We start from the raw sequence: 60,453 nt of genomic DNA on the forward strand, positions 1-60,453 counted from the left end.
TGCCCTCACCCCCTCCCATGAGCCCTCCCTACACCTGCTCTGAAAACTTCAGCCACATCCATTTCCCTTTTCCATCTGTCCGTACAGAAGAAGTCTGTCTTTCGCCATATTCTGTATGTGCCCAGCCCTAGGGGGACTGAAGTTTGGTGCTTGGAGTCCATCCCTAACTTTCTGATCAACCCCTGCCTTGGAAAGCTCTGTGTGAATACAAACCCTGTTTAGGCTGAGCTGTGGACCAAATGGGCACCAGCATGATATTTTTAAAAAGAACATACCCCCTTGCCCCCACCTCTGGAAAAAGGCTGCAATCCCCTGACCTGCTCAGTGTGTCCCCTCCTCTTGAAAAGCAGAAGGCCAGCTTTGGCAGAGCCGACCTTATTTTGAATCTGAGACCAGCCATCAGCATCCCTGCCCCAGAACTTGCTATGGCTCCCTGTTGCCTGTTACTCCGATGACCCTCTTTCTCAGACTGGCCTTAAGAGAACTGGCTTCTGAATCTCAGTATAAGACTCGTCTACCTATATGCTAGGTCCTCTGCAAAGGCCACTTAATTTATTCCTTCAGTACCTACTACAGGCCAGTCACTATCTCAGGCACTAGGGTTTTAACAGTGAATAAAATAGACAAGGTCCCTTTCCACTTGAGCCTGCATGGTAATGGGGGTGACAGATAATAAACAAATAAATGTGCAGTATAATGTCAGGTGGTGAAATGTGCTGTGAAGAGAAGTAAGACAGGATAAGGGCATAGAGAAAATGAGGGTGCTATTTTAGATAGAGTGGTCACAGACAGCCTCTATAAAGTGGGAACTTTTAAGTGGAAATCTGAATTAAGCAAGAGAGCAAGCCAAGAGGCTACCTGGGGGAAGAGCAGTGTAGACAGAGAGAAAAGCAAATTTGAAACCCCCAGCAGGGAGTGGGCTTGCATATCCAAGGAAGGCAGAAAAACTGGGGCACAAAGGAGTCACCGACCAGTAGCAATTCAGATATTTATCCAGGAGCTTCAACTGTTAATTAAAGCCTAGTGGCCTTGAAGGATGCCAGGGGTGAGGATTGAAAGGAAACGTAGGGAAATGGGATTGGAAACTGGAAGAAAGAAGAGTCTTGTTATGTAGTGTAAGAAAGCTTAGCAGCACTGTCACCTGTGGTAATGTGAAAAGTAGAAAATGTACTTAATGAGATAGGTGATCTAGCTAAAAAGATTCCCAAGCAGAGTATTGTGGATTCTACCTCATTTTTTCTTGCCTGTTTTAGAAAAAGGAGATAGGAGGGTAAGAAGTTAAATGAAGTACTGTCACACAAGGACTTCCTGGCTTTGAAAATCCCTAGCTTCTCTAGCTGGCAAGTGACACTAAAATTAAGAAGTAGTTTCTGAGGGGGAAAAAAATCAAATCAAATCCCTGGGGAAAGATCAGGAAGATATGATCCAAAGACGAAGCTGAGAATGTGACTATAAAATCTGCTATTAAGTTCTCAGAGAATGTAAGCAGGTGCTTCAGAGAACCATTCACTTAATAAAGCTTCTTAAAAAACTTAAAGTTGTTATCCCTCAGCAGTCTTAGCATAATCCCAAAGTAGAGAGGGATTTATCTCAAAGAGATTTATCTAGTGGAGCAAACCCCAGTAAGATTTATAGGAGATCCAAAAAGGTTTTAGGAGAATTGTATTGAAAGAAACACTGCCACCTTGAACTGATAGAGACAGACACATTACAACATGAAAAGAAGTCTTTGGACTCACAAATTTCTACAAGCAGAAAGAAGGCTGAGAAAATCAATCAACCCAGAGCCATGGGGAATTATTTCCAGCCCTTAAGTCCTAACGAAGGAACTCCCAACATTGGAGGCTCTGGTATACTTCAGAATTGCTTTGATCAGTGACCCCTGTATGCCCCCATTTTTTAATTAAGAGTGTCTATAGTAATTACCTTATGCTTCTCACAGCAATGTATGTTTCATGGGTGGGAGGGTAGGGGTCAGTTCTGTCCCTTTAGTTCACACATCTTAGATCAAGAAGAACTGTTCTCAAAAAGCAATACTTGAGGAACCTTACCTAAGAAGCTTCATCTGTACTTCATTTAGATGATGCGATTCTGGACTTTTAGCTACATATAATATGAGACTTTCGGAACCTTGAGGGGAAGTAAGAGAATTCACATGAAGAAGGCATATGACTTATTGGGGATCAGAAGGCAGATTATGGGAGATGGTCTCATATGATGTCCCCTCTTGGTGTTCACATGGTGACTTTCTCCCAGATTGGTCCCCTGTGTAACCAATGAGGTATTGTAGAAATGACAGTGTGTGAATTCTGAGTCTACATCATAGAAGTCATCGTGGCTTCTTCTTGCTCTTTCCTGGATCACTCCTCCCACGCTGCAGGAATCCACCCACCATGTTGTAAGGACACTCAAGTGGCCCTGGGAATAAATCCACATGACAAGGAAATGAGGCCTCCAACCAACAGCCAGCTCCAATTCATTGTCTATGTTACTGACCCATCTTAGAAGCAGAGCCTCCAACTCGGTCCGGCCAACAGTTGGCGGCAGCCTTCACCAACATCTTGGCTACATTTTAATGAGAAACTCCCATCTAAACCATCCAGCTAAGCCCCTCCCCAAATCCTGACCCACAGAAATTCCCTGAAATAATAAATATTTATTGTGTTAAGCCGGCAAGTTTGTACTTTGTTAGGCTATAACAGGTAACTACAAATGAGCATTCATCCTTTGCTTAAGCCCTTCCAGGATCAGAGAATTCATTTATTCATTCAACAAACAATTATTGAGAATCTACTGGGTGCCAAACAGTCAACATCCCTCCACATGGGAGCTTGTATCTCTCCACTGCTACCGGTGACAGCCTTGGTCATATGACTTGCTTGGACCAGGAAAGTGTGAACTGAATTGATAATACGCTGCTCTGAGCAGAGGCTTTCGAACCATTTCATGGTTCTACCATCGCTCTTTTCCCTCTGTCTCAAAAACAGCACTTTCCTCTCTGATCCTTCGGCCTGGATCCTGGAATGAAGAGGACATGGAGCAAGTCTGCAGTCCCCACAGGCAAAACTGTTAACAAAAACAAACCTTTGTTATCACAACCACGAAGTTTTGGTGGTGGTTTATCACTCAGCGTCACCCAGTAGAAGCTGATAATACAGTCACACTGCACCCGCCTTCTGGGAGCTGTTTGCTGAGCCCCCTCTCCTGGCTTTCCTCCTCAGGCTGCTCTCTGGTTCATCACTCTTCCTCGGAATGTGGCTCCCAAGGCTCCACACGATGGAGTCTGAGCAGTGGCCTCGCCCCTCCCAGATCCGGGTGTCACACAGTCCCACCACAGCTTCCTGAAACTTGGGAGACACTGCTCGCTGGCAACCTCACAATCTGGAACACAGAAACCTCCCACATAGATGGAAAAGAATGTCTCTGGGGACCGAAAAGATGTCATGAGTCCACACTCTGAGGCTTGGGAACTTGACCCTTAGGACAGCCTTCTAACCTCCTCAGAGCCTAATTCAACATCTTAACCTGCAACCTAACGAGCTTGGTGATGTGGTTGCCAAGTCCACAGCAGATTCAAAGGTGCACAGTGGAGCTAACTGGACATGCTAGACACTGAGGCAGAAACAAGGAAGGAAACGACAGGTGGCTGAATGCCAAACGGTGCTGGGCCCGACCCAACTCACCACTGCTCTGCAGGAGCAGCACTGATGTGCCTATTTTACAGGAAAGGGAACTGAGGCTCAGGTTAGTAATTTGCTAAAGTCACAAGCCTGTCAGTAAGGATGCAAACCAGCATGTAGTAGGTATTCTATGAACGGCAGCTCCTAGTGCTGATTTGACCTTGGGGTTGTTTATGAGTAAAGCAGGAAGAACCACTGGGAAGGGAACCCAGGAAAATCATCCCCATCTCATCCAGTTTCTTCCTTGAACAGGCTGCCCCCTGGCTGTTCTCCCCCCGAGACCCCAGCACTGCCTCACCTGGGCTCAGGCAGCCTGGGGCTCTCTCAGGACTGCCCACTGAGATCCAGGGGCCTGAACCAACCTGGACGTATATTCAGAACCAGGTCCAATGTCAATGCTGGGTTTGATGCTGGGAAAGCCAAACTGGAGAATGCTCATACCCCTGAACTGAGCTTGCCAGTCAAGGCCCAGGCAGAAGAGCTAGCCAAAAGCAGGACCCTGACAAGGGTCCCCCTGGGGGAGAGGAGACAGGTGCTGCCTGCTCACCGAGGCCCAAGAGACACAGAGATTAGAGGCTGGTGACCCCCTGCTCCTGACTCTTCTGCCGATCTCAGCGATCCTCTGAGTCCTGTCTCCTCCTAACCTGAGGAGGGGCAGATGTGCCCTGGTGTCCTTTCACCCCCTTCCCTCCAGGGATGGACAGGGGATTCACGTTCCTCTAGGAGAGGTGAGGCACAGGGCAGCGCTGTGCTTGCGCACAGACAGAGCTGGGAGGGGCGGCTGGGGTCCAGCCATGTGCTCAGTCTGGTGACCATAGCCAGACCAGAGCCACCCCGGGATTTTGGAAGCCTTGTTGAACTCCCTCACAAGGTTGATTTAATTTTTTTAAGTTTTTTATTATGATAAAATATAGATAACATTAAATTTACCATTTTAACTATTTTTGAAGTGTATTGTTCAGTGTCGTTAAGTACATTCACATTGTTGTGTAACCATCACCACCATCCACCTCCAGAGTTTTTCCATTTTCCCAAATTGAAACTCTGTACTCATTAAACACTGGCTCCCCATTTACCCCTCCACCCCATCGCCTGGCAGCCAGTCCTCCCCTCTCTGTCTCTATGAATCTGACTATTCTAAGTGCCTCCTAGAAACGGAGTCATACATTATTTGTCTTTTTGTGTGACTGGCTTATTACACTTAGTATTATTATTGCTATAATTTCACTTAGTCTTCCGGGTTCATGCACATTGTAGTGTGTTTCAGAATGTCCTTCCTTTTTAATGCTGAATAATATTCCATTGCATGCATAGACCACACTTTGTGTATCCATTCATCTGTTGATGGAGCCTACGTTGCTTTCACATTTTGGCTATTGTGAGTAGCCAGACTTGGTGCACAAATATCTCTTCAGGGCCCTGCTTTCAGCTCTTTTGGGTATATACCCAGAAGTGGAATTTCTGGATCATATGGTAATTCTATGTTTAATTTTTTGAAGAACCACCAAACCGTTTTCCACAGTGACTGCATCGTTTTATGTTCGCATCAGCAGTGCACAAGAGTTCCAATTTCTCCACTTCCTCCTTATTTTCTTTCTTTTTAATAATAGGCATCTTAGTGGGTGTGAAATGGTATCTCATTGTGTTTTCTATTCACATTTTCCTAATGATTAGTGATATTGAATATCTTTCCACATGCTTATCAGCCTTTTACATATTGTCCTTGGAGAAATGTCTAAGTTCTTTGCCCATTTTTTAATTTGTTTGCTTGTTTCTTTGTTTTTCAGTTGTAGGGGTTCTTTATATACTCTGGATACTAACCTCTTTTCAGATGCATGGTTTGCAAATATTTCTCCCGTCCGATGAGTTGCCTTTTCATTCTGTTGATAATGTATTTTGATGCAGAAAAGTTTTTAACTTTGATGCCGCCCAACTTATCTAGTTTTTCTTTTGTTTCCTGTGATTTTGGTGTCACTTCCATTAGTTATCGCCAAATCCAGTGTCCTGAAGCTTTTCCCCTATGCTTCCTTTTAAGAGTTCTATAGTTTCAACTCTTAAGTTTACATCTTTGATCCACTGTGAGTTAATTTTTGTATATGGTATAAGGTAAGGGTCCAACTTCATTCTTTTGCATGTGGCTATCCAGTTTTCCCAGCACCATTTGTTGAATAAATTATGTTTATACAAACCCAAAAGCTATGTTTATAGTTCTTACAGAACTATAAGCCAAAATGAACATACAAATTAAACACAAACAAAACAAATGACCACTAAAATTCAAACAGCATGAAATTAACTTAAAGGATGATGTTATTTTGCTGAAACGAAATCCCCGTTACTCAGCAGTAGCACAGCAGTTTCCATCAATCGAACCACCATGGTTCTCCATCGGAGCTGTACAAATACATCTGTCCCACATTAGTCTGCCTCTTTTCTGTTCCCATTAGCTGAGACATTTAATACTCCAGCATGTCACAAGCACACACAGTAAGCATGAAACCACGTGGCAATGTGCATTCACATGTGATCGTGCAGGTGGGACAAAATCAAGTGTTCCTATTATTGGGAACTATTTTCAATATCTTGTAATAACCTTTAATGAAAAAGAATATGAAAATGAATATATGAATGTATACGCATGACTGGGACATTGTGCTATATACCAGAAATTGACACATTGTAACTGATGGTACTTCAATAAAATAAAATAGTAGAACTGACATACTTTTTTAAAAAGTCTTTTTATTATTGACATGAAACCCTAAATTAAGAATTCTTGTAAAGAACTCATGAATCTTGAAAATATGTCCAGGACCCCAGGTTAGAAACCATGAATTAGCTGGATGTAGTCCAAGAGCCCTCTGGAATGGAAAGGTTTACAGCGGCTTTTCTAAGGAGTTAAAGGGTTCTGTTTACAAATGTAAACAATTTATAGTGGGCAGAGCTGTGTCTCTGAAGATTATGCTTGCCTAAGACAACTATGTCTTTTTAAACTCTGAATTCCTGGGCTAACCTCAAGGGGGCCGTTGATGCTGCCTGGTCATCAGCCCTCACCCCCTTGCCGGGGGTATCCCCCACTCTCTCCAGTGTCTACTTCATCCTTCTCTGCCTCCGTCTCAGCCTGTGTCCTGGCTTCCTTTTTCACTGAGAATTTCCTGAGCCCCCACCGGCACATCTGCCCTCAGCCTTCTCTCCTGACCCTTGGAGGATCTGTGCTGGCTGTTACCTCCAGTGAGCACCAGACCCCATCCCCTCTCTCAGGCTCAAGGACATCCTTCAGGTAAGCCTCCCCACTCCTCATGCATCATAATGTTTTTCTTCTCTGTTCAAGCATGCCCATCAGCAACTCCTTCTCCAGCCTTAAATTTTAAAAACCCCTCTTGATCTCACTCCCTCTTCAAATGCCAACTTATTTTCTCCTTCCTTCCCCTCAAAGCTCTTCTTAAGAATGGTCTCTGTCCTCTTGGCTCCCACCCTCTTGTGAACCCACTCCAGGGAGGCTTACAAGCAAAGCCACTCTTGTCAAGGTCCCACAATCCCACATTAACTAGTCGATGGTCAGCCCTGTCATCCTTCACCTGCAGCAGTATTGGACCAGGTGCTCATTCTCCGTCCCAGGGGCCTCCTTCCATGGGGCCTCCAGGTCTCTGCTCACCTGGTTTTCCTCCTTCCTCAATGCCTGCCTCTGCCGTAAATGTGTCCAGTACACCTTGTGGGCTTAAATGCCACTATGTGCTGATCAAATCCAAGTTTACACCTCAGACTGTTACCAAACTGGTCAGGTCCTAGCCAGGGCCAAGACCCCCTGTCATGGCTGGGGAGGTTCTTTTTTCCAATTGGATTCATGCAGCCAATGATGAAACCTGAGCTAAGACTGGAACAGCACAGGCTTTCTTCAATGGCCAATGAATGGAGCAGCAGGAACCTAGTTTGCAAATCTACTTCTGAACCCAATTCAGGTGGAGACACTGAGTATATAGGAGGGTTGAGGTAAAAGGGAGGGAATTGGAAAGAGTGGGAGGAATATTCATGAGTTATCCAAGAACAGGTGTATGATTTGGACCCAGAACCAACGTAACTCTTCTTGGATGGGCTTTTCCAGTTGTTGTCATGGCAGTCGTCAACTGTCGTGGTGCTGGTGGGTGTGTCATTTAGCATGCTAGTGCATGACAATGAGCATATGAGGCTCAAGGTCCACTGGAAGTCAGATCCTCTGCCATCTTGGATCTAGTTGGTTCTAACCAGTTCTTATTTTTCCCCTTTGCAACTTCCTCCTGAGACTTAGATACGAGTAATTGGTTTCCATTTGAGGGAGGGGCAGGGGAATGATTATGGGGCAACATCCCTGGTAACAAGACCAGGCATTCTCCTGCACCCCTGACTTACAGCCAACTGCCAGTTTCATGTCTCCATTGGGGGTCAAACAGGTACAAAAAACTTAACAGGTCAAACTGAGCTCCCCTCCCACCACCTTCCCCATCTCATTTATTGACCACTTCATCCTCTGGTTGCTCAGGCCATCACCTCGGCTCCACAAATGTCCAAGAAGCACAAGGAAAGATGCTCAAATATCACTAGTCATCAGGGAAATGCAAATCAAGATCACAATGAGATGCTCTTTCATACCCACCAGAGTGGCTGTAATTTAAACAAAAAACAGACAATAACAAGTGTTGGCAAGGATAAGGAAAAAGTGAAACCCTCATCCATTGCTGGTGGGAATGTAAAATGATGCAGCCACCATGGAAAAGTTTGACAGTTCCTCAAAAAATTGAACATAGAATTACCATGTTACCTAGCAATCCCATTCCTTGGCAGACACCCGCCAAAATTTGTACCTAAATGTCCATAGCAGCATTATTCACAGTACCCAAAAGATGGAAGAAACTCTAATGTCTATCAGCAGATGAATGGATAAACAAAAGATGGTATAACTACAATGGCGTGTTCTTCAGCCTTAAGAAGAAAGGACATTGCGACACATGCTACAACATGGATGAACCTTGAAGACATTGCACTAAGCGAAATAAGCCACATGCAAAGGCCAGCATACTCATTCCGTTTACGTGAAACACCCAGAATAGGTCAATCCATAGAGACAGACAGTAGGTTAGTGGTTGTCAGGGGCTGAGGGAAGGGAGAATGGAGAGTAGTTGCTTAATGCCTACAGGGTTTTCCTTTTGGGGTGATGGAAGTGACTTGGAACCAGATAGATCTAGGTGCTGATGGCACAGCATTGTGAATGCTCCAAAGGCCACTGAATTGTACACCAGCTATAAAATGATACATTTTATAGTGTCTGAATTTTGCCTCAATAAACAAATAAAGCTCCACTCTTTTCCTCCTCCTGTACTCCACATCCAACTGCCATCAAAATCTATCACCTCCCACCCCTTGCTGCCACCACCCCCTGTCCTAGCCACTGTCACCTCTCATCTGCCAGGACCCTCCTAACAGGTCTCTGGGCTTCCTTCCTTGCCCAGCTTTGGCCTGTACTCCTCACAGCAGCAGGGGATCCTGTTAAAACCCAAGTCCATTCATGTCCTTCCTCTGCTGTAAACCCTCCGGAGGCCAGCCTCACACTCCCTGCCAGGACCCGAGGCAGACATAGCTTCCCATCCCCATCCCCCCTCATCTCCACTATCCCAGCCACGCCAGCCTCCTGCTGCCCCTGCCACGTGCCGGCCACCTCCCTCCCCAGCTCTCTGCAGCCACGCTGGCCTCTCCACAGAACGCTCCTCCCCGCTGTCTGCACGGCTCACCCCTCACTTCCTTCCTCAGCAGTCCCTTCCTAACGCACCAGTGCCGCCCAGCACCCCACCGCCTTCCCTGACAGTTTTATCTCCACCCGTTACTATTGTCTCACCTACTATAGCATTTACCTCTTAACTTCATCTGCAGTCTATCTCCTCCACTAAAACATAAGCTCCATGAGACAGAATTTTTCCCTTTTTCATTCCCTAGTACATGCTCAGCATGTAGGACTGTGCCCCACATATCTGATAGATATCTGTCAAATGAATGAAGAGCGGGGGAGGGTATAGTTCAAGTGGCAGAGAGCATGCTTAGCATGCACTAGGTCCTGGGTTCAATCCCCAGTACCTCCATCAATAAATAAATAAGTAAATCAAATGAATGAAAGGATTCAAATTCATCTAAGCCCATCTATTTGTATTCATTTTGCAGAAATGTGTGTGTGTGTGTGTCAAACAGTTGCCTGTAGGAACTTGGCAGGAAACCAAGAACACAAAGCTGGGAAGATTTACAACCAAGGAGGTGAGGCTGTAAAGGAACTTGATTGGCTTGGAGTATCCCAGACAGCGTGTTACTCAAGAGCAAATAACTCAGACTCCAGGAATGTTCCATGCCCATCACATTTGCTGACAGCAGCTGCCTTGAAGGGAGTAGATATTTTCATCGTCATCCTGAGACCAGCAGAGCTTGGGCCAGGCAAGGAGGTGAGGGCCTTCATCTGGGGTGAGGCCACACGAACGGGAGGGGGCCCCCTGCGGGGGCAGGGCTCACCTCCTTAAACTCCCCGCCCCAGGCCCCTCACCTGCCCACCCTAGCCTCAGCCCTACCCCCACGGCCAGAGCTTCCTTTTGGCCAGTTCCCAGGTGGGCTATACCTGTGAGCCACACTAAGATGTCAGTTTCATTTCTCAACCACAGCATGACTTCCCATAAACATTTCCCATAAAAGCTCACGTTTCTCAGGCAGCTGGTCCTCCTCTCCCCCTACCACCAAGCCTTCAGAGGTCAGGCGTGTGTGGAGCCTGGAGAGCTCATTGTCAGCTCTGCCAGTCCGCAGACATGGGCTACAGGCATCTTATATAAAGCTCAGCAGTCAGAGAGCATCCACATCTGGCCCCATCCTGCCTCGTTCCAGGTGGAATTCAAGGTGGCTTAATGAGGGTAAATAAACTGCAGCAAGAGAACATCAACTGGAAAAGGCAGTGATAGAAAAGAAAATAAGTGGGAACTACATGGTGTGAACCAGAGAAACGGGGAGGGGGCATAAGACAGAGAGGGAGACACCTAGCCAGCCTGGAAGTGGGGGAAGGCTTCCTGGAGGAGGCGGGTCCCCAGCGGACTCTTGAAGGTTCAGCAGGAGTTTAACAGGCCAAGGACTGGAGGAGGGACCCTCTTGGCTGAAGGACTGGGGTGTGCAAAGGAACAGAGTGAGAGAGGGAGAGCCCTGGGGGTAAGCAGTGGGGAAGAGGAGTGATGTCTCAACTACCCACCCCCCACCTCCCCTCTCACAAAGTCTCTGAGGGACCGCTACAGCCTGGCTTCCCAGCCAGGCAAACTGGCGAGTCAGGCTGCTCGGGGCCTCATTCCCCAGGGCCAGTACTGAGCACTGAAAGGCCAGGGTCTGCTCTCATCCCTCTTGGACCCTCCTGAACTCCAGGAAATCACTCTGCCCCATTTGCCTATGGACAGGAGTGCTCGATTCAGAGGGGCTGGCAGGGGTCCTAGACCCCACAGTCCAGAAGCTGCCAAGCTTCCATTAACAAGCTACGACCCTCACTTGGGTCCCTGAGCCTGTTCTCAGGGAGGAGGAGAAAATGAGTGATCACCTACGACCTCCACCTCGGCACAGTGACACTCGAGACTGGCATCCCAGGCGCGGGCACCGCATGGACGGACCCGTGTTTCTGGCCACCCGCAGGCCTTGAGACTGCGCAGGATGTGACTGGCATTTATTACGGTCACTGCTGATGTGGAAGGGTGTGCCACAGCAGACAAAGTCAAGTGGTACAAGGAAGGATTTAGGACGGGATAAAAACCACACTTAAGGGAAGGGTTTCATCTTAGGACAGGTCAAGACTGGCCCACGAACTCCACAAGCACAGACAGGACCCTGGGCTAAGACGGAGCTCAGGCTTGGACAAGCAGCAGCTGACCTCGAAGGGGCAAAGTTTTATGGGGCACTTGGCCCAGGAGGCCACTGGAGTAAAGTAGAGTTTCACTTGCATGTCTGTCTGTTTCTTTTCCCTCTTTACTCATTTTTAAGCCAGCTCAGCAAACCTGGAATGTTAATTGCACAACCCCAGGGGGGACGACTCTGGCCTGGAGCAGGGGCAGGACTCATCCTGAAGCCGACGGGTCCCTTCCTTGAGCGGCCCCTTCTGAAGGCCAGGAAGGGGCTCCAGTGGTACTAGATTTTGTGGTACCCAAACCTCATTCAATATGGGGCTGGGAGCATTCTTTAGAAAAAGAAGGCAGAAGTGCGAGCAGATCGCTAAGGTCTGGAGGTGAGGTGGAGAAATAGATTAAAATCATCAAAGGAAAAAGGCGCATAGGGCAAAGTCCAGGAGAGACCAGGCAAGAGCTTCCGGTCGTCCACTCCCAGGGGACAGTTTAATGGGCCAAGAACTCTTGGGAAGGGCCAGTGTGGAATTCTCCCAGTAACAACATGCGACACCTAAGGTGCTGCCAACCAGGGGAGCTCACCAAGACTTGGTGTCCGGAGTTTTCCAAGGGGTTAGTCTCATAGGCACATGGCACCCACGTGGCTGATCTTAACTCCTCATTCACAGCCTCCCCACAGGTCAGACTGATAACGCGCGGCCAGGCCCCCAGGTGAACTAAAGCAGGTATTCAGCAAAATCACGCTGCTGCCATAAACGAGTGATGGGGCCCAAGGCCCCAGGGGAAGCAAGACACTCCATTACGAAGGATGTTCGAAGGGCCGGGAGGTTAGCTCCCAGGAGACGGTCCAGGCCAGTCCTCTCTTTGGCCCGAGCAGGCTTAGAGCAGCCCGTTTCCCCCTTCTCTGCTGAGTTCAGCCTTTACTGCACAGGGTCCCTGCTTTCTTGATGGAATTACACAGAGTTAGATTCCAAACAGTGAGGCAAAAATCATACGTGATTTGTTACCTTGAAAACCCTTCTGAAAGGTGCTATCTTGGAACCTCATCTTTCAGGGCATCCTGCACAGCCGGGCTGCATCTAGCTCGTGCAGCCCGAGACTGCACTCAGCTGGTGCAACATCAGCCCCGAGCCACACCCCCAGAGGGGCCTCTTGTGCCCACCGAGGGGAACCACCTCCCACAGGACCTCAGCAATGTGTGAATTATTCATTCTCCCCTTTTGGCCAAGTACGCTTGATATAATTTGCACAAGCTAAGTGCACATTTGATTTAACTCCCCTCCAAGGAGTGAATCCGCTTCCTCGGGTGAAATAAAAAATAAAAACAAGTTAGCACTTCACAGGTGCTCACTTTGTGCTCGGAATGGTTCTTTGCTTCTCAGGTATCAGCCCACCTGATTTTCACACTGTCCCTCTGAGATAGGGTCATACGTGCATTGGCAGATGGGGAAACTGAGACACAGAGAGCTTGAACCATGGATGTGCCCAAAGTCCATGCTGGACAGTGGAAGGGGCGGGAGTTTTACCCCAGGCTGTCTGGCTCCGGGGTCTCTGCCTCTTCACCACCACCTACTACTGCCTCTTGAGAGACGAGTGAACGGGATTATGATCAACCCAAAAGCTGAGAAGAAAGAGCAGCTCCCGCAGGACTCTGTCGCTAGCTGCCAGCTCTGCATCCAGACTCAAGGAGAAGTGGGACAGGTCTTCCGGCCAAAACAGGACGGTGAGAAAGTGACAGGGAATTAAGGGAAGACACCAGCTGACTGGAGGGAGAGAAGATTTCCTCAGGTGAGCGGTGGAGGCCTGAGAGGCCAGGGGAGGCCAATGCCAAGGGCGCTGCTAAGTCCTCTGACAGATGAGACTAGAAGAGGCACTTCTTTTATTGTCACTGCATGGGGAGGTGACTTCAAGATGAGAAGCCTCATGACAGTGACTAGGATGACCTCCAGAGTCCGCTGGAGATGCCCACCCAGGAGAGGCCAGAGTGGGTAACCAAGGAGGGGTTTCCTCCTCCTGACGCTGGAGTCAGGGAGCCCCTGCAAGGAGCTGGAGGCCCCAGGAATGGTTACAGAAAACAATGTGAAAGGAGGCCAGAAAGAACAGGACCTGACCCTTTAGGATCACCGTGACCCTGCGTCTGCAGGTGGGGAAACCAGCGTGGCCTGAGCCCTGGGGCAATGTACTTGGAGCTGGGAGTCCAGAGGCAGGCAGGGCAGGAATGAATGGATTCCCCGCTGTCTTTGACCTTGGACAAACTGGAGGTGTTGGGCTGGCAGGGTGGGGGTGGGGGGAAATGTTGAAACAACAGATACTCTTTTTTCAATGGAGGTACGGGGATGGAACCCAGGACCTTGTGCATGCTAAGCACGTGCTCTGCCACTGAGCTGTACCCTCCCCTCCAAACAACAGATACTTTTGAGAATATCAGATCCCAGTGATTTCATCTCTCTCATTCTGGGGACTCCATAAGGCAGGATATACAGTGTCCCAGGTCTATAACAGAGTTCCATTGGGAGATGGAAACCACATGTGATTTTAACAGGAAATTTAATGTGGAAATTACTAACTAGGCACTGGAGGACTGAAAAGGCAGAAGGGAGAAGTCCAAGGTATCTAGGAGTTAGCAGTTCAGGAAACAGACGCAACACTAGGCTTAGGGGACAGGTAAGGGTTGGGATGATTAGACCCGGGGCTTGGAGGAAGGGCACAGGGGCCTGGGAAGCAGACCTCTGGGGAGCAGACACTGAGGCTGGGGCTGGCATCTCCAAGAGTGGGTGGTGGAGTGGGCTTTGCCTGGTAGAAAAACCACAAACCTGGGCCAGCAGCTACTGCAGGAAGGAACTGCTGCTGCTGGGGTGAACTAGTTTTGTGGGGGTGACGTTCACAGGAGGGAGCATGACCCTTCATCCTCCTCCAGCCTCGCAGTGGCTTCCTCTAACACCCCCTATTGTTGGAGACCAGCGGGACCAGAAATCCAGTTCGCAGAGTCCCAGCTCAAGCGTCACAGGATAGAAGATTACAGAAGGGTGGATTTGCAGCTGAAAGATGCTAACTGGATGATGGACAAAGTCCACTCTCTGCTTCCTCGTCATCCATGTACACACTCTGCACACATTTGAAGTTTTGTTGTTGAACCACAACAAAAATAACTCTATGGTAGCATAACCAGATGAAACGATCCTTCATACAAAGATAATCTTACCCTCTCCCCAAATTGGGAAGATGAAAGTCCCAGCAGTCACTGTGCCCACCCAGGGAGGCCAGCACACACTCTGTCTAGGACCTGCTAATTACACCTGGAGGACTCACCATCCCATCAGAAGACTATGCTACCTAAATTGTAAAGTTAACCTCCAGCTTGTATGAAATAATGATAAAATCGGAGAAAGGAGAAGAGAGAAGAAAGAAAAAGGCGTGCATCACAGAGCAGGAAGCCAGTCTCCCCTTGGTGACTGGGATCAGTAACCTCAGGAGTAGTGACCCCCTTCTTTGCCAGCTGGTTAGCAGGTGAAGAACCCTAGAGGGCCAGCTCAGTTCAGTAACTTATCATGTGCCCTGGAGGAAGCAGTCCCTCCTTGGGAACTAAACCCTCCAAACCATCAGGGTTCAAAGCTGCTGGGAGGAGAAGCAAAAAAATCCCTGAGTGGGATATTAGGTGTGATGAGGGAAGCCACTCTCATTCCACCCTTTGGTTCCTGGACCACGTATTCCAGCCATGGAGAAGCAATCCCATAAATCAGTTCCGGGTTCAAGCAGACACTGTACCCTGTGAGGAAGAACTCCATCCTCTCAGGGTGTTGTCTGAATCTATTGCACCATCCCATTAGGCAGCTGCTTCTGGGTGGTGACATAATTGCTAAGACCAGAGACTCCCACAAGCGTTTCTTTTGCTGTGAAATGAACTCCTTTATCAGAAGCAATCCTGTGCCACGGCAGTGAATGAAGCACCTGCAGAGTCCAAGGATGGCAGTGCCAGCAGAAGCAGGATGACCAGGGAAAGCAAATCCATCTCTAGATTGTGTGTCTCTTCCAGTGAAAACAGATCTCCATCTCCCGTAATAAAAGGGGTCCAAGCCATCAACCTGCTGCCAAGTGTCCTGGTCCCTGGGGGCACTGCATCAGGGGCTCAGGGTTGGTCTCTGCTCTTGGCAGGCCAGGCACTTGGCAGCAGCCCTATCCATCCCAGGTGGGCCTTGGTGAAGGCACAACACGGCCGGTGAGCCCCTATAGCACCGCCACCTTTGTTGCCACGGCCATGGTGAACGTGGACTCTGTGAGCAAGCACCAGGCTGGCTGGGGAAAGAGGCCAGCTGACATCCACAGAGAAATTCCTTTCCTTCACTCCCTCCTCATTTCGTCCTCCTGATTGCCGTGAGCCTCGTCTGCAGCGGGGATGTTCCTTGTGAGTCGTCAAGGCGCAATCAAACCCTTTCACATCCACGCCCTTGCTGAGAACTCCCGCCACTGATTTCTTACCCTCAACTCCTTATCACCCGTCTCCTAGTTCTGTTCCTTCCAAACCCCTGACCATTCAGCTGAGCCAGGGGTCAGCGGACTTCTTCTACAAAGTTATAAATCTTGCCGGCTTTGTGGGCCATGTGTCCTCTGTCACCACTACTCAGCTGTGTCGTTGTGACGTAAAAGCAAAGACAGTGAGCAAACAAACGGGTGTGGCTATGCACCAATAAAACCTGATTTACAAAATCAGACGCGGGCCAGATTAGGAGCAGCTGCCCGTGAATTAGTGGAGATTCGGAGTTCTGGTTTTCCATCCATCCAAAGTGGAAAACCCAATGTTTTTCTTGGAAGTCTGCTCCCTGGAAGGATTTCCCTTTATGATGCTCTTTAGGGCAACCCCGGAGCAGGCAGCAAGGCTGCAGGCATCCACTTCCGGTAGATGCCAGGCTAGTAAGAAGAATCAGCTGTAAACCAGGCCCACAGTGTTTTCTCCCCCATCAAATGTTCGTAAGGCTGCAGGTGCAGATCCAGGGAGACGGCACCCGGGGTCAGAGTGGAAGGAGCCTTGTGCCAGAGCACATCCCTGCTCAACGGCAGGTAGGTGCCGCTGCACATGCCACCTCCTGGTTCAGGGGGTCCAATAACACCCGGTCTCTGACCGGATGCACTAGAGGATGCTGAGCTGTGCAGCAAGGTCCCCACGCCTGGGACTGATATTTTCACTCCCCAGCCATAGGGACAGTGCTGGCTGGCGGCTCACAGCTGAGTCACTCTGGGACTGGCCCTCAGCAGCAGGGAGCTGCCTCCACCCCAGGACGTGACGCCACCTTGGAGGAAGCCTGCACCTGATGGCCAGGCCAAGGGAGGGGGACAATGGCCTGGCTCCTCTGCATCAATTTGGGACCTCACTGAAGGGCTAACCCAGCTCCAGAGCTCCCCTGGGACTGGCTGAGCCCTCTGGTGCAGCTTCCTCATAGCACCCAATTCCCTCTTCTTCACTCCCTTACAGGTGTTATTTCTAAGAGTACTCCCCAAGAAACCTCCTGCCCACAAATCTCCATCCCAGAGTCGGTTTCAGGGACCCCCAGGCTGAGACAGAAGCTCAGGCCACATGGTCACTTGATGCCCAGTGCTCAGCCTCTGCCAGGCCCACAGCCAGCCTGGGGATGTTTCTCAAAAGGAGAACAGTGAGTTGCAGAGGAGGGTGTGGCTTTGCTCCCAAGTCCTCAAGGTCTGCACCCGTGGCTCTCCTACCTACATCTGCCAGCCCCTCCAGGCTGCATCCTGATCCCCCCCACCCCCGACAACGAGCGCCCTCGGTCGGCTGGGTCTTAAGGCCCAGAGGGAGAGCAGCTTGCAGTGTAGTCTAGACTTGCCGCAGAGTCTTCTCTTGATCTGGTAACCACTCAAAACTGGCACCTTCCGGATTACTTGGTAAACGGATTGGAGTAACACACTCAAATGTGTTACATGTTGCCTCCAGATTCAACCAAGACAATCTCCATCCTCTTTGTGGTAGGCGGTGCCAGGTACAGCAACTTGTCTTTCCCCGTGGAGGGGATATCTTGATGTGCTCCAGACCCTGGGATCTCCAGAAACCTCATGGGGGCAGCTGGCCCCTGAATTTTTATGGGGTTGGTCGCCATCTCTTTTGCATATATCTTACTAACCTGAAAAGGGCTCGCTCCCTAGGCTCAGTCAGCATGCTGCCACCCAGGTAGTAGACCAGTGTGATGTTCTGCAGGTTGTCAGAGATGGAGATCTCTGCTGGCCACACTGTGGCAGAAAGCAAGAGGGTTGGTGTGGCCCTGGGGCAAGACAGGGAGGAGGACAGGTAAGAGCAAACTGCTCCGAGGGAGCCTTGGAAATCGGTATAGAGAAAAAAATGCGTTGGGCAGGTGGAGGGGGGCATGCCGGGTGCCAGGTATGTGCTATTTTGTTCCGTGAAGAGACCGAATCTAGAACAGCTACTGCAGTTGGGGTCCCCACCTGATGAAGTTTACTGTCGCAACCAGTGAGTCTCCAAGATCCACCCACGTGCTGCACAGACAGGGTAAAGGGGGGTGGGCTAGGAATCACCTCCCCTGAGACCCTCAAGCCTTTGATCTTGATAAGCTGCCCAGGGCTCTGGCACTGATCTGATTTACTATTCCAGAGGGAGGGGAGGCTCCAGAGACACCTACATAGCCACGCCCCTCCTCCCCCCATCCTCACAGCTCTTCCATCACAGGTCAGAAGGCCAAGGTGGAGAATCCGCCTGCCCCCAAGAACATCTATGCCAAATGGACATTCAGGAGCCAGGAAATAACCACGGGAGGAACCCGCCAACCCCCTGGGCCCACCGAGATTGGAACTCAGGCCAAAACTCCATTTATCCCTTGACCTACTTTAACTAGTGGTCTGTAATAAAAGATTTTTTTTCTTTTTTTTAAAAAAGAAAGATAGAAAGGCTACATAACACAGCCAACAGTGTAAGAGTACGTATAGAAGAAAAAGAAAGAACCAAGATGGGTTTTTTATTTTGTTTTGTTTTGTTTTTTATTGAAATATAGTCAGCTTACAACACTGTGTTGGTTTCTCATGTACAGTATAGTGATTCAGTTATACATATATACATTCCTTTTCATATTCTTTTTCATTATAGGATATTAAAAGATATTGAATGTAGTTCCCTGTGTTATACAGTAGGACCTTGGTGTTTATCCAGTTTCATGGAATATTTTCCTTGTAGTTCCGATTGTACAAGATCTTCTGCCCAAGTTCAGTAGGCATTGTGCCAGACTGGTTCCACCTGTAGGTGTACTTCTAATATATTCGTGGGAGACGGTGAGATCCGCTTCCTTCTATTCCACCATCTTGAAGCCCCTCTGAACCAAGATGGGTTTTTATGTTAAAAACCTCACCTGAAAAGCCCCGGTTCCCAATCCCAGCTGCTACAGTCGTCCGAGAGCTTTATGAAGACACTGGCAGGCTCTCCTCCCCGACTCCCACCCCAGATGGCTACATCACAGGCGCCTGAAGTGGGGCCTGAGCATCCAGTGCAGTTGCCCAAACCACATCCCAGGGAGCCCTGGTGCTCCACAGGCGCTCCTAGGTGTGGGGTGGGAAGCCCTGGGTCCAACAGGCATTGTGATGCAGGACTTCTCAGAGCCTTGAATACACTAATGAACTTTATGACTTTCCAAGAGAGGGCAAAGTAGACAGATGGTCACAAAAGGCTTTACAGAGTATCCATTATTTCTTACAAACACCTGGCGCTATAAGAACACAGTGTGTAAAGCGCCCATTTAGGGCAGTTCCCCGTTACTGTCCAGCTGAGGACACTGAGGTCCCACCTCCTGCTGGGAGCAGTGGGGAGTCAGCCTGCTGTCCCCGCGGTGGGGCTCACTTCATGGCATGAAATTTCTGAGCCTGCTGAGCCAAAGTGCAGACCTGGGGTGTGAACTGGCCTCGGCCTCCTCCCCAGGAGCCCCTCTCCTTCATCCCCTCAGCTCCAGCTAGGCCACCGAGGCACAGAGCCCCAGGCTCCATGACCACCCACCCACATTCCCCCTACCCCCAGCCAAGTTTTCTCTCCCATCCTTGCTCTGCCCCCTGCAGGTCACAGGAAGGTCCCTCAGCAGCACCCACTGAAGGCTGGTCAGTGAAGAACCTCAGCCCCTTCAGAAGTCCCACCACCTTTCAGAGACCTGCTCATCACACCTAAGGATGGGCAGGGCACAGTGGAAGGAACACAGCGCCTCCCCTCCATCAGCTCTCTGCTGGCCAGTGCCCACGTCCCATCCCACTGCTGGGCCAGGCTTCCTTGGAACCTCTGGCCACTCCCTCTGCCAGCTACACACATCTGCCCAGGTGGGACTTCTTGTTAACTGACAAAATGCTGTCTACGGGCTATAGACAGCGCTGGGGCTCTGTGCTTCCTTGTCCACAGCCGGTGGAAACAAGGGAGCGTGTATTCCACGCATGGTGACTTTGACCAAGGTGTGACTTAGAATGTGCTTGGGCAGTGGAGGGACAGAGGGGACACCTGCAAGAAAATCAGGATTTTTTTAAAGAAAGTGGAAGTGAAAGGGAAGGACGCTAAGTAAGTGTTGAATGTTATATGAAATCTTGTATCGAAGGTACTTGGTGTTGGGCTCGACTGAGGTTTGATGCTCATAGATCAGTAGCATTTGTATTCTGTTTAAAGAAATATGTTGGCTAATAGTGAGCCTATCTTCCTTTGATGCTAATAATCTGGAGAGTGGCAGAATATGATATAAAAAAAAAATTTTTAAGCCCCGGATTTCTTTGAATTGGAGGAGACAAATGACTGCTTGCATCATCACAAACAAGACTCCACCTTAGATTCTCCGTCTATAAAACAAGGAATAAAATAACTCAGAGGAAACCAGGCTTGGTAAACTGCAGAGATGTTGGCTGTTACGCTTCTGACCCTTGCTATGTGTTGCAGACCTTATTATGAGCATCAATTGGCCAAGTGATGTTTCTGAGAACGGAGTCCTTTGGCAAATGGTAGGCCAGGTAGAGCTGCTTAGACTGAGGTCGAAGTTTTTGCTGTAAAAGTTGCCTGTACCTTTAAATCTATTCAGTTGAATGGCTGATTCAATACACAAATATAGAACAAACTGAGAAAATTTGGTGTGAGCTCCAAGACAGCAAAGAGGGCTGTGAACTTCAAGGATGCTTGTGGAACAGTTGCTGAAACCAGCTTTGCGAAGGGGTAAGTCTCCACCAGGTCATAAGAAAGCTCTCACATTGGGAGCCCAGCAGGATTTATGATGTTAATTAAGTTCATCAGATTCCAACTCCCTGTATAACCCACTCAGCTGCCTGAGGCTATAAATGAAGTCTCGTCCGTACCTACGTCTAAATGGCCAAGCATGTTAGCACCCAGCTGCATTCTCACTGGGCCACGAACCACCTAGCAACTTCTCAGGTGTTTCACGTGCACCCAGGTACCAGCCCAAACCCCTCTTCCTCCCTGGCCTCATCCACTCTGCGTCCCCTGCCTCTGCTGACCCGCCCTCCGGGAAAGCAGCCTCCCACTCCCGGCCATCAGGGCTGCCCTCTGCCACTTCCGTGTTCAAGGTTGCTGAGAGTCAGGTCAGGCTGGGGTGGGGGCAGAAGGGCAAGGCTCCGTGCCCTTGCTATAGCCATGCTGTCCTTTGCCACCCAGGCCTGGAGGGGACACTGCCTGGACCCAGAGGCTCACCACATCTCACAGAAACAGCTCCACAGGTCTCTAGCCCCATGCCCTCCCCTCCTCATCCCACTCTCCTCTCCCTGGGCACTTCTGCACCAAACACCCTCATTCTCCCCTTCCAGTCCTAAGAGATGAAACCACCATGGGTGTCCACTCCTACAAAGAGGACCAGGCCAACACAAGACCCCAGGCCTGCAAATGGCAGGCTCTGCCTCCCAGTATACACACCTGAGGGACACCCTTCTACACGACCATCAAACTCCTTTTTATGCATGAGAAGAGGTGGGAAGTGACTCATTGTTTGTGCTCAAAAGCCATTGCTATCAGTTAAGAATTGCACCTGGCTACAAGTAACAGAGAACCAAAATAAAAGCGGCTAGAATAAGATAGAGGTTAAATTTTTCTCTCATGTAGAAAGAAGTCTAGAAGCAGCCAGTCCAGCAGCTCTATAGCCATCAATGACCCAGGCTCCTCTATATTGCTGTCTGCCATCATTCACATGAGGCTCCCTACCCTGGAAGTCACCTCATGATCCCAAAGTAGTTACTGTAGCTCCTGACATCACATCCACATTCCAGGCAGCAGGGAGTAGAAAGGGACAAGAGCAAAAGGGCATGCCTCCCAACTAAGTCATCCTCCTTTGAAGAGCATTCCGAGAAACCTCACCCAATAACTTTTGCTTACATCTTATTGGCCTCTTTCTGAGAAGCTAGGAAATGTATTATAAAGACCCTATTGACAGACCCAACACTATAAGCTTTCTGTTGCTAAGGAAGACAGGAGTGTGGATTTTGGATAAGCAAATAGCAGCCTTGGACATGCTTTCTGGAGAGCTAAATGAAAGTAAAGCAATAGAGCTTCAAACTAATTTCTCACCTGGTTTCCTTGGGAGGGGCAGGGCACAAGACGAGAATAATACCAGCCCATCAGCAATGATTCTGTCATCACAAAGAGGCAGTGTCAAGTGTTCCAGCCCAGCCTGAGATGGGACACTGTTTTGTGGTGCTCACCTTAACAATTCCTCTATCACACTCCACTGCTTAAGTAGGTATTTAAAATAGCAGCTAACTTACTAATGCTCAGCTGCTGGTCTACTAGGACCTCAGGGTCTTTGTTTCCTGAGTTGTCACAGAATTTGTTCTTCCTCATCCATCTTTTGTCTGTGTCGTTGGCTTTTCTCGAAACGATTCACTCTGGAACACTCTTTCTAGTCTTTCCGGACCACAGTCATCACATTGTGGTACCAAGTTGCTGATGGGAATGGAAAGCTGAGCTAAGATGAGGGACACCACCAGGTCACGTGATGGCTGCATGATTTATTTTTAAAAGGGCCGCTGACATGTTGGCCTTTGTGAGCAGGCACATCCGCCTCCAATAAAGCCAGAACAGACATTGAAGGTAATTCTGGCTCTGCAAGTCAAGGCATGAACCAGACCCGAGGGGCAAAGAAAGCTAAAACTTACAGCAGCGGGGAGCAAATAACCAACCACTCATCTGTTACGGAGGAATGTCTTAAAGTTAAGAGATAACTTTGTGAGACAGCTTCACATAGTGATTAAGAGCTCAGGAGTCAGGAGGAGAAAGACCCAGGTTCCAGGGCCGGCACCCCTGGATGTGATCGTGTGACCTTGGACAGTTTACCTCTCTGAGCTTCATTTTCCTCATCCATGAAATGGAACAATAACGAATAAAAATAATGTAGAACCTCTTCATGAAATGAAATCATCTGTGCGTAGCATTTGGCCCAGTGCCTGGCTCCTCAAGGGCAAATGCCCAAAAGACATCAGCAGTTACTATTATTTGTCTAAGAGCAATAGTGATAATTAAGGTACTGACTTGTTCTGTGCGGCATGGGAGGTGTGAGCACAGGGCCTGGCATGTAAGACTTGATAACAGGGTTCAACATCACTATTATCCTTGCTGGTGATGAAGGGGCTATCCAGAAAGGGTTTCCTCTTTCCACGGGCAACGACAGACACCACCCCTGGATCTGGTTCTCTCCAACAAGAACCTTCCAGTGTGAGCCTCCATGGGCAGAGGAGAAGCAGAGCATAAAATCCCCCTTAGCGAAGGGCTCGGAGCTGCAGAGTACGCTTGGCGTCTGCGACTCCCTCCCCACCGACCAGCAGGCCCATCTGGGTTCACGGGCTCACAGGCAGCTTCCCTCCTCTGACTGCCTTCCATGTCCAGCATTCTCTCAGAAGCTTGCCTTGTGGCAGGTTTTCGGGGACATCTGTTGACCAGCAGGCCCTGTTGGCCCCCCCGCTGGGCAGGAAAGTAACACAGAGAGGATCTGGGGATGAGGACGGAGGGGGCATGCAGACCCCCCTAGTCCACAGAATACCCTCCTTCCAGTAGAGCCGTGATGGCCTGAATTTCTGGCAAAGGATGCCTGTTTCTGAGCACTCCTGCCATAAAATTGGATCTGTGTCCCCACGGAAAATTCCACATTACAGAACGCATGGCCCAATGAGGTGGAAAACTCAAGCTGGGAGCATTAGGAGACTTGGCTTTGCCATTCTACAGCCCCATGACTGTGGCTGTCTCCCTTCCCTTCCGTGTGCCTGGGTCTCCCCATCAGGAAAGTTCAGGAACCTGATGAGATCCATGGCTCTAAACGCTGAACATGCATCAGGGAAGCTTGTTACAAAAGCAGATTCCAAGACCCCTACCCCAGAAATTCAGATTCAATGGGATACAGAGGACCCAGGAACCCACCCCAGCCTCCTCTCAGGGGACAGGGATATCTCTGACTGCCACTCAGCTGGCAGTTTCATGCGTCCCAAAGTCTCACTGTGAGCATGACTGTCTCCTGGGAGAGTCAGAGGGAGTGGAGGGTCCCAGAGGGAAGCAGATGGGAGGCAGGGGGTCCCAGAGGCCCCAACCTGACGGCAGCTGCCTACACACTACCCACACCAAACCTGCACAGCCTGGCTGGATACCACTTACCCACCTTCCTGGCACCAGCAGGGCAGCTGATGGGAGATGCACCTTATGGAAATTGGCCTCCTTGCCTTTCCTGCTGAAAAGTCCTTACCTTTCAGGTTTTCAGAAATCTGAAAGGAACAGCCATCTGGACTGCAAGTGCCCTTTAAGCAAGGAAGCAAAAGATGTCTTTCAAGAAGATCACACTCTTTCAAGCAATACCACACTCACAGGCAGGTACATACTGTCCTGCGGGAGCCATCCTGGGTGGGCCAGCTTGGATGCCAGCAACCTCCCTGCCTCCGCTGCAGGGACCCTTCTGTCCTCTGCCACCTCCAGAACCTCTACTCTGCTCCAGTCACCAGCATTTAGTGACACTTGGGAGGCGTTCCATGTGCTTTGCATGTTTCACCCCATCTAATCCACAATAACCCCATAAGGTAGCCAGTATCATTGTCCCCATTTCACAGATAAGGTTCCTGAGACACAGAGAGGTTCAGTAATTGGTCCAAGGTGATCCAGCTAAGAATTGGTGGGACCAGGCTTTGCACTCAGGCAGTGAGGCTCCCAGAGGCTGAGCTCACACATTCTCACACACACACATGTTCACTCACATGCACACGCACGTGTGTACTCACACACATGGGTGTGTGTTCTCAACCACCACCCGCTCCCAGCCGGGCAGTTTGTTCTCAGTCAGTCAGGAAAGCTGAGAGACAGACTCACACTCACACTGAATGGTGAGAGCAGCAGGGAAGGAATGCCTGCTGGTCTGCACAACACGGGGGGATGGGAACACTGTCAGCTCCAGCAGAAGCTGGAAGGAGGACCCTGCAGGTGGCCAGGCAGGGGATATAGAGACTGGAGGGTGGGAGGAGCGTCCCCACTATCTTGCCAGGATATGGGTTCCTGTCACGGGCATGCCTGAGCCAATCCTGATTTTCCCTTGGTTCTCTTAATTTTTTTTCAGTTAAGCTGTCATTTGTGGAGTATTTAGTGTGCCCAGTGCCTTGCCTGAGGCCCTGCTGGACATGCTGTGGCTCTCCAAGCTGGGTGCTGCTCTAACCTGCTCCACTCAAGAGGTGGTGGAGACCCAGCCCTAGTGACTGGACAATTGCATGGCTCAGCTCCAGGGCTCCCAGCTCTGCCCCACCTACCCTCAGTGCACAGCAACTCCCTGGGACTCCATGGGGTCATTGCCACCTCCTCCACACAGACGCCCCCTGGCTCATCCCTGCATAGACAGGAGAGAGCGAGCGGCTTCCCACCATTCCGCTCAACGGCCTCACACCCTCTACAGTCAAGGCCCAGCCGGAATTCAAGTAGGGGAGAGAAGGGCCCCCTGGAGACCTCCAGGAGCTCTGCCAAGAAAAACGCCGGTGGGCAGGCAGGCAAGGACACACTCGGCTGCTGAGACGAGTCGTTTCATTTTCAAGGAGATAGCCTGTCTTGGATGGTGCCCATGCTGCTGCAAGTCATATAAAATGATAGGATCTTTCTGAAGGGCAGTTTGATCATATATATGGAAAAGCTTTAAAATGTGCATACTCGGGCACATCCTTTAGCCCATTAATTCCACTTCTAGGAAATGTATCCTAAGGAAATATTTGGACAGGTGAGCAAAGATGTAGGCACAAGGATGTTCATTGCAGCACTCTTTAAAACAGGAAGGAATTGAAGACAGCCAAGCAGGGCAGAGGGTATAGCTCAGCAGTAGAGTGCATGTTTAGCATGCAAGTGGCCCGGATGTGATCCCCAGTACCTTCATTTAAAAAAAAGAAAGGCCACGTAGTCAAAAATAGAGAAGTGTAAATAAATCACAATATATCCATATAACAGAATATCATGTGACTACCAAAAAAAAAGTTTCATGTAATTACTGACATAGATATTCACAATCTATTTCTGAGTTTAAGACAGGCTATAAACTCTCACAGCTTATTTTACTACCTTGTCCAAGAAAAATCTCTATTAATAAAGAAAAATCAGGAAGTGAATGCATCAAAATGTTAACTAACACAGATTATCTATGGAGAGTAATGCCACCAATGAGTTTTCATTTTTCCCTTCTGTATTTTCTGATTTTTTTTTCTAAAGCTAACATTAAATGAAGGTGAATTTTTTTCAATCATGTGTACATATTATTATTATATTGTACATGAAAATATTCCTGAAGTCTTCATACAAGAACTGGTCACTTTGGCACCTGGTGACAAAAGGTTGGTGGCTAAGGGCCAGGACATGTGAACGAAAATTATTTTCACTGTGTAATCTATTGTAACCTTTGAATTTTGCATTATATGATTTTATATCTTTTTACAAATACAAATTAAATTTTTGAAACAAAAAGGATTTAAGGGGCATCTTTAACATTTCACAAACCTCATTTTTGTGCAGCAGTGAATGTGGAAGGAGACTACTGATATCAGAGTTGAATATGCAGGTCCCTAGAGGGGTCAAGAAGATAAATGAGGGACAGAGCTGGTGTGAGTAATAGGGAGTGGTGAGGACTGTGGCAAACCAGAAAGCAGGGGCCTTCTCTATGTGGCAACAGGATTCTGCTCCAGCTGGTTAGGCCATGCAGGAAGGGCTGCCAGCCCTTCTAATTTGTCAATCATAGTTAAATATCCAGGCTTTCATATGCATTTTCTCATTTTAAAACATGAGCATCTGCCCCTCCCCCACCAAAAAATGTCTCTATAGACCAGGCATAGGTGCCAGTTTGCAAACCCTACTACATTCTTGTTGAGAGCCTCAGGGACAGTTAGGAGACTTGCCCAGAGTCAAATGGAGTCAAATGGTGGTTTCAAAGGGCACAAACTCAAAGTCAGCACCTCGACTTCAGTTATAGCAGCAGTTAGTTAACAGTGACTTAGAGAGAGGTGAATGTTTACCAGCTGCCAGGCCTTCTCAGGGGCATCAGCATTTTAACAGAGCTGGGAGCCCAAGCCTGCCCTCAGAGGCCATTTAAGAGTGAAATTAAAGGCCCAATGCAGAAAGGTGAGCCCTCCCAGCTCTCCCGGAAGAGGCAGACTCCACATAAGGCTGGGCTGGTCAGAGGCCAAAGTCAAGGTGTAGAAGCAGGCTGCCAGACTGCTGGTCCTGATTACTTGCCTCTGAACTCCCCACCTCCCTGCCCTTGGCCACCCTCTCCCTGCCCACTCTGCTGGTTCACACCTCGTCCTGCCTACAGCCTAAGTCACATCTTTCTCCCCTGTGGGCTCCCTGGCCACATGGGGCAGAGGCAGGATTCAAATCAAAGCTGCTCATTCCTCTGACCTCGGGCCCTTTCCAAGCAACAGGCTCCCTCCTCGGGGTTATTCCCATCCTCTGAATCCGATGAAATGAGACCAGGAAGACCCCTTTCTTAGCATGGTTTTGAGTCATGTGAGATGAAAGGTGAGGAAATTAAAGATGAGAGACTATTTTTTACCCATCAAAGTAGCGAAGGTTTTAAAATGATAACACTCAGTGCTTGTGAGCATGTAATGAAATGGGACATTTCATACCCTGCTTCTGAGATTGCATTCCAGGACAATATTTGTGAGGGGTTATTTGAAAATATATTTCAAAGTGTATATCAAAGTATGAAGGCAAATTTACAAAACAAGACTTAGATGGCTGGTTGCCTCGGGCTGGAGGGTTGAGGGGAAATGGGGAGTGACTGCCAATGGGTCCAGAGTCTCTCTTGGTGGTGAAAAAAGTGTTCTAAAATTGGATTACTGCACAACTCTGAATATTCTAAAAATCACTGAACTGTACTCTTAAATGTGTGAATAATATGGTATGTGAATTGTATCTCAACTTAAAAATTGTATCTCAAAGCTATTTTTAAATGCACATTTAAAATAAATGCACAGATTTATGTACAACCTTGTTTGTACCTGCTACATTTATGATAGAAACAAAGTTTTAAAAACTCCAAACGTCCAGAATTAGAGTAAAATTAAAGCCCATCCTCACTGCAGATCTCCTGTGCTTGAGGGAAATCTGGAATCAGAGCACTGGACGGAAGACACTTCTGGCTGAGTGACCTTTAGCAAGGTCCTGACCTTCACTGACGCTCATGTTTCTCATCTCTTAGGTGGAGACGATGCTTTCCTCATCAGCTAGTTGTGGAGAGAACCCAGGTAGCACGCTCAGGCCGGTCCCTGAACCCTGGAAGACCTCAGTAAATCTCAGTAAATATTTGGTGGTGAAATGACCATATTATCACATTTGCTCATTCTCCAGTTCATCCTAAAAGCCATATGACCCAGGGAAGCCCAGGGCTGTTAGGTGACTTGCTCAAGCCCATGGCCAGTGAAACAGGAGTCAGAAATGGAAAAGCTCTCCTCTCCCCACCTCCTCCTGGGGACCTTCTCCTGGGCCCTTCCATCCTCCTTCAGCTCCATAGGATGGGACACATCTGGGTGTCCCCACACCCTATACTGTGTTTGAGCCACATCCATAGGGCCCAACTCGCCCACCAGGCCTGCCTGGCTTTGCCCTGACATCTGCATCTCTGGGGCCTGGGCTCCTGTCCCCAGGCCTCCAGGTACCTCCTCCTCTAGGAGGCAAACCTCAGAAAAGAAGGAGAGATCCACTCTGAGATGACCCCACAGGGTGGTTATGGGGAGAGAAGGCCCAGAGGCAGCCCAGCATGGTGTCCAGGCAGGCCTAGGGGTGGAAGATGGGGCGTCTCAGGACATCTGCGCTATAGGGACAAACAGCCCTGAGCTGGCGTGTGCAGAGGTGCCTAGGCCAAACTGCCCGATGGCCACAACCACCCAGCAGGGATGACACAAGGGCAGTCTCACACCGTCCCTGAGAGGGCACTCTGACCACTGTCAGAGCCAAGGGTATGAGCTGCTCCCCAGCTCTCCCTTCCTGACAGGCACCAAGCCCTGTCCAACTGACCTCTCTCTAGCGTCCACGCCTTCTCCTGCTCTCCACCCAATGAGCTTGCAGAGGGGAGGCCAAGATCTAGATCTAAGCCAATCAGCACACTGCATCTCTGGCCACAGCAATTGGTTCAGGATAGGCACCTGACCCAAACAGATCTAATCAGGGTACATCTCCGGATTTCTGAGAATGCTAAAACAAAGACTATCACCAGATTTCAACCTGTAGCCTTCCGGCAGTACCTGGCACCCATCTTGGGACCAAAAGAAGAGTCCTCCAGACATCAACAACACCAAAAAAGAAAGAAAGAAAGAAAGAAAAGAATAAAAAGCTGAGACAGGGAAGCTGAGTCCTGATCATGTGTTTGCATCCTGATCAGGCCTTGCCTGAAGGCACACCAGGATTGTATAGTTTAAAAAGACTAAAAATCCTGTTGGGCTGAAGCAAGTTTAGATCGGGTTTTCTACTTAACAATCAGGAGAATCCTAAATGATACATGACAGAGCTGTCAGATACACTCAAGACTGGTCCTCCTACTGTTCCTCTCAAATGCCAAGGACAAATGGAACCATCTTTGGTACCAGGCAGGGTCTGCCCTGTCTCTCCTCTCTGAGGCTCCAGGCCCCATTGACCCACACACACCCACACACATACACACGCAGATGCCACACACAGCACTGGGTGGACTTTTATTTTAAAGTCAAAGGCACAGCCTGGATGGGCTGAGGCAGTGACTGTGGATGCCCAGCCCAGACCCCCAAGGCCCCACCCAGCTAAGGGCAGCTGTGCCAAAGGGGAGGGGATGGGTGAGAAGGGGGCCTCCCATTTTAGTGGGTCACCTACTTCCTTCCTTAACCCCAATAGGGGAGAAGCAGGTGACACAAAGTGAGGCAGAAATGCTTCAGGGGGTCCCCCAGGGCCTCTTGCTGACCGGCCCCCCAACACAGGTCTTTGGTGGACGTAATTGCACAGACAGTCCATAAAGTGACAGTTTGAAGGGGTGCCCCCTCCCAAGAGCAGGACCTCAGGGGAGGGCAGGGGAGAGGTCCGTTTCTCCCTGTGGCAACTCAGTGCTTAGAAATGGGGGAGGAGCCCTCCCCTGCTGGAGCAGCCCCTGGGGGAGAAGTTCCTTCCACCAGATGAGGCAGTATCTTGGCAGAGGGCCCCCCACACGTCACTCCCCGGCAGGCCCCCTCCCTCCCTGCATTTCTAACTCTATCTGGTAAGACATAAAAAAAAATTCTCTGCTTATAAAAATACTTCTGCTCTGTCTTGGGATGGGGTGGGGAGAAAGAGGGGAAGGGGAGCGAAGGGTAACGATCCCTGGGGGTAGGGCGGAGCCGACGCGAGAGGCCTGGGGGCAGCAAGCCGGCCTCCCGGATCACAGTCCCTTGGAGGGGGGGTCACAGTGGCCGGGGCTAGGAGGGAGGCAAGGGTCCGTTGGCTCGTCTGGGGGCTCCCTTGGCGGCAGGGGCCCGGCCAGGGACGCTGGCTGGCGCAGGAGAGACGCGGCGGGAGGTGGCGGCGGTCCGCAACTTCTGTTTCCGCCTCTTGGCCAGCGGCGCGTTTTCCACGCTCTTCAGGAAGAAACCCTCGCGTTTGCCCCGGTTGAACGCCTGGCGGAAAGGAGAGGGGAAGTCCCACCGGCCCGGCCTCGACTTCCAAATCCTAACTTTGGCCCCCATCCCAGACCCTCCCTCCCATCCCGCTAGGTCAGGGCCAACAGGTCTTTGGCTTCCAGCCTCTTCAAAGGTCAGGGCCCCGGCCGACCAGAGGCCAGGACTCAGATGAACTCAACCGTTCTGGACTCTGCGGAGTCACCTCCCAGAGGCCCCGCTTCTCCAGGCTCAGTCAACCACCCGAAGGCCCCGCCCCTCACCATAAAGGTGGCGTTGAGCCCCGAGCGCACAGCCGGCCCAGAGGACTCCAGCACATCCGGCGTCCGAAGGGGAGGCGAGGAGCGCGCGCTGCCATCCTGCAGCCACGAGCTGCCCCGCAGCCCCTCGAGCTTCAGCCGCTTGGCAGGGTCCACAGTCAGGAGCCCTGGAGGCGAGGCGGGTGAGGAAGTGTTGGGACCGGGCCGAGTGTAGAGGCTGTGGGGAGATCCTAACAGCCCCACGCCTCCCCGACAGGTCCCCCACCAGGATACCTGACCCAGTGGCAATCCTTGTCCCACCATAACCCCATGGCGTCCCCCGCCCCAAACATGGTCTGTGACCTGCGGCTCCGCACCTCGGACCAGCTCCTTGGCTTCCTCAGACACGCCCTGCCAGGCCTCCCCGTCAAGGGAGAAGCGCCCTTCGCGGATCTTGCACATGATCTCTGCCGCCTGGCTCTGCCCGCCCTGGCCTGAGGCCCCCTGAAAGGGGACCTGCCCCGACAGCATCATGTACTGGGTGGGGAGAAGGAAAAGAGAGACCAGTCCAGGTTCCAGGGTCAATGGAGGCCAGGAAACTGACTCAGCCCACCGCAGGACCACTCACCCTCTCCACCAGGGTAACTCCTGAGGCCCATGAGTGATAAACTCTGACTTCCAACCCCTAATACTCGTGTGCCTTGCCCTCAGCACCCCAGCGACCCCGCCTCCGGATTAGGACGACCTCTGACCCCAGCCTCTGACCAAACCGTGCCACCCCCACCAAGAGGATTCCTGACATCTCCCCATGGATCCCGTCCCATACCAGAATGACGCCGAGGCTCCAGAGGTCGCAGGACTCGTCGTAGCCCTGCTGCGCCAGCAGCTCGGGGGCCGCGTACTGTAGCGTGAAGCAGGGCGTCTGCATGGGTCCAGCGGGGCTCTGCGGGCGCAGCCGCGCGAACCCGAAGTCGATGATCTTTACCGGTGCTCCGGGCGTATCATCGGCGTACAATATGTTCTATGGGGGCGGCAGGGCGACCGTCAGAGACTGGCCCTTCGCGCCGAAGCCCTCCCAGTCTGCCGAGGGCCTGCGCCCACCTCGGGCTTTAGGTCGCGGTGAACCACGCCCGCCTCCTCGTGCATGAAGCTCACGGCCGACACGAGGCTGCGCAGGATCTGGCTCGCCTCGGACTCGCTGAAGTGCCGCTTCTTGCGGATGTGCTCCAGGAGCTCCCCACCCTGCAACAGCTCCAGAACCAGGTACGTATGCAGCTGTGGGCGCCGCAGTGGGCTTCGGTCACCACCTGAGTCACTGTCACCACCTATCGACCCGGCGGGGTCCCATCCACCAGCCCGATCCCTGCCCGCCCGCCGTCACCATCAGGCCCCGCCCATGTTCGAGCTCTGACCTGAAGACCACCCTGAGAAACTCTTTAGGCTCCGGTTTAGGTTATACCTGTCTTCCAGGCCCCTGTCCCTTTGGCCACCTTAAAACCCCTCCCCTATAAATCCTACTTCCCCCTCACGCCCTCAAATTCCGTTCCCCTGGCCATCCTCAATTCCGCCTTCCGGTCCTCAGGCCCTACTCCCCTTAAATCCCACCTCCATGGCCTCCGAATCCTCAGGCACCCTCAGGCACCCTCAGGCCCCGCCCACGCGCCCTTAGGCCCCACCTCCTGTCCTCTTCCCCGACCCTCGCCCGCCCTCCATGCGCAGCCTCCAGCGTCCCTGCGTTCCGCCCCAACCCAGCAAGGCGTCACCTGGTCATGATGCACTTCGTGCAGCTTCACCACGTTGGGGTGCGACTGGCACAGCCGCAGGGCAGCCACTTCACGCTGCGTATTTGCCTCAAGCCTGGGGGCAGGGCAAGCAAGGTCAGGACAGCTGACCTCCGGCTCCGCCCTCCCGGAATCCTCTCTGCCGGGCCCGCCCACCTGCGGCTGAGGATCTTGACCGCGAACTCCTGGCCGCTCTGGCGCTGGCGGCAGCGGCGGCACACGGAGAAGCTACCCTGGCCTAGCGCGGGCTCCCGCAGGTCCAGCTCGTACTGCTGGAAGAAAGGCGAGTCCTGGGGGCGAAGGGGCCGCGTCAGAAGTCCTACCGGGGAGCCTTGTGGCCATGCCACGCCCCACTTCGGAGAAGCTCCGGACCTCACCGAAGTCACAGCGGGCGCCTGGTGAAGCCAGGTCTAGAGTCCTGAAGCCCAGGTGCCCCCAAGCCCACTTCTCCCCACCCTGGCCCAACCCACCTGCATCATGGCACTCCTGGCCACTGCTGCCCGGCCAGGCCGGTCTCCAGCGCCAGATGCTTCCAGCACATCTGTCATCACCGCATTGTTCTGGTCAAACAGGATGGATGGCGCAACGAAGGAGTATCCCTGGTGGAAGGCGGGGTTGTTAGGGGCGTATGGGCATTGGGGGCTGGGGTGCAGATGGAGTCACCAAAGGGCCAGACCCAGCAGGAAGGAGGGCGGGGGCAGATAAAAGACCCTGAACTGGAGTGGTTGGGGATGATACTTTTGTATCCTGGTGCACACAGGATATGTGGACATTTTATTCCACCTTGTTCTGTGATCGCTTGGGGCCATGTCTGTCCCCCCACCAGTCTATGACTCTACTTTTCTCATCACAGTGATCCCCCCAAGTGAAGGGTGCCTGTGCCTCCAGTAATGTGGTATGGTATGCCAAGGGACATGCAAAGCCACAGTATAAACAAGGCATCTCCTCCTAGGTGTCCACTTAAACAAGTAAATAATTGAAAACAGTATTTTTACATAACAATAAAGAAGTATGATGGAGAAGAAGGGAAATTAACATGAAATTTAGAGATAAACTAGGAAGTTCAAAGACATATACTGCCACAGTGCCCTCTATGACTGACAATTCTAGGTACCCTAAGAGTGGAGAGACCTGGGGAAGATGCTGAGTCCTGATCAGAACACAGGGCCTGTGCAGTGCCCACAGGTCAGCATCCTGCCTCCCTCACATCTGTGGATCTGTGAGCTCTCACTCACCTGGAAGATGCGAGAGTCCCCGGGTGGGGGGCTGCCAGGGGGTGAGTAGACAGGCTCTAACCGGGTAAATTCCTCTGCAAAGTTGCCCACATCCAACTCTGAGCGGATCTGGGGTCGAAATGGGGCTGGAATCTTCCTGGCAGCCAGAGCAGCCCAATCCAGACCCTGTTGAAAAGGAATGAGATGGGGGGTCAAAGGGCAGGAAGTGGAAAACCCTGTCCACTCAGGCCACCCTCATTGGGCAGCTCCTTAGTGAGGCAAAGGTCTCTCTGGCATTTGGGTGGGAAGCTGTTCTTCCTGCCTCTAGGACTTCTGTTTCCCTTCCTCTGATAACAGAATCCCTATTTCCCTCAGAGAATCACCCCTCCACCACACTCAGTTAATTCTGGGACTTTTAAGAGAATTGATGTGCAAAAAACCCCCAAATCTCTTCTACTGGACTTAAATTTGGGAGGATATGGCCCTGGAACTGCTGGGAAGCTCCTCAGGGTCTAATGATGAGGTGCTTGTGCAGAAAAGCAGAACCAAGAGACAAAGAAATTCCTAATAACATAGATTTCAGCACCTGGATTGAGCTTTGCCTGAAAGCAGGCCACTTTCCATTGGACTTTTCATTTAAGGGAGCTAAAACATGCCTTTTTATGTTTAAACCAATGTGACAGAGCCCATTCATTGCCTGCCCAACATCCATTCTCCCTATCTTCCTTAGAACTATAGCCCCAGCCCTAATTTTATTTCAGGAAGCAATGTACACAACTAAAAAACAGTATTTTACAAACTTCCTTGCAGTTAGCAGTGACCAATTACTTGTAAGCAAGAATTACAAGGTAGGAATCCAGGGAAAGAGCCTCAAGAGGAGGGTAAATGTTGGTTAAGTGCCCTTTTTGCCCTTCCCCTCCTTCATCCTGCCTGAAGAGCAGCCTAGATAGCAAGAGCTCCAGCAGTCATCTTGTACCATGAGGCAATCCTGGGGATGGAGGCTACAGGCTAAGTACAGAGGAACTTTTTTTTCTAATTGAGCTTGGCTTCACAGCAAGGGATATCTTCATCACAGAGACTTAGATTCCTGTCTCAGAAAGCTTTTCTAAGGGTTCTTCCACGCAGTAGTTGCTGGGAAGATTCAAGGAGAAGGCACTCACAGCAAGGGTAACTGATGCCTGGCCCACAGTAAGTGCCTATACATGGATACTTTTGTTACTGTGTCAGAAAGGGGGCATATCTAATACCCACATGTAAACAGAACATAGCAATTAACAGCATGGGCCTTCAAGTCACCCAGACCTGGATTTGAATCTGAGCTCCATCACTTGGCTTAGCGATTTGGGACAAATTACTTAACCTCTCTGAACCTCAGTTTCCTCATCTACAAAGATGAGGATATTCAGGATGGTTCTGGCTTACGTGAAATAATGCAAGCAAAGGGCCAAAACACAGGTGTTCATTGTCATAGGGTCCTGCTAGACAGTGACACTGGCCATGCACAGTGTCCGAGCTAGCGAGGTCTCACGAGGAGATAGAACTCACTCTGCACTGCACCCTAACAGGTATGTGCTTTTAGTAAGTGAACAAAACCCATGCAGCCGATTCAGATGCATCCGCTGAAGTACAGGCACAAAGACTGTATGGGGACAAAGACCAAAACCCTGAGTGGATTCTAAGAGTCATAAGTGTGACTTTTAGTACTGATTGGGGTTGACTGGAGACCTGCAGTCTGTTCCCAGCTTTACACATTTACTGTGTGATCTTGGTCAGGTCACCTCACTTCTCTGAACCTATCCAATGAAAGAACCAATGAATCCATTCTCAAGTCCCTGCCAGCCCTGACAGGCAGTGAAACTAGAATTCTTTACCGCAAGAACACATCTTCCAAGTTTCAACAGAGATGAGTGATGGTTGCTCCAGCCAGTCGGGAGGGTTTCCTACACTAGCTGGGCTCATTTGCCCCCTATGCCCGCAGCCAACCTGACGGAGCACGAGGAGAAGGTGGGCATGGAGAACTTCCAGCTGCTCAAGGTGCTGGGCACCTTTATTTACCTGGCTGGTTTTCTAAATCAAGTGAAACTGGCCCATCTCAGACCATCCCTCCAGTGTCCCCCAACCCAGAGCAATAGCCCGGCCCCAGTGTGTGCACAGAGGTATGGGGGCAAGCCAGGAGCCTCACCTGGAAGAAGGGGTGGTTCTTCACTTCCTGTGCCCCTTGGGGTCCTGCACCCAGCCGCTTCTTAGGGTCCTTGCAAAGTAGCCGCTGCAGTAGATCCTGTGCCACTGGCCCGATCCGGGGGGGGAAGGGAGGGGAGCACTTCAGGATCCGTCTGGGAGGATTGGGGGGGGCGTCAGGGGCAGCGAGCCCCCCTCCAGCCCTGCCCAGGCCCCTCAGCCACCCTCTGCTTCCAGCCCCGCTCACCGAGACACCTCAGCCTGCGTGTTCCTCTCACCCTCCAGGGTGAAGGGCGAGGCCCCAGTCAGCAGCTCGAAGAGCAGGATGCCAAGGCTCCACCAGTCCACAGCCTGCCAGGCAGAGCCAGGGTGAGGGCCTGCGACCACCCCGGCATCACCTCTGCACACCCCGCTCCACTGCCAACCCACCTTGCCGTGGCCCGACTTGCTGCGGATGATTTCAGGAGCCATGTACTCGATGGTGCCACAGAAGGAGAAGGTCCGCTCTTTCTGGGAGGGTAAGAGGACCCGTTTGGACACCAAGCTGCCCCCAAGGCTCAGAGGAAGACTGGCTGGACTTGTGAGGGTTGGAGCAGTGGTAACTTCCCAAAGGCAGGGCCTGGATCTACTCACCTCTGCAGCCCCAAGCAACACAGAGCCAGGCATTGAAGCAGGAGCCAGGAGGGGAAGGCCTGCTTGGGGTGCAGCAGGCAAAGACTGCCCTTCACTCACCTCCTCAGTCAAGAACTCTTTGCTAAGCCCAAAGTCCGTGAGGACGATATGGCCCTCGGAGTCCAGCAGCACATTCTCCAGCTTCAGATCTCGGTAGATGATGCCCAGCTGGCAGGAGCAAGGGGGAAGTAAGGACTCCTCCCCAACACCCCCCATCCTGCTCCTACAGCTCCCATCCCTGCAGTCAGGGGATGTCCAGTGCAGGGGGGACCTGGGCAGATCTGGGCCATTGGATAGGAGAAGCCATTTAAAATGTAAAAGCAAGGAAGGAGGACTCCATGGAGAGGCCCCAGGGGAGGGGGCCCCAAGTCCCAGGGAGAGGAAACCCATGTAAGGAGCCCCATTTCATGACGCCTTTGGGAGCCAAGGCATGAGGTCTCCATTTGAGGAAGTTTGGTGAACATGGCCCCACCAGACAGCCCCAAGTTCCCTGTGAGAGGAAAGCCCCTTCGAGGAGGCACCAGGGGAGGAGACCCCACCAGGCAGTGCTGAGGCCTGCCTTCCAGGAGACCTCCTTCCCCACAGAGGCCATCATGCCCCAGACAGCCAAGGCTGCTATGTTTGCAGGCCCCTTCTAAGGCCCAGACCCAGGCCCACAGCAGTGGCCAGGTGGCCAGGTCCCCACCCACCTTGTGCAGGTGTTCCAGTGCCAGCACGATCTCACCCCCGTACACGCGCACCTCAGCCTCCTTGAAGTACTGGCGCTGGTAGAGGTGGGTGAACATCTCACCGCCATTCACATAGTCTGGGTGGGGTGGTGGAAGTTGAGAAGCGGCCCCCATGGGTGGCCCCACCTGCCTCCATGGCCCCCAAGTTTGGGAGGTGCCTGCCCTTACCCAGGATGAGGTGCAGCTTGGCATCAGTCTGGAAGGCATAGTGCAGCGTGACCAGGAAGGGCGCCTGGCGCACCAGCTCCAGCACGGAGCGCTCTGTGCGTGTGTGCTCCTGCGTCTTGGCACGCTGCACCAGCGCCGCCTTGCGCAGCACCTTCATGGCATACAGCTTCCCCGCGTCGTGCCCGCCCGCCTTCCGCACCAGGAACACCTTCCCGTAGGCTGTGGGAGCAGCAAGTGGGCGGAGGGTAGGCAGTGAGCGGGAGGGTGGTGCAGATTGGTGAGGGTGGGAGGCGATGCCAACCCAGGAGAGTGCAAGTTGGGGGAGACAGATGTGCAAAAAGCTAGCAAAGCCTTCTTAGGAAAAGGTTTGCACACCCCCAGGAGCACAACCAGGGAGGGGATGTGCAAACCAGGCTGGAGGGCACACGACTCCAAGAGGCCTGCAGCACAGGGTGGGGGCGGGGCATGTGCAAACCTGTGGAAGATCAGACAGATGCAAGAGGATGCAAAGCCAAGGAAGGGAGGCAGAGGTAGTGCAGACAGGGGAGGGATGGAGTTTGCAAAGGCGGAGAGGGGGCTCTCATATCTCTCAAGGGGAGGAGCTGTGAAATCGCATGGGAGGGCTGCAAGCCTCCAAGAGTGTTGGCAAATCTGGGAGGCCCTTCCAGGAAGGAGCGATGTCAACGTGGAGCAGCCCTGGGAGTGGGCACGCAAACCCAGGCAGGGCAGGGCGAGGCAGGCAAGGCAGGCTGTGCCAGGAGAGGGTGGGGGGCATTGCGGTGGCCTGGCCCAGCCCAGGAGGGTGTGCAGGCCAGAGGCCCAGGGCACCCTGCCTGGGACACCTGCCGGTGGATGAGGGTCCTCACCTCCCGTGCCCAGCACCTTGAGCAGCTGGAAGTTCTCCACGCCCACCTTCTCCTCGTGCCCGGTCAGGTTGGCTGCGGGCACAGGGGGCAAATGAGCCCAGCTAGTGCAGGAACCCTCCCGACTGGCTTGAGCAACCATCACCCGGCCTGCACCCCCGGTCACCCCTGCCCCACCTTCCGTGATCTGCAGCTCCACGGCACAGCCCTCGTCCTCATCCTCGTCCCCCATGGCGGGCGGGTCGCTGGGGCCCGCGCGACTCGGCTCCGGGCGGCGCCGGTTACATGGCGGCTCCGGCCGGGGCGGGCGCTTCCTGGTGCCGCCTCCGGGCTGAGGCGGGCTCCGGCGCCGCCTCCCAGCTCCCCGCCCCGCGCGGCCTGAGTCAGGCGCTGGAACGTGACAGTGCTTGGCGGCGGGTGGGCGGGCGCTGGCCGTCTGTCTCCCGCGGGCGCAGGGGACTGGCGCCAGGGCTATGCGCTCCGGGACCCCAAGTGACCCTCCTGGGGACCTGGGAACACCCCCTGGGAGCCAGGCCCTGGAATCTGTGGATAACCTGGAGCCTCTATTGGGCTGACACTCCCAAGCCAGGTGTCTGCCCCAGGCCAATAAGATGACACCAGCCTGTGCCCCAAGAGGGGTGGGGGGAGGTCCCACACAGGGGCTTTAGAGCCCTCCTCTCCAGCATGCCAGGCCTAAGGGCAGCCAAGCATCTCTGTCCAATTCTTAGCCACAAGCCAAAGTGAGGGATTTCATAAAAATCACAGCCCACTTGCCTCATTTTTGATCACTCCTTGACCACAGCAAATAGGGGAGGGGATCTGTAGGTCCCCTTGACAGACGAGCAGCCTGAGGCCCACGGCCACCTCTTCCAGCTGCTGCCTGCACAGCCGCAGCGCAGCACCTCTCACCCAGTGTGGCTCTCACTCTTGGTGCTGGGCAGGCTAAGAGGGCGTCTGGGTCCCAGCCACCCAGCCCAGCCCAGCTCCCTGTCTGGAACCCCGCAGCCACCAAGACCAAGACCCTCTTCCCCGTGGACGTGCCTCTGCAGGGGAGGCAAGGGGGCTCAGGCACCCTGAGGACCAAGCCCTGTCTCTGGGTTCCCCCTACCCAGAGGAGCACCTACAGGGGCACTGAGAGGGAGCCCAGCCTGACCCCGTGGTGGATTTTCTGACTGAATCTCCTTAAAGCAGAACTGTAAAAGCACCTCAGCCCTCAGCCACCGTTTGCAGCCTACCCAGCGCCACACACCCCTCACAAGGTCCTGCCCCGTGGTCCCCAAGCCTGACACAGAGCAGACCTCAAAGTCGTGTCAGAGCCACACAACGGCGGCCTCCTCTCCCTGTCAGGCCCAGAGCCCATGGCCGGCCTGTCATTCAGAGCCTTGTCCCCCTCCCTGGCAATTGACAGGGGCCACCAACAGGGTGGGACAGCCATCAGAGCCCCCACCCTGAAGGCCTATAGAAGGGGGCTTCCAGCTGCTCAGCCTGGCCAGAGGCCAGGGGGTGTGCTGCCACCCCACCAGCCTCAGAAGCTCAGGAGGAGGGCAGAGCAGTGGGTTATCTCCAAGGAGGGGCTGTGGAAACCCTGTGAGTCAGGCTGCAGTAGGTCACCATGGGGAGGCTGGCCTGGCCATCCCTCCCAGCTCTTGCCACCCCCAGATTCAGGCTGCCTCACCTCAGCCAGGCAGCCCCACCCTACCCTTGGCGGCCCCAGGTGGCTTGACTCACGTCCTGTCACCCCGGCTAATTGCCCCCTTCCTGGTGTCATCCTAGAGGCCCTGGTCAGAGACCCCAGTGTCTTTCCCACTTCTTGTGTCCCTCCAAAACAGCCCCTGGTACTAGGCGACACCCCAAGGGCTGTAAACTCCCTGGGGAGGGGCTCAGTCCCAAAGGGGTGGTGAGAGAGGACACGGAGGCAGGAAGAAGTAAAAGGAGAGAAGAGGGTACAGGGAGGGGGTGGGGGCAGCCCTCTGGATATTTTACTGCTCTACACCCAAGAGCCCAGGCCCCACCTTTCAAAGCAAAGGCTGAGCCCAGACTCGAACCCCACCCACTGCTGACTACCTGGAACCCTGCCCCTCCCCTCCCAACTGGGACATCCAGGCAAGGGGGCAAGGAAGCCAATGGCCACAGACCCCTGCCAGCAGAGAAGGACTCCAGCCACATGTGTCCTTGGCACCTAGTGGCTCCTGGATGCGACTGGTAGACACAGCACAGATTCAGGTGTGGCATCCCAGCTTTATTCTCGGCTTTATTCTTGGCTTTATTCTCAGCTCCCTCACATTCCAGCTAAGGCTCAGAGATGGGCCCAGGACACAATCCCCAGGGAATGGTCCTTGGCTCCTTGCCTGGACCAGGCAGGGGGCTCTCTTGCCCACTCCTGACTGCCTCCTTCAGCTGGGGGGTTCCCCAGAGACCGCCTTGGCAGCGAGGGCTGCACAGCAGAGCCAGAGCCCCAGCCAGGAGCTGTTGGTGGGGGCCAGCCATCCCCCCTGTCCACAAACTCATCCCTGCTCCATCTCAGGGCCCCAGTGCAGGCTGTGGAGGATCTGGGGGCCCAAGCTTCCATGTCCAAGGACTCGCCACGAGTGTCCTGCCTCCCGAAATTCCTGGGCTGCCTGGGGCCCCCACTGAGACTCCAGTGTCGAGAAGACTCCACTCCCAATCTCCCCGTCCATGCAGTGTCACTGGCTGAGGGAAGGGGCGAGAGGACGTTTCTCCGGTTCCTGTACCTCGAGGCCTGGAGGGAAAGGCTCAGCTCAGGCTCGCTCCCCAGGGGACTCCCAGACGCCTCACCAGGCCTTGAACATGCCAGGCCTTCGCTTTGGCTGTTCCCTCTGCCTGGAATGCCATTCCCCAGATATGCTGACATGACAGACTCTCACCTCCAAGTCTTTGCTTCAATTTCACCTCCTCTCTGAGGCCTGTCCCGAGCACCAGAATTAAAATTGCGCGCCCCCCACCCCCGCACCGCCACCCAATGCTCCTGACCTCCCTCTCCCTCTTCTTTCTCAGAACATTATCAGCTGCTACTATACTAAGGCTGAGCTGCCCAGTACGGGACTGAGTGCGTGACATGTGGCTGGTCTGAACTGTGATGGGCTTGGGTATAAAATACCACTGGACTTCAGAAACTTAGTGTGAGAAAAAAGAGTATAAAATATCTCATTAAAGGTTTTTTACAGGGATTACATGTTGAAGTGATAACAATATAGGCATACTGAGTTAAACAAAATATGTGATTGAAATTAATTTTACATGTCTCTTTTTACTTTTTCTGATGAAGCTAGAAAATTTTAAAACACACATGGAGCTCGCATATTTTTATTGGACAGAGCTGCTGTAGATAATTATTATTTTTGTGCATATTATTTACTGTCTCCCACCTCCACATACCAGAATGTTCCCTGCTTTATCCCCAGCTAGCACATCACCTGGCACTTGGTAAAGTTTCCCTGTCAAATGAGTGAATGGGCCAGTGAGGCCTGTCAGGAGCCCAGGGTGGGGCAAGTACTCCCACACTCCCTCCTAGGCCCCTACTCACCCTCTCGGTTGGCATCTGCTTCGTGTTCCACCAGGGTCTTGACAGAGCCATCCCATTCCACGCCAGATCCTAGAAGGTACAAGGCAGCCACTGGGCCATGAGGACCAGGACCAGGACAGAGGTGTACAGGGCTTGTGGCGAGACCCAGGAGACAGGAGGGAAGCCCCCTCCCCCAACGAGCTGATGGGTCCACAGGGAGCTGGGGAGCTAACGGGGTCAGGGACCCTTTTCCCTCACCTTTGCCGTGGGAGCTGGGTGCCCCCAGCGGGCCTGGACGCCGCTGTCGGAATCGCTGCCGGGGGGTGTCCCCAGGGCTGAATGACTCAGAGCTTCGCCCCACAGGGAATCTTGAGCTGAGTTTCCGCCGCTGCCCACCTGCCAGAGTCTCATCCTGCAGGCAGAGGGAGCTCTGGGCCCGGCGCATAGGTGCCGGTGAAGGAGACCCTATGAGAGGCACAGGCAGGGAGGGTATCAGAGCAGTGCAGGGCAGGGCTGGGTAGAGCGGAGGGGCCAGCAAGGAGAAGCTGCAAAGGGGCTGCAGGGGAGAGGGGGCTGTGGGAGGAGGGTGGTGGTGGATGAGGGTGGCGACAGGAGGCTGGACCCTTCTGGCTCTGACACTAACTCACTGTGTGACCTTGGGCAAGGAGCTTCCCCTCCCTGGGCCTCGGTTTCCTCTTCTTCTGACTGGGATAAATGACCTCTCACTAAAGTCCCCTGCTGCTCCGAGGTCCTAGGCACTGCTGTGGATGGGCAGGATTGGGTGGGTGGCAGCGTAGGCAGGAGGGAGGTGCCAGCCGAGAGGGATGCAGCAGGGATGCAGGGCAAAGAGCCACTGGAACCATCTGGTGGGGGTGGGGGGAAGTTGCAGTAGGGAAGGCCAACAGGAGGCATGTGTGCAAGTCACACAGAAAGTAGAAACAAGAGGCACTGGCAAGCCCTGGGGAAAGGCAGGGAGGGGGCACCAGCAGGGAGCATCTTGATCACCTGGCCCCCAGACCCACCTGTCCCATCCGCCTCCCTGCCCTCGGAGAGTTCCGTCTCTGGGGGGCCCCCCAGGCTCTCGGTGCTGCCAGCCCCATCGGCCCCCAGGCGCGGCCCCCCATGGGGGCCCCCCTCCCGCCGGGGCCGCATCAGCCTCTTCACCTTGTCTGCCAGCCAGCTGCCCTTCCTGGGGGCAAGAGGGCACAAAAAGGGGTCAGGCCAGGGAGGAAGGAGGGACAAGAGGGCCATGTCGGGGATGGCAAAGGCCAGGCAAACCCTCCGTGGGGCCTGGACCTGAGCTGAGCCAGGGGTCAGAGGGCAGGGCAGGGGCTAGGTGGGGTCAGGAGGGACTGCTCACTTTGTCCGGGGCAGGGGCCCAGGCTCCAGCACACGGTACTGGTCCATGATCTTCTCCACCAGCTTCTGTTTCTCTCGGCGCAGGGCGTTGAGCTGGTCCCTGGGAGGATGACGGGGGGAGAAGGTGGACTTGAGGCCTGGGCCTGAGCACGCAGTACACACTGGTACAACCCTGCCGGTTAACACACTGACATACCCCAGAAGAGACTGATAAACTGTTGCTGCCCAGAGCCCCTGGGTGGTCAACCCCACCCCTCTCCCAGGCCCTCCATGAAGATCTCCCCATAAACAACCCAAGGGGCAGCCACACGGGCCCAAGTGCAGCCTCTCACAGGTACTCGCGCTGCTCGCGGTGCAGGTGGTCCCGGCTCTCCAGGCTGCGCTCCAGGAGCTCCCGGTTCTCCCGGCTCAGCGCCTGCACCTCAGCCAGCAGCTGCCGGTTTTCCTCTTCCTGGGCGCTCCGGAGCTCTGTCAACAGCTGTCAGGGGCAGGCGGCAGGAGAAGCAAGGGGCTTGAAGGGGCTGAGGGTGGTCGCCTTCCACCCCCTCCAAGCTCTCTCCATTCCCTGCCCCGCCAACCCGGACCCCGGCCACCATCCACCCCTCACCACACCTCACACTGGGTGGTCAGCCGGCAGGCGCTCAGGTCCAGCTGCTGGTTGGACTCGCGCAGTCGCTGGCTCTGTGCCTCCAGCTGTGCCCGCTCCAGCTCCAGCCGTGCCAGCCGGCTCCGCAGCTCCCCGCGTTCGCCCTGCAGCTCCCCTCGCTCCCTTGAAACCTCCGCCAGCAACATCTGAGCTCTGCAGAGACCAGGAGAGCTGCTCTCCAAGGGGACTTCTCCCCCGCCAGACCCCTTATGAGGGCCAAGAGAGCCATGACGGGGAGAAGAGGCAAAGCAGGACCCCACAGGGACAGTGACTAACTCACTACTAACCCACTTCACAGATGGGAACACTGAAAACTGGCCCAAGAGGGGAGGGCTGTGCCAGGGCTGGTACCTGTCATGCTCGCTCTGCAGCCTCCGCAGTTCCTCCTCCAAGCCCCGTTGCCGATGTCCATCCTGCATCAGGCGTTCGCGCTCCGCCAGTAGGGCCACCTCCTGCGCCTCCACGTTGGCCCTCTGGACCTGCAGCTGCTCATGCCTGCAATGAACAAGGGGCTGAGAGGGCCGCAGAGAAGGGGCCAGGGCAAGCAGGCAGCTGGACCACCTGGACAAGGAGGTCTGCCACCTCCTGAGCACAGGCCCCAAGGCAAAGCCACAGGGCAGACTGCTGAATCAGGTGCCCACCACTCCCAACTACCAATGAGCCCCAGGGTGAGCCCACCCTAGAAGTATAGAAAGCCTAGACACACACAGCAGTGGAGGTGGGTCTGCTGGTGGTGGTGTTTCCCTGGTGGCATCAGACCTGCCTGGGGAACCTGCTCTGGGCAGACACGGGGTGCCCAGAGAGGAGCTGGGTGTTTAGAGGAGGCTCACCGGCCCTGCAGCTCCCGGTGGGCCAGCTCCAGTGCCCGCATGTTGGCCTTGAGGTCACGGTGCCGGGCCAGCAGTCCCTCTAGCTCAGCCTCCTGCCGCCGCTGCAGCTGTGCCAGGGCCTCATGGTCCCGAAGCAGGGCCTGCTGCTGCCCACGGGTCTCCTCCTGGGAGTGCCTCGCCGCCCGTACCTCCTCTTCCAGCACCCCTAGCTTCCTGTGCAGCTCCTGGCCCTGCATCTCCAGTATAGACTTCTCAGCCTAGGTCAGAGATGGGAGCAAGGGCTACTGGCACGGCATCCCAGACAGGAAAGTGGGTAAGGGACAGAGGCAAAAGGGAGACAGCAGGGCAGAGGAAAGGAGAAAGAGTTGTGCAGGGAGCCGAAGGCAGAGGCAGCCGTGGAGGAGAGGGCAAGAAACACAAGGCAGGGATGGGACAGATGGGGCAGGGGTCGGGACAGGGAATCAAGAGGACTGATGGCTGACTATGGAGGAGAGTGCTGCAGGTGGGGCGAAATGGGTACTGACATGAGGGCTAGAGGCAGGCATCGGGGTAGCAACAGGGGAAGGTGGCAGGGTCGGGGGAAGGGGCAAGTGGAAGTGGGCAGGGACAGGGCAGGGGGCAGGCCGTCACCCACCTGCAGGCGGCTGCTGTGCTCCTGTGCCCGCTGAGTCTGCAGCAGCAGCTCCTGGGCGCGCCCCTGCAGGCTTCCCAGCTGCCCCTCCAGGTGCTGCAGCTGCCCCTGCAGAGCCGCCTTCTCGGCTGTCAGCGTGGCATTCTGCCGGGAGGGGAGCCGGGTTAGCAGGCACCAGACCTCTGGGGCACACCTCCCAGCCCCGTACCCACCACATTCCAACACTCACACTGCGCTCCACCTCAATGAGCCGCATGCTCTGGGCCTCTGTGACCCTGGGCTCAGCCTGCTCCTCGGGCTCCAGCCCCGCAGGGCCCTGGCGCAGCTGCAAGGAGAGGCCCTGGGAGGTCACTCCGGGGAGTGGCGGTGGCTTGGGGATCGCACAGTGGACCCTTACCCACTTCAGCAGCCCAGCCTCCCCCATCACACTCTCCCTGCCCATGGATCCTGCAGCTCCATCACCCACCATCCTGCCTTCTCACCCTCTCCCGGTTCTGCAGCAGAGCTCGGCCTCTGCCCGTGCAGCTGCCTCTGCGCATCACACTCTTTCTCTGGGCCCCAGTCTCAACACCGCTTTCTCCAGAAAACCTCCCCTGATCAGTCCCACACGTGCCAGCTAGGCGGTCTGCTGGGGGCCCACTGGCTACAGTCACCTGTGTTCTTGCCTCTGTCCCAGGTGGACAGCGAGCTCCCGGGGGCGGAGACCTCACACCGGGCCCCATATCACACCAGTGCTGAGCGCTGAGCCCGCACGCAGCACGGGGCATCAGAAACAATCACTGACTTAGGAGAACAGTCATCAAGCTCAGGAAGTGGTGGGGCTCGAGCAAGAGAGTCCCCGCTGTTGCCTTGGAACAAAGCCACCAGGCTCTGTCCGTTTGAGGAAGTGGGGAGACAAGGCTCAGATGAGGCCACACGGCCTGGCAGAGCTGCCTAACTCCCAGCACAGTGCTCCCTCCTACAGCCCCCCAAAGGCAGGGCGCAAGGCAAGCAACTGGCCAAGAATTGAGGGGCAAGACCAGAAGGGCCACTGGAGGGACAGAGCCTGCTCAGCCTGAACGTCTGCATGCAGGATTGGGGGGTGGGGGGCGGTGGCGAGGCCCCAGCAACCAGAGCAGTGGCGGCCTCACCTGGAACAGTTCCTCCTCCAGCTGCTGGGCCCTCCTTTTGAGCGCCGTCAGTGCCTCCTCCTTGCTAGTGGCCGCCACCTGCAGCTCAGCTTCCAGCCGCTGCTCCAGGCCCTGGTACCTGCCAGGAGGGATCTTGGCACTGGCTCTTCCCCAAGTCCTGGTCTGCCCTTCTCTGCCCCTCAGGCAATGTCCCACCTCTGGTGCTGGAACTCTTGTTCCCGCAGAAATTCCTCACGCTCCAGAGCCGCCTGTTCCAGCTCATTCTGCAGATGCTCCAGCCGGGCCCCCAGCTCCTGGCTCCGCACCACGGCCTTCTCTAGCTCCTGAGGGCAGGCGGAGCAGGCTCAGGACCAGAAAGGCAGATCACCACCCTCTCCCAGGCCTGAGAGTCAGGAGACTGGGCTTTCTGTCCTTGCTCTGTCGTCACCCTGAGCAAAGATCTTTAAATCCTTTGGGCCTCTACTCTACCATCTGTAGTGGGAGCAAAGCCTGGTCACTTTGCAGAGTGCTAGGAAAGAGGTAGGGATTGTAAACCTGCTGGGGTGTGAGGGAGGCGCCTGGGCCAGGAGTCAGAGACACTCGCTGGGCAAGTATTTTCACCTCTTTGAGCCCATGGTTCCTCATGTGCCTAGTGACAGCTGGACGCGCCCTACGTGCTGAGGCCACACGGGCCATGTAAGGGAAAGACAGGCTCGGAGGAGGTGGGTCTGCAGAGCACCCTCAGCCACAGGGGATGGCCATAGAGTGCAGGAACTTGGTGAAGGCGAGGCCTAACCACAGTGGGGGCTGGGAGGGGGAGGGCCAGGATGCTGAGGGCCAGGCCGCCTATGGCGGTTGGGCCATACCATTGCAGAAGTGGGTGGGAGACCCACTCTGGCCTGTGGGCCAGAGAGAGAGGTAGGTCAAACCATTCCAAGGTACAGGTACGGGGGGCCCTGGCAGGATGAAACCATGGGGAATGGCCAACTATGACCAGCCACCCCCCCCAAATCTTGCCCTCGGAAACAGTCTACCAACTTTTGCTCTCGTCTCCCTGGCTTAGCAACCCCACCCTGCCCACCCCCGAGCCACTGCTCTTCCAGGTATCCCTGGCCACTGCCTCTTAATGAAAAACTAGAAGTCCAAGAGGCCATGCTGCCTGTGGCCAACAGCCACCAGAGCCCAAAGTGGAGAGTAGGAAGAACTGTGGTGCAGATAAAGACTTGCATCTCGGGCCAGACCCCTGCCCTGCCCCTTCTGGCCCCAGCCACAGCCCTCGGTGCCCCACCCACTGTGCCTCTGGCCCTCCACTTGGACAACCCCCACTTGGAGACAACCATCTTGGCCCTGCTTCCCTGGCCTCCCTGCCTCTGGCCAGCGCCTCCTCCTGCATCACATCGTTGTCACCAGGAACTGCTCCACCAGGAAATCTCCCCAGATTCCTCTTTGTCCTCAGCTTCTTCCACCCTCTTGGTCCTTGGAGCCGGCTCTTCCAGCCAGCCAGCCCTACCCTCACTTCGCTGCCCGCTTGCTGGCACTCCCTCTCCATACTGAGTGCCAAGCTCTCTACACTCATTATCTTACAGGATCCTGGGATGCAAGTATCGTTTTTATTCTGGTTTTACAGGTAAGGAACCCGAGACTCAGAGAGGTTAAGTAACTGGCCCCATGCCACACAGCTGATAAGTAGGGGGTCTGGGCTATAACCCAAGTCTGTCTGACAGCATCTCAGTCACCTCCTAGAGAGTGGACCCCAGAGACAGCCCCTCAGCCTTACCATCTCATCGGTTACACCTCCTATTTTCACATTTCTGAGGCTTCCCCTCCACAATCCCCGGCCCCAGGCCAAGCAAACAGTGTGTTCCCTACTTCTCTCCACTGAGAGGGGTCTCAGAGCAAATTATTTCTCCTCTCTGAATCTCAGTGTCCTCGTCTGTGCAACAGGGACGAAACTAAACTGCCCAGCGGGAAGATTTCATTCCTCATCTGCAGCACACCCTCCACCCAGCACTGGGCCCCACTGGTCCAACCCCACTTCCCATGGCTTCATGGGCTCCTCTGCTTTCCCTGAGGAGCCTCCAGACCCGCAGACCTGACTGCTCTGCTCACTTTAAACCCTCCAGTGACTCCCTGCTGCCCTCAAGGAAACAGCTGCAACTCCTTCCTTTGTTTGGAAGGAAGACGAAGCCCTGCCCAACAGGAAACCTCCTTAAGGAAGTCTCAGTCTTACCTCCCTCCACAACCCACCTCACACTCCACCTCTCCAAACTTCACCTCCTCCCGGCTCACTGTAATTCATTCTCTCCCCTCCTCCAGGAAGCCTTCCCTTATATGTCCCAGCTGGAGTCCAGTGTGCTTCCTGGACCCCCTTGACTCCCTGCCCAGTCCCGTCTCCACCCCAGATTGAGCATCTCCTGGAGGATAGGTGCACTGGCTGCTGGTACAGGGCCTGGTGCCAAGGAGTCACCTGGAAACACACTTGAATGAATGAATAGTAGGGTTTCCAAGTCTTCTCTCTCCTTCACTCCCAGTCCCAGCTCCAGCCAGCCTCACCTACCACCTGGACCACTGGCACTGCCTCCTAATGGGCCCAGGTCATCCCCAAGACGACCCTCTTCAACCCCAGCCTCACACAGGTCTGCCCACACCCTTGGGTGAATTTCCCTGCCTGGGGATGGAGTACTGACACCCACAAAGCTGGCCCAATGCAACTCTCCACTTTCCTCCCATGTGTCCTGAGCCCCTGAACATCTCTGATGCCTTCAAGTCTTTGCACACGCTGTTCCCCCTGAATGGAATGTGCTTCCCCACCTAGTAAAATCTCGATCATTCCTTAGAATCCTCCCCGAAGCCTCCTTGCCCGAACCCTGGCATCAGCTCCCCCTTCCACAGGCTCCCGCAGCACTTTGTCCTCAGTAACTAACATATCTTGAGCCTCTGCCCAGCGTAAGCTAGGCTCTTCACACCATTCCCTCCCCGTCTCCCAAAGACCTGCTGAGGCAGCTTCGAAGAGCACCTCCATTTTACAGAGAGAGGCACTGGGGCGGAGCTGAGTAAACCGCCACAGTCAGAGAGCCAGGATTTGCGGCCAGGCCGTCCAGCTCCATGCCTGCCTCCTACAGCCACCCCATCAGAGGTAGGGAACATCTGCCCCTGTCCCAGGCCAGCCATGCCTTTGGAAGGCAGGAGTGGACTCTGCCTTTGTGTCTCCAGCCCCAGCTCAGTGCTGGGCACTCAGTGGCTGCTAATGGAATTAATAACCCCAAACCCCAGCAACTGGCCTGAAACCCTGTTTCCTGACCCTGAGCCTGGCTGTGAGCCCCCACATACCTCCTGGAGGACCTGCCTCTCCCGGCGCTCCCTCTCAGCCTCCTCCAGGTGCTGGCGGCCCTCGCTCTCCAGCACTTGCAGCCGTTCCTCAGCCGCCTCAGCCCGGGCCCGTAGTCTGGGCCCCTCTCGCTCCCATAGCCTTCGCTCGCGGCCCGTTGCTGCCAGCGCCTCCGCCAGTGCCTCTCGCTCCCGTGATGCAGCCTCCAACTCCCGACCAGCTGCCTCCACGGCCTCCCGCAGCCGGGCCAGCTCTCCGGTCTGGGCCTCTACCTCCTGGTGGGCCTCGGCCTCTGCCCTCTGTGCCTGAGCCAGCTCCTCGGAAAGGCGGGTAGCCTCGGTGCCTCGGGCCTCCAGCTTCCGGGCCTGGGCCTCCAGCTCAGCTCGAAGGGCCTCAGTTTCTCTCCTCAACCGCGCCACCTCCAACCTGAGGGCCTCCTGCTCTGGGACAACACTGGCCAGGCTCTCCCCTGGGATCGGCCCCTCCCAGGCCTGGGCCTCATGAGCCCCTTCCAGTTTCTGCTGTGGTTTTTGCTGGACTGGGTCCCCGACCACCCCCTCCAGCTTCTGTTCATGCTCTCTGGCTTCTGTTTGCCCATTGAGTAGGTCCACCTTCTGGCCTGGGGTCTCCTGCTCCTCCAACTGAGCACAGAGGCTGGGCTCCGAGAGTCCAGGCTTGCTCCCGGGGCCCTCCTGTCTCAGCCCTGGGGCCTTGGGCACCGACTCCCCAGTCTCTACTCCCAGCGACAGCTGAGCCTGAATTTTGATCTCTGGACCCTGAGGTAGAGCCACAGAGACAGGGGTCTGGAGACAGGCTCCATGGCCAACCCCCTTCGGGAAGTCCTGTGCCTCTATGGCAGGGTCTGACTTCTGGAGCATCAGGTCTACAGGAACGATGGCAGCCATCTGTGGGGGCCTCTCCACCACCTGTGAGTCTGAATCAGATGCCAGGGGAGCCAGGTCCAAGGTCTGGAGGCCTTCATCCGCTGCCTGACCAACGAAGCCCTGGGGGCCATGGTCTGTGGCCAGGCAAGTCTGAGGAGCTGAATCTGGCTCTGGAACCACGGAGTCGTCGCTCTGCTCCTCCAGCAGGGGGTGCTGAGGGCACGTAAGAGGGACGGTCAATCCCAGAGGAGGACGCTAGGAAGGACCTGCTGATGGCTGGGGGAGGGGACTCACCTGGCCACCTGGCTGCCCCTGCAGCACCTGTAGCAGGCCCCGAAGCTCCTGATTCTCCCGCTCCAGGGTCCGCAGCCGCCCAGCCTCTGCCTCCCTCACTTCATCATGCAGAGAGGGGGCCACTCCTGGCAGGGATGCTGGAGTGTGTGAGATGAAGTCAGGACCCCTCCCCTCCCGTAGCCCTGGCTTGTCACATACACCCCCCACCCCGACACAGCTAGGGGAAGGGCATGAAATCAGAAGCCATCCCACGGTAGCTGCAGGAAAACACACCTCCCACCCCAACCCCTCCACAGGGGCTCCACTCACCCTCCCCAGGAGAGCCTGGGGGTGGCTCCAGGCTCCGCTGAAACTCCAACTCCAGCTCCACATTCTCCTCTGTCAGCTGGTCCACCTGATGCCGCAGAGAGTCCAGCTCCTGCGGGGAGGGCAAGGTCAGACAAGCCCTCCTCACCATGGCCAGACCAAGTGTGTGGGCTAGAGGGTCACTAGAGGAAACTGTGAGTAGGAGTCACAGGGATCACCAGGGAACTCTGGAGGCCACTGCGGTTATGGGGCGGGGGGAGTCACAGTACACTGAGAGACCAGGGTCACTCTGGCAATCTCACCGCTTGGGTCTCACCCAGCCGGGTCCGCAGCAGCAGGTTCTCCCTCTGGGTCTCATGCAGCCGAGCACAACGCTCTTGAGCAGCCTCCAGCTGCTCCTCCAGCAGTGCTTTAGAGGCTTCCAGAGTGCCGGAGAGCACCCGCTCCTCCTGGTTGGGGAGCAGAGAGAACCAGCGACGTGATGCTGCTGCCCCCAAGCATTCCAAGGCCACAGACCCTGGCTCCCCTCCCCACATCCGCCCCTGCACCCCAGACCTCTCCCCTCCATCTGCCCCTCCCTCTCCAGTGTCTCTCCAGGTACCACTTCCCTAGCACCAGGCCTCGCCCCTTCTTCCCACGAACTGCCTTCCAAGGTGGCATCCTTCTAGACCCTACTTATCTCTTATTGCTCCAGACACTTCCTCCCCTACAGTTGGCCCTACCCTCCTCTCCAGGACCTACCCTAACCTACAGCCCCACCCACTCCATTTGCCCCATCCTCCAGAGGGCCTATCCCCAGACACCACCTCACCCATTTCTCTTAGTGGTGACTGTTTCCTCCATAAGGCCAAACCCTCTCGAGCCTAGGCCCAAATTCTCTCCTCTCATAGCCCACCCACTCCCTGGCAGGCCCCGCCCCCTCCCCACGCCCCGCCCCCGAGGCCCCGCCTCCCGCCTCACCTCCAGCTGGCCCTTGCAGGCCTCGGCCGCCTGCAGCCGCTCCCGGCAGCGTCGCAGCTCCTCCTGGAGGCGGGGCAGGCGGCCGGCCCGCTCTCGCAATGCCTCTGCCTCCTCCCTGTACAGCTCGGCTCGCTTGGCCTGTCCCGACAGTGCCTGGGCCTGGGCCAAATGATGCGGAGCTGGGAACGGCCAGCCGCTAGCCAGAGAGATTAGGACGGGAAGGAGCCGGGTCGGGGGAAACCAGAGGAGGGGGAAGTGCGGGGAGAGGGTTAGGGAAATGCGGCGATGGCGGGGAGCGTCTGAGAGCGCACCTCCTGGCGGAGCCTTCGAATTTCGGCCTCCAAGCCCTGCACCTCCGCCTGGGAATCTAGCATCAGCTCGGCTTTCTCCTCCCTGGAGGGAAGGGATACAGGAGGGGTCTGAGGACCCCTTCGTAGGCCTGATCCCGACTGGGACCACATCCAGGCTTAATCTGTTACCCCTCCCCCCAGGTCTCCTTCCCAGCCTGTGGCACTCACAGCTCATGTCGCAGGCGCCGCAGCTGGGCCTTGGCGTTGGCCAGTTGCAGGGCCAGGTGGTGTGAGGGGCCCTCTGGAGGAGTCCTAGCAGGAGTCTCTGGCAACAGGGGGGCCGTCTTGCGCTCCAGCAGCAGTTCAGCCAGCCGCTGTGGGAGGTCAAGGGTCAGAGTCAGGAGTACCCCATTCCAAGACCCCCACATCTGCCCCCAGCTACCGAAAGCAAGGTGATCTGGCTGCTGCAGCCTCCTGGCCCAAGACCTACCACCCCAACCCCATACCTGGGTCCCAGTCCCCATCTACCACACACACCTGATTCCCACGGTTCTCCTGTTCCTCCACCTGCCGCCCCTTACCTGGACCCCCACATCACGCTCCCTCGCCAGCCTCAACAGCATGCCCATCAGGCTCCGGGACAGCGTCTCCAGCTCCGGAGGTGCCAGCTCCCCAGGCTCAGGCCCAGCCAGCGCCAGCACAACGCCTGCCCCAGGCTGGGTCACCTGGAGGCACAGAGGGAGCAGTTTAGCCAAAGAAGTGGGAGGCAGGGTGTCCCCGAGTGGGGTGCCAGTCCAAAGTTGTACCTCCTGGATGGCAGCAGCCAACTCACTCTGGACCTCCAGGCTGAGGCCCTGGATGTGTCGGATGAACAGTTCCCGGTGCTCACACTGAAGGGAGACAAGGAGGCAGGGGAAGAGGCTGATGCCAGAGTCTCCCACCTCTGCAGCCAAAGCTGGACCCTCCCCTTTCCTCCCCTACTCACCTGCACTGATGCCCCCAGCAATAGCCTAAGAATGCCTTCCAGCTCCTCCACCGCCTCCTCTGCAGGGCACAAGCCACAAGGTGTTAACGGGCAGGGGGAGGGGGTAGAAGCAGGAAGGGGTAGTGGGAGAGAGCACCTGAGAAGGGATCAAACCCCAGGGTCTGGAGGTCTGGTGGTGGTGATAGGATCAGCAGCTGCAGCTCCTCCTAGGGTGGAGGGGGTGGGAGATATGAGAGGGGCCTTCCCACAGGGGGCTCCAGGCTCAACCTCCCCCTTCCAACCCCTCACCTGGTAGAAGTCCCTCAGTCGTCCCCACAGGTGGTTCATGTTCCACACCCGCCAGGCTGCAGGACCATCATGGCCCCTAAGCATTCTCAGGCCCCCTCGAGACCTGGGGGCACTGGGGCGATAGGCAGGAGGGGTAATTGAGGACCCACCTCCCCTAAGCCAGGCTCTGCCCACCGCCCTCGGGCTCCTCCCACCAGGCTGCCCAGCCCCCTCCCCTAAACCCCTTGGCAGCCGCCCCTGATCCTCTGATGCCCCTTACATGATGCCCAGCACCCGGAGGAGCAGGGCCCCATCGCTGAGACGTAAGAACCTCTTCTCCAGACAAAGCGGCCCCTCTCCTTCCTCCTCCTCTTCCCCCTCGGGCTCCTCCACCTCCCCCACCAGCCCGGCCAGTCCCAGCGCCTGTGGAACACAAAGGAGTCAGCTGGCCTGGGTGGGAGCTCCCCACCAGCAAAGTGAATCCTGAGCCCGTCTGACCTGCCCCCTGAGCCCATGCAGCCCCCTCGTCACCAATTCCCTGAATGCCAGTGGCCCAGGGTCTGGCCCCCTTTTCCTGCTACACAGCTGCCTGGACTTCTCCATTCCCCTCTTGAGCCCACCCCTCCCCTCTGGCCCCAGCTCTGCCCCGCTCTCCCCCAGCCCCAACACCAGCCCCTCCCTGCTGCTCACTTCCCCTCCGCTGCCCGCCCTCCCCCTACCCCCTCACCCAGGTGGCCAGGCTCCCACTCAGGAAGTCTCTGATCCTGGGCCCCTTGCTCCCATCCATGACAGGGTCAGGGTGTTGGTCCCCGCTGTGGTAGCTACACCTGCCCCGAGAGGAAGAGGAAGTCCCCGGCTGGGGGATCCCAGGCCCAGCCACAGACACCCTGTGCAGCTTCCTCCTTCCGGGTGCTGACAGACTGTGCACCCCCAGAGTCTTGCCTCAGCCCCCCTCGCCGCTCCGCATCCTCCTAGCATCTCCAGCAGAGCTGGCCCAGAGGTTAGCCAGGGAAGGTGGAGTCAGGGCCACCCAAGAACAAGGCCCACAGCTTTCCTGGCTCAATGGACCATGGCGGGTGAGTCCTCCACCTCTCCGGGCCTCAATTACCCAACTTGAAACCCAAGTGGGTAACCTTGGCCTTCCACCTTCCAGGGCCTCTGAAGGGGCTCCAGGACTTCCGTGATGAGTCTTGGTGCCTACACTGGCATCTTTTGATTTGCCCAGCCTCTCTTTCCCATTGATGTTTCTCAGACTTACCCAAACCACTCTCCTGACCCATGAAGCCTGGGAGATGCCGCCTCTCACATCAAGTCTCCTCTGAACCCCCACCAGAAGTGAGTACCCCTCCTTGGACCACACTCTCCCCCATATTTTATATACACAGGACTGAGATGGGACATCTGTCCTGTAGGCTGAGGGAAACAGACATCACACGTCTGTCAGATTCCAAATGTGCAGGAGTTTTCTGAACACTGTAAATAATTTTTTTTGCTTCTATTTTCCTTTTTCTTTGTGCATCAGAATTATATATGAAGAGAATCTATGTCTAAGTCAAAAAGAGCTCCTTGGGGAAGGATAAAATAAAAATTCTAGTGATGAAAGCACCCTGGGACGCAGTTAACTGGCAGCATTCCTTGTTTCCTTAGTGGCAGCTTTTACAATCAATGACATCTTAAATTTGATGAAACATGGAGCAATAGTGCAAACCCAGGCTTACCATGAGCCGGTCCTGGTTACAGCTACTTTACACTTACTAACTTATTTGCATTGGATTGGGTATTAAATGGGGACTAGGGATTATCTCCAATTTACAGAGAGCGAAATTGAGATTCAGAGAGGTTACTAACTTGACCAAAGTCACACAGCAACAAAGTGGTGGTCTGACCAGGCAATGGGAGGCAGAGCAGGGTTGTTAGCAGAAGAACCTAGCTAGTTGTTTGAAGCCTCCTGAGACACATCTGAAAATGCAGATAATCCCCTCAGAGAGTTGTTATGAGGATTCCATGAGCTGGTGCCCAACTTAAGCGGTCATTAAATGGTCCCTGGTGTGGTTATTATCTTTAATTGTAATAATATCAAGGACCCATCCAGATTTGACCCTCTGCGAATCTTATTTGCATCCCTCAGGGATTCCAGCCCAGGATGTACTCCAGAGCGCCTGCTCTGGGTTAGCCAAGTGTGGTGACGAGGCCTCACCTCCTGGCACCTGAGGGCCCCTGCCTTGCTCAACTGAGTCATACCCTTCCTCCAGCCTCCTCAGAGGCAGGGGCTGTGTTGCCCCATTGCTCTTGCCGATTGCTGTCACATTGGTCACTCCAGACATGCCAGGCTGCACCTCAGTCTCTCAATCTGGTTCTGCGACTTGGTTCAGCTGAGTCAGGCCCAAGGAGGCTCGAAGGGGAGGGAGGAGGTGGGGGAAGGGCTCCCTCACCAGCTGACACAGAGCTTCTGGGATTTCTGGATTTCAGGGCTCAGTTAGCTGTTGAGGGATTTTCATCAGAGGCTGGCAGTGGTCCCTCTCCTTAGGCTAGATTTTTCCTTTAAAACATTTTTCAGATGCATGATTAAAAGAAGTCAAGAGGGGGTAGGGTAAAAACAAAATAAGTAAATAAATAAAATAAAATAGGGGGTAGGGTACAGCTCAGTGGCAGAGGACCTGCTTAGCATGCATGAGGTCCTGGGTTCAATACCCAGTACCTCCACTAAAAAAAGAGAGAGAGAAATAAAATTTAAAATTAATAAATAAACCTAATTACCTCCTCCCACCAAAAAAAAAAAAAAAAAAAAAAAAAGTCAAGGTGCTTAAAAATATAGAGAAAAAAATCAAGTCTCCCAACCCCAAGTCCCCAGCCCTTCGTTGGCATTTTCTGTGTCCTTCCTGAGCTGCAGCTCCCATGTCCGTCTATAACAGGTAGATGCAACCACACCCAAGTACAGTCCACCGTCTGCTTCATTTCTGTTCCGAACCATTGGCCTTGGCCTTTTTAAGGGCTACGTAGCATTCTACTGTGCTGCTCTCCCATCATCTATTCAGCTGTCTCTGGGTAACAAAGACTTTAACTATCTGCATCTTTTGCTATTACTCCAGTGCCATAATGACCGCCCTTCTCAGGTATCTTTTTCTGGAAGTTTTTAAGGAGCGTTGGTGCCCACTGCTGCCAACATGGGGAACACCAGGAGACAGGCAAGGAGCAGAGAAAGACAGACAAACAAATGGACAATGTCATCAACTGCCACCGTGTCCCTGCAATCTTCCCGCTCGGGGTTCACCTTCCCCGTCGGCACAGGGTGGGAGTAGCAAAGATTTCATCTCCCAGTTTCCTTCTGGCTTTGAATTCTCTAGCCCTGGTCCAACCCCTAAAAGGCCAGAGGCAGGAGGGTACTGGGGCTCCAGGAAGTAGAGTCCAGGAAGGCCAGGGCAGGTGGCAGCTGGGTTCAGCCGGTGCCCAGGACCAACCAGAGCTATGTCAGAGAATGGCTTTTTCTCCCTGCCTGCAGTGGGCCCCGTGCCCTGCCTAGTACCCCAGTGGCTTGGCTGGGGCCCAGCTCCCTAACCAGATGGTTCAGGGCCCCAGGCTCAAGAACTAAAATCAAAAAACAGCTCTGGGAACTTCTGGGCGCCTGACCCTCTGGTGTTGGGTCTGAGGGACTCCTTCTTCCCCACCCAAGTGTCTGAGAAGGGGTGATTTTCCTACCCACCATTTGGGGGTGGAAATAGCCAGAGTAGGGCAAGAGCGGAAAGGCCCAGCACAGCGGCCCAAACGAGCTGCCCAGGTGGGAGAAGGCAGTGGGAAGCCGGAGCCAGGGAGGGTGGGGCCCAGGGCCATCTGCCAAGTGCCGGGCCAGCTGCCCGGGGACTCAGGGTGCGGCCTACAAGGCCTGGGACCCAGCACTGAGAGGACACGGCAGAGCCCAGCCCCGACTACCTGACACTCGGTCAGCTCTCCCTTCCTACTCTCCTCAGGGTGTCCCCATGCTCCGGAGGGCCCTGCCTGGCCCTAAGCCTCTTGCCAAGACTGGCACCCTGGCACCAATCCTTCTCCCAGTGGCCTCCAGGAGTCGTTCAGAAATACTGACTGGCTCGTAACCCTTCCCTGCTTAAAACCCTTCAGTGACTCTTCCCTGTACTTTGAATCAAGTTGCAGCCTCTCAAGGGTAGGGTATAGCTCACTGGTGGAGCGTGTGCTTAGCATGCCAGAGGTCCTGGGTTCAATCCCCAGTACCTCCATTAAAAATAAATAAGTAAATAAACCTAATTACCTACCCTCTCTCCCTAAAAATAAACTAAAAATTACAAAATTAAAATTAGGGAAGGGTAGAGCTCAGTGGCAGAGAGCATGCTTAGCATGCACGAGGTCCTAGTTCAATCCCCAGTACCTCTATTTAAATAAAATAAACACACCACCCCTTCCCCACCCAAATGAAAAAAAAATTAAAATAAAAATAGAAGTTTTAAAAAAAGCCTTTCACCCTGACCTCCTCCGAGGCCCAGCAGAGCGACCCCAGCTCACCATGGACTTGCACTTGCACACCCCCACTTCCTCTGCCGCACACCATCTCCGGACCAGCTTCGTCAGTCTCTCTCCTGCCCTAGGCACCTCTGCACTTGTTGCTCCCCAACCAGTAACACCCTCTCTAGCCCACCTCCGCGCACACCCTCGCTCTACCCCCATCCAGCTGCTTCTCTCCCTACTGGTTTGCCTAATGGCCTCTGTCTCAAAAAAGATTTTCCCTTTCTAAAGGAGACCCCAGTCCTTCTTCCCTTGTAGTCTTATTCTGCTCTGAAGCTTCCCTTGTTCGCTTCATCTGCTCCCCACTAGAGTGGGAGCTCCATGATGACAGGAATGCTGTGGGGTCATCCAGGGCTGCAGGCCAGGCCCCGGAGACCATGAGAGCGCCAACATATGCTGACCCCTTGCCCTTGCCGGCTCTGTCCTTCACGTGTATTAATCACTCAATCCCCTCCACAGCCGTAGAATATAGGGGCTGTGATCATCGTCGCCTTTTATGATGAAGAGACTTAACACAGAGAGGTTAAGTCACTCACTTAAGGCCACACAGCCAGGAAATGGTAGAGCCACGACACAGAAGGCCGCCGAATTAATGTCTTTGAACAAATGAATTCCTATTTCAGAGACGAGGAGAGTGAGGCTCAGAGGGGCATGGGGATAAGGAGGGCAACTGAGAGTAAACGCAAGTCCTCAGGCTCGCTCTGAGAGCTGCATCTTCCCCCTGGTCCCCACTGCCTTGTCGCAGCGGGAGGGAAGGGCTGGAGCCCAGAGCCCAGTTAGCAAGCACGGGGAGACCAGTGCCAAGCCCCAAGGTTGCCAGCCTCCCCCATAATTAATGACACACATATCAAAGACAGCTCCGAGGTACCATTAAATATCCATTAAGCGAGCAAAAAAAATAAATCCAGAAGGTAAAACTGGGGCTGGCACACTGTGGGGAGACGGGCACATGCACACATCCACAAGGGCCCTTAAAACAGCCTCAGAGTTCCTAGACACCAGTAAAACCGCCGGTGCCCTTTGACCCAGCATTCTTACCATTTGGGAACATGCTCCAAGGAAGAAGCCCAAGAGGAAACAAAAATAGAAATGTATCTGGAGCTGCCCCTAGCCAAATCCTGGAGACACTCAGTGTCCACCCAGGGAACCCACCTGTGCTGTGCAGCGTGGTCAGAATCCCTGTTCTGCCCTCCCCTGGGCAGCTCAGTCCTGACCTCTCCTGTCTGCCTCAACTTTAGGCCTTAGCACAGGCTGTTCCCACCACCTGGAACACCCTTTCCACCTCTGCTCACTCGGCTCTCGCCTATTCATTTCTCAGCCACAGCCGGAAGTCCTTTTCTCCCTCCCACCACCCCCAACCCCACCACGGTAGGGTAGGGTAGTGGGTAGGGTTCTGTAATACCCTAAACGACCAACCTGTGCTTCTTTCTGGTCATCATAGTTTCACCACACTCTTTACAAGGGCTCACCTGGAGTCTGGCGCCCCCACTAAACTGTGAGCACATCGAGGTGGGAACCAGAGCTACGCAGGCACTGCCCGCTCTGGGAGAACACTACTGAAGTAGTGCCCTGCAGAGGCGCCGCCAGGGCCGGTGCCCCGCACATGCACTGCTCTGTCGCCGGGGCCCCGCACAGTGCCTGTTGCAGAGATGACTCTCATCAAACAGCTGCTGGATGCAAGATGCTGATGTGACTGTGGGGGTCCTGTGCAACCCCAGAGAACCTGAACATACTTTCACAGCTACATGAGGACGTGCACACGTGCATCGCAATGCTCAGAAGAGACAAGCAGATTCATCCTGGGAGAAATCACTGAGATTAAAAAATCCATCTTAGGGGGAGGTTATAGTTCAAGTGGTAGAGTGCATGCTTAGCATGCCTGAGGTCCTGGGTTCAATCTCCAGTACCTCCTCCAAATGGAAATACATAAATAAACCTAATTACCCTCCCCCAATAAAACAAACAAAAAAAGAAAATTAAATGGCCAATAAATAAAGATATACTAAATATCACTTTTTTAAAAATCCATCTTTGTAGTGGTGA

General features: G+C 54.2%; 2 protein-coding genes across 11 annotated transcripts; both read right to left on the reverse strand.

Annotated features, from left to right (window-relative positions):
* Positions 1 to 29,699: 29,699 nt before the first annotated feature.
* RPS6KA4 (ribosomal protein S6 kinase A4) lies at positions 29,700 to 38,819 on the reverse strand. Of its 2 annotated transcripts, XM_010994756.3 has the most exons (17): positions 38,664 to 38,819; positions 38,490 to 38,561; positions 37,624 to 37,842; positions 37,417 to 37,532; positions 36,788 to 36,895; positions 36,485 to 36,565; positions 36,303 to 36,406; positions 36,060 to 36,210; positions 33,899 to 34,063; positions 33,134 to 33,262; positions 32,820 to 32,953; positions 32,646 to 32,739; positions 31,984 to 32,157; positions 31,709 to 31,903; positions 31,260 to 31,419; positions 30,907 to 31,070; positions 29,700 to 30,643 (listed from the first exon to the last, which is right to left on the reverse strand). In XM_010994756.3, exons 1-17 carry the CDS (start codon positions 38,716 to 38,718, stop codon positions 30,446 to 30,448), a joined length of 2,319 nt encoding a protein of 772 aa, XP_010993058.1. In that variant the 5' UTR covers positions 38,719 to 38,819; the 3' UTR covers positions 29,700 to 30,445. The 2 variants fall into 2 exon arrangements, with proteins under 2 accessions (XP_010993058.1, XP_031303970.1); XM_031448110.2 differs by lacking the exon at positions 38,490 to 38,561 and having other exon boundaries at positions 38,664 to 38,810.
* Positions 38,820 to 40,704: 1,885 nt separating this feature from the next.
* Positions 40,705 to 54,783, reverse strand: CCDC88B (coiled-coil domain containing 88B). 9 transcript variants are annotated; one of them, XM_064492197.1, is made up of 28 exons: positions 54,626 to 54,780; positions 54,179 to 54,321; positions 53,920 to 54,031; positions 53,768 to 53,837; positions 53,632 to 53,690; positions 53,453 to 53,536; positions 53,228 to 53,371; positions 52,875 to 53,020; positions 52,668 to 52,749; positions 52,357 to 52,515; positions 51,699 to 51,845; positions 51,400 to 51,508; positions 51,091 to 51,227; positions 49,915 to 51,009; positions 46,801 to 46,928; positions 46,606 to 46,723; positions 45,705 to 45,800; positions 45,479 to 45,619; positions 44,845 to 45,101; positions 44,366 to 44,509; positions 43,981 to 44,167; positions 43,701 to 43,846; positions 43,370 to 43,468; positions 43,032 to 43,198; positions 42,657 to 42,770; positions 42,268 to 42,474; positions 42,031 to 42,099; positions 41,022 to 41,226 (listed from the first exon to the last, which is right to left on the reverse strand). In XM_064492197.1, exons 1-28 carry the CDS (start codon positions 54,683 to 54,685, stop codon positions 41,171 to 41,173), a joined length of 4,476 nt encoding a protein of 1,491 aa, XP_064348267.1. In that variant the 5' UTR covers positions 54,686 to 54,780; the 3' UTR covers positions 41,022 to 41,170. The 9 variants fall into 9 exon arrangements, 8 of the variants coding, with proteins under 8 accessions (XP_064348271.1, XP_031303968.2, XP_064348268.1 ...); XM_064492196.1 differs by having other exon boundaries at positions 42,657 to 42,872; XM_064492201.1 differs by lacking the exon at positions 42,657 to 42,770 and having other exon boundaries at positions 40,705 to 41,226; positions 43,174 to 43,198; positions 54,626 to 54,783.
* Between the last annotated feature and the right edge of the window lie 5,670 nt (positions 54,784 to 60,453).

Source organism: Camelus dromedarius, chromosome 12 (assembly GCF_036321535.1).
Source record: "Camelus dromedarius isolate mCamDro1 chromosome 12, mCamDro1.pat, whole genome shotgun sequence".
NCBI classification, from domain to species: domain Eukaryota; kingdom Metazoa; phylum Chordata; class Mammalia; order Artiodactyla; family Camelidae; genus Camelus; species Camelus dromedarius.

Excerpts from the sequence above, each read along its gene's own strand:
- RPS6KA4 (XM_010994756.3), bottom strand. The coding sequence starts at position 38,718 with ATGGGGGACGAGGATGAGGACGAGGGCTGTGCCGTGGAGCTGCAGATC. Across the intron at positions 34,064-36,059 it reads AGAACCACCCCTTCTTCCAG|GGTCTGGATTGGGCTGCTCT; the intron begins GTGAGGCTCCTG and ends CCTTTTCAACAG. Across the intron at positions 31,071-31,259 it reads AGCCAAGGAGCTGGTCCGAG|GGCTCCTGACTGTGGACCCT; the intron begins GTGCGGAGCCGC and ends CCTCGCCTCCAG.
- CCDC88B (XM_064492201.1), bottom strand. The coding sequence starts at position 54,685 with ATGGATGGGAGCAAGGGGCCCAGGATCAGAGACTTCCTGAGTGGGAGC. Across the intron at positions 54,032-54,178 it reads CTCCGGGTGCTGGGCATCAT|TGCCCCCAGGTCTCGAGGGG; the intron begins GTAAGGGGCATC and ends CTATCGCCCCAG. Across the intron at positions 42,100-42,267 it reads ACCCAGCTCCCACGGCAAAG|GATCTGGCGTGGAATGGGAT; the intron begins GTGAGGGAAAAG and ends TGTACCTTCTAG.